Below are 61447 nucleotides of genomic sequence, written 5' to 3'. Positions count from 1 at the left end.
CCACGTGTACAACTGCCACCCGATATATATTTTCCTTTTTAAGTGAAATCAATATATATATATATAGTTTTGATATGCTGCACACCTACCATGCACATCTATATGAACATCGATGATGTGTCACTCACCTATTGGATGCGAAATTTTTCTATATTTCATCACATCCAATAAGTGAGTGACACNATATTCAGATTTTCAATTTCCCAACAAAATATTTAATTCCACCATGTGGGCACATGATGTCTCTAATTATGCAGTCCATGTTTTGTATAGGTTGTCTACGAATGTATTTCATTTTCTTAGAGACGAGGACGTGACGGAATTCAAATTAAGTTTTAGGGAACCGATATTTTTATATAAGTTGTCAACTGTCGTCACGTCTTACAATATCGACCACGTGTGTAGTAGTAGGATCTAAAATTAAATCTATTTTTAGAGATCGAATAATTATTTAATTTTATGATGCGATAAAATATGAGTTTAGAGTTTGAATCTGAATGCTAAAATTAAATTAATCTAATTTCTTGATTAAACCGGCCGGTTCAAGCAGACAAGTTAGCAAACAATTATCATCATTGTCGATATATGAACCCATGTGTGAGCTGGATGTGATGCAGACCATTTAAATGGCTCCATTAATTTTATATATATATATTTTAATTTATTCAACTTAAATACTACTTTGGGATATATCCATGTAGCAATCAACATAGCCAGCCCCATCTATTTTAAATATAGAGATTATTTGAAAACAAAAAATTCATAGAAAATTTATTTTTCATATGAAGTATTCATAGGTGACAAACTTCATTTTATTATAAGTGATACTAACTGAAAATTTAGGGTCCTATTCCAGCAGGTGATAGCAGTCCGAATGCAAACCTCGCATTTACTCTAGGCTTGAAATCACGAAGAAAAACCGTTAGAATAGGTCGGTAAGATGTCCCAACGTAGTCCTTCTGATGTTCAAATCAGATACTGAGAGTGGAATGGAGAGCAGCTAAGGGTGTTGCTAAAAATCAATATAGTGAATCCTCGAATTAGACACTCAAACCTGATATTTATAGTAGAGTACACAAGCCTTCTACCTTGACTGATGGGCCGTCGGGTTTGATTCTAATTTTGATGGACCCATTCATGAGGTATCATAAACATCTTACGTTTTTCCACCGTCAAAACTAAAAATATATCTCGTGTATCCCAATACCTATCCCAATACAACGTTAGATTATTAATAACATGTGAAATGATTTGTAATAAGTTATATTGGATTCTTCTCACAATATGAGTAAAGTTATTATAAGAGCTCATTGTATAACCAAGCTTACACGATCTATAAGTATAAGGGGCACATCGATTGATTATTTTTTGTGCCTTTATTTTCAACACTTGTTTTGTTTTTTTTTTTTAAAAAAAAAAATTTTAATTTCAAAACATATTGAATAATCCCAATTGACAAATTGGATTGGTATGTGAAGAATGGACCAATAAAAATGATATTTAAGGAGTGATCCAAAGGAGCACATGATGTTTCTCTTTAACATTTGACCCAACGAAAGAACCAATGCCCCATCGAAGCATATGCATTATGCTCATTGCAATCCAACTGTCCTGTCCAGTCATTCAGTAAAAAAAGAAGAAGAAGAGACAATTAGAAATAAATTAAGGCCTTAATTCAAATAATTAACCCAAATTAAATTAATTTACCCAAGAAAAAAAATTATTCTCTAGATTGAGATGTGTGCGCACGTGCAAACATGTGTGTATATATCTTGGAAATTCTAAATGCCATATATGCACACGTGCATACATGTGTGTGTGAGTGCGTGTAATCTGGAGTGGAGAGGAAGTGGCCAGCTTATGTGATGAATCAGCCCTTTCAACAATTTTAATTTTACTACTTGTTATTATATGTATATAAAAAAACATATATAAAAATTTCAAATTTTGTTAGTTTAAAATAATCGTCCGAAATATCGACTCACTTAGACATAAAACTCTTCTGATAGATAGCAAAAAACCGCAATGGCGAGTATTGGCAACATTCAACCATGAGTGTTTATATAAAAACAACAAAGAGACAGTAAGAATTTAGATGTTGTCCTAATTATATAATCCAAATTATAATTAAAAAATAAAAATCAGATGTTCCAATACTAGTTGGAGTAATTTTTAAATTATTACTTTATGGGTTTTTAAAAAATTAATTTATTATTGAGTAGGTCTCTTGTGAGACGGTCTAACGAATCTTTATCTGTGAAGAGAATCAACATTACCGATATTCACAATAAAAAGTAATACTCTTAGCATAAAAAGTAATATTTTTTTATGGATGATCAAAATAAGAGATATGTCTCACAAAATACGACCCGTTAGACCTCTCACATAAGTTTTTGCTTGTAATATTATTGTGAATGTAGTCGAGTTTTGTATTTACATATATAATCAATTATTGTCGTATTCTTGAGTACACTTGCACTTCTATCAAGTACATTGTTGTTTCCTTTTGTGGATAAAATAAAATAAATATATTTTTCAACATATTTCACAGTCAAACTGATTTAGTTCTTAACTGGTTACATATTTTATACTTTATACTGTGTTTTTTATCCTTAATTTTTTAAATTTTCTTCTTACGTACGATCAATGTTCAATATAATACAGCATTAATTTAATTTAATATTACATTAAATATTGATCTATTTTTGGAACTCACACTTGTAAGAATATATATATTTGTTAAAGTATAGAACAGTATATAGTTGGATTAATTAATACTATATTTTAGGTTTTGTTTGTGTGCTTTGAGATTTATTTTTTAATGGATAAGAATCACATCTCTCTCCCACATTTCAGAGTATAATAATAATAAAATAAATAAATGTGTGATGAACCATTATAGTTTCAGTTTTTAGTTTTCATTTAAAATCTCGAGTTGTCCGGCACGTTACGCATTTTCTATTTTTGGTCGTGTTGTTATCAATTCATAATTTTAATACCGGATGACATATCAACAATCAGATGATAAATTACTAAAATTGAAAAAAAAGATTGGTAAACTCATGAATTGACATATAATAGGGTCAATAATGACAAATATGCAAGTTACAAGACAAAATATTATTTTTCCTTGAAAAATTTGAAAGTGTTTGCACAATATTTGTGTTGATTTGGGCATGTCAGATGCAGTAGTACGACAATTTGTGTGAAAATGATAAAATATCCAACTTCTAAAATTCAAACGAGAATGAATTCTTAACTTAATCGTTTGTTATAATCTCCTAAGCAAATATAATACAATAAACGAACAAAACTAAATAAAAATTATTAGAAATTGAGAGATAAACTCCTAACATGTTTATATTTTCAATAAAATATAGGAATTTACAAAACATTAACATATAATCAAAAGAACGGTGCTGAAATCTGAAAGAAAAATGACTTGAACCATTGAAATCTGGAATGAAAACGCTCGACTAAGACTATGAAAATTCCGCAAAGAGTTTGCTAGAATAGAATTTGTGCGAGAGATCTCTTCTTCCTGTCACCTTCTGACGATCCTTTATTTTTGTTCAGTCCACGGTTTCCAACTCCCTACACTTATTTCCCACAATTTTCCAATATTTTCAAACTTGTTGGAATTTCATTCACTCGTTTCTTGATCAATAATTTGTTTTTGGTGTAAACAGAAAGTAAATGTGAGTGTTCTAAAATAACATAAAATTCTAGTAATGACGTCATTTTTATCTTCTGCAACCTCCAACTTATAACGAACAGTGAATATAGTGTAAAACGAAAATAATATATGAATTTATGTTAGTATGAGTTTNTAAACAAGATACATCCCCTTTTTCTACAATCAATTTTATCGAAAAGGCACGAAATCAACAATTTTATTTTAACCAATAATTTGTAAGTGAATTTCATTGTAATATCTAATAATTCAAGGCACGCGTATCCCACCCATTTTTCTCATACATATAATTGAGAGACCAAGGTGAACATTATGAAGTGATATTTTAAAAAAAAATAAATAAAACAAAAACAAAATACACATGCATGCAATATGGATTTTTTTACGACCGTCGGATGTCGATCGAGTGATCAAGTCTCGTCGATCGCCTCCTTATTTAAATATCTACCTATATATACAAGCATAATTAAACATATTAGAAGAAGCTATAAGTCGTATATTCATTTATAATTATGCATATTGTTATCGCTATTCCAATACTAGTAAGTGGTAACTAACTTTGGTATCTTAAATGTTGGGGAAAATCAATAAACCGTAGAATCTATCTTGCTAAATTATTAAAAATTTGACCGAAAACTTCAGCTGAAGCATACATAAAGTCATAATCCAGAATTCTTTATCAAGTGTCTTAATCTTCCAGATCTATGCGCTTTTTTCCTTGAGAGAATCCTTTTATTTTCTCTTCTGAACTATTTTCTGAATGAAGAAGAGAATATGGAATGTGATGCCACACGATCTAGGGACAATGGTCTATATATAGGTAATGTCTATCATTATCTTCTGATATTTCTGTTATATATAACACATCATAAAAACAGAAATTACACTTATATCTCTACACATTAAAGTCTCACAACCTATTAGATACATTAAAGTCTAATAACCAAAATTTTAACCGATCACCTTATTTTGAGCTTAACTTGACAACTCACAACATATAATTACTCACATATAAGCTCATATAAATAAAATCGATCCAACGTTATATTCATCCATTTTTTCACAAATTCCCCTCGGTATACTCTTATTTCTATAAGGAACAAATAAACGACACGAAATCTTATACATAAATCTTCTATCTTTTATACTTTAATAGACACACACCCTACATGCTAATAATATATATTAAAATAAAATAAAACCCTCAAAATTTTCATATATAAATATAGCACATCCACCATCCATATTACACGCTACAAATTACAAATCCAACTGGCATTCGTGAGACCCTCAATAGTCTAACTTGGAGACAAAACCCTTGTAAGATTTCATCCTCATTCTCTTTCGTCTTTTGCCCCTCACCCTACCCCATCCCCACACGCGCGTATGCTACATATATATATATAATACAAGAAAAACCCACAAAAAATCGACTCAAAGGCAAGCAAATTCAAGAATCAAACTCGCAAGAATGGATTACATTTGCCCGTTGGAAGATAATCAAGAATTCAGCAGCAGTAGTGGGTGTGAGTCAGGCTGGACTCTTTACCTCGGGCACTCGTCAGCCTATCCACAGGCTGTCAGCAACCAAGAACACGATTTCTTCGGAGCAGGAAGAAATCGTGTTTACCATGAGGTAGAAGAAGATGAAGATTTATCCATGGTCTCCGACGCTTCGTCCGGACCTCCACACTTGAATGAAGAAGATAGCTATGGTTCAACTGGAAAAGACAACAATGGAGGATGCTTTTATCCTTACGAGAATATTAATGAATCTGCATTGTCTGGAAAGAATCTCAAGAGACAGAAAGTAGAAGAAAATCGACGTCGAATCAAGGATATTAATAAAGATCAATCTTCTTCTAATTTGCTTGATGACACTGCTAGTTCTCCTTTCTTTGGCTTCTCCAACGTAAGTTTGTTTTCTTGATTCTTGTTCTCCTTTATGTCGTTAATTCTTTGTAGTCAATCGTTTATTGACATAAATGTGAATTTACAGGAAAGATTCACTCACACAAGATCGAGGCAGGCTTCCATGGAGAATGAGTTGGAATATTCACAAGGATACTCCACGACTCATTTTGAAGTATGATATATATTATTCTTATACATTAATTTTATTTTTATTTTCAAAAAATAAATTTATTTTATTTTCTGGGTTTTTACTGTTGCTAATCAGTGATTTACCATTCACTATTTTTCAGGGGAGAGCTCCTAATTACCACGAGACTTTTGATTTTTTCCAGTCTCCAGTTTCTGGAAATCAGCTTTACCAAGACCAGTTACGTTTGTTTCATATAAGATTCTTCAAATATATATTTTAACCTAACCTTAAATTTATTATAATTAATTGGATGTTAAAATATATAAGTGTCTTACAATCTTGTCTTATCTTGTATTTATTTACGTTTTGGACTCAAATTCTTGCAGGTGGTTTGAAGGGAGACGATGGTGATTCCAAAGAACACTGAATATCTGCACTTTTGGTTGTCCGATCCTAAGTCAAATTAAAGAGAATTCATGAAGAGATGTTTCCCTTTCTTATTTTCTTTTTCTCTTCATTTAATTGAATATTTTAGTGGGATTGAAGCTTGGAAAAGAGGAAAAAATGTAAAAGAGATGAAAGAAAAAGTCGTGGCAGTTGAATTTCATTTTGTTTAAAGATTTACCATTATTTCTTGTCTACAAATTAATAATGGAGATATTTGAGCAATTTATATCAATCTTTCTTGATTTTTTTTTTTTGTCTTTTTTAAGGAGCCCCCATGTTCCCTATACATTTTTAACAAGGGAAAGATCGTCTTGTCCATAAAAAAGAGAGAAAAATAAAGTTCTTCTTGTCCATTATAATTAATTGATGCTATAAAAATATATATGCATATTTTAAAGAAAATTTTAAAATAATTTTATAATCAATATTTAGATATACAAAATAAAATATACTTTTGAATTAGAATTCCATTTGTGAGGAATTGAATATATATTTATCTCTTGTAATTGTGAAGATGCATGCATGAATTGTGTTGATTTNAATAATAATAATAATAATAATAATAATAATAATAATAATAATAATAATAATAATAAATTCGTAACTAATTACAACAATTTTCAAAGGGAGACAACTTTAACCTTCAATAGTATTGTTATAATCACATGTGACAGCCAATACACATTCCTATAAATCAAAATTATCACATGCAATTAAAATAAAATAAAAAAAATAACATGCTTCCTCTGTCCATTGTTCGTGTAACTCTATAATTGTAAATACTTTCACATTCTCCATATTAGATGTCAAGCACTCGGAGACAGAAAATTGTATTTTTTGTTATCTTATATGTTTGTTTTATTGCGACTTTCGTCTTTTATCTTGTCAAATTTCAGTTTTATTATGTTATTTTTTTATTGACATGTCTTTGATGTGCATCGATACTGCGACGTTGATATGGAGCTCATATGTGTAGTATTACATCAATACTCTCAATAAAAAATGAATAAAATTAAATCGTCAAAATTCAAAAGATTCAAACAAGACTAAGAATGAAATTGATATAATAAATGATCAAAATCGCAAAAAACTAGGACAAAAATTGTAAATTTTCCATACTAATTAATAAGGTGTAATTTTACAATGAAAAGAATGTTTCTCTAAATTATAGGAATATGACATGAGCTAATGACATGGTATCATACTCTATGAATATTTTTCACGATGAAAATTCAATTTTTTTTTTAATAAAAGTGGTTCAGTCCGAGCAAGAAAGGATGACTACTTCCTAATATTCTAGACAAAACTTGCATCTCTTTTGAGATAAAAAAGGAGTGGACTTTTTACGCTAGCTGCATATATTTTTGAGGATGATTGAGCAATTAATCCTAGGTTATGGGCAGTCAGAGAAGAGGGGAAATATGACAAAATAATATGTTGGAATATTTCATAATTCATCTTTTTAAAGTGCAGAGATCCTGCCTCATATCTTCCTGACCTAATGCAACATGCCCCAATTTTTATATTGTCAATTATTTTTCCTCATTTAATTTTGCAAGTGGAAGTAGCATGGTGTTAACCAAATAAATTTAAATTAAAATTAAAATATTTCATTTCATGGCCCTTTTGTGGGTTCGAATGTGTTGCAAAAATATGCTGAATGCAACAAAGATAAGCAAGCACTCAATGTCATCCGGAAAGGAAAAACAAATAAATAGACAATGAATCTCGATGACAGAATTTGATTTTTTTTGGTATCGTAACATAGCGTTTGAGTTGTTGTATGATTTAAAATATTTAAGTTATATTGTTGTCACATGTCATAGTTTTTGGTAAAACGACAATTATTTGACCCTGAATTTTTTTTATCTGATACATCTCCGATGTTTAATGATAATTATTTTTCCGAAAAAGGGAGTTTTTCATTATATATATCATCATTTTCCAATGATTAAGCATTTAAATAACTCTCCTCATGCATTGATAGTGAAACATACATACATATATGCATACATTATGCGACAAGAAAAGAAAAAAAAAGAATTAAAGATGAATTAGTGTGTGTGTGTGTGCACTGCAAACCCAATCAAAAGAAAATTATAACAAAAAAAAACTATTTTATTTTATAATATAAAAAGCAAGAAACAAAATATCTTACAAATGTCCCTTGCGTTGTACCCGAACCAAAAAAAGGGAAAGGAAAGGATGATTGGACAATTCATTCTCTGCAATAAATTAATAATTGATAATGTTGGGTTGAGGATCGAAGCTGAGTATGGAGGACAACATTTTTGTCGCAACCAAGACAAACTCCCCAATCCTCTGTCACAGTTTGTAAGAGATGATTCAAACATTAGGCCAATTTTGGTATGTGCCCAAATTAATTTTTCACCTACGACTGTTCCCAATCCACTTGACAATCCTACATTACACCCACTGCATACTTTCATGGCATTTTACTCCTCATCTCTGCATCTCTCTCTGTTTTTTTAATCACTTTTCAGACCACCCTCTGTGTATATATATATGTATGTATGTATATGTATGTACATTGTAAATGTTATCATGATTACTTGAAAGCATTTTGTTTGCAGGCCTCCAGGGGGGCATGTGCTGTGGATCAGTGACAGTGCAGAATTGGTCTAATTCCCCGTTTCTTGAAAGTTAAGGTATTTACTGATGTAACGTGGATTACATACGGTTCTGAATATAGGGAATATATCATTTCAAGATTAGAATACATTATTGAACCCGTGTCTTAGGATTACCTTCAGGATATAGCAAGAACTAGATCGAATTCAGGATATATCGAGAACTAAGATCGAAATTTTAACAGCGGTATAGAGATGTATATATGCGAGAGTGGATTGAGGATAGGAGTAGATTACTGGGTATGTAACATGAGTGCAGAGGACCACAAATCAATACGATGACGACTGTACTACAAAGTACATGCAAGAGGGAGGGGGATTGAATCATGCAAGTTGGGGTTCAATGAATGTGGTCAATCAATCATCCCATCGTCCATGCATGCATCCACTCGTGCAGGGGACCCAACTTCACTATCTACGTACCCAACAATTTAGACATCTCAATCCTTGTATAGCTTTTGATACTGTGCATTTAATGTTGGAGGAAACTTCATTATTTAATGCTTCATGTAAGACCATAACACAACACAAGAACACAGCTTCACAAGAAAGAACCAATACAAACTCGAAAAAGGGGGCTAACCAGGCAGAAAATATTACCTGAAACTATAGACACCGAAATGACAGTAAAATCTACGCAGACAGCAAATATGCATGAAATCGACATATATCCTCCTTTAAAAAAATCGACATATATCCAAGTTTGGAAATGACTCAAGTTCCAAATTACTAACTATGTCAAGCTTTGAACAACAGCATATTATAAAAGAAGTTGGATGAGATTAAGTTACTATTAGTCTAAAGGACCAATATAGGTGATACGCAAAATTTTTGTAGTTCTAAACAAAACAGAGATCCCTAGCAGACGTATATTACACACAAGATGCTAGTAAGAGGGTGAAGATATGCATGGATTGGATGCTATCGAACCTCTCCATCCTCGCACGGCTCTTCATTATGCTCCTCGACATCAACGTCCTCGTTTCTGCCATCCCGATTATCCCTTTTGCGTTTCTTACTCTCGTTTTCAGTATCTACATCTGCAGACCAAGATTGCTTCTCGACCTATCGATTTACATGATTATCACTACTAGTTGTTCAAGCTTATGATTCGCAGAAAAGCAAAATAATTCTCAGTTGTCTCGTAATATTTAATGAATAGCAACGAGAGATACCTGTTTCGACTTTTTGGAATCGGTGATGTGTCTATGAGACCTAGACTTATCTTTATCGTCACCATCAAAATTGGTATCATCAAAATAGTCCATGCGCCGCTTCCGATGTTTCTTGCTCCTGTCTCTTGACCTTCTATTCTCTTCAAAACTGTGAGAATTAGAGTCATCACTGTCGGTTTCACCTTTCTTACGTCTCTCTCTACCCTTTTTGCTTTCGACTCTCCGATCTTTATTCCTTCTTTCCTTATCCTCTCTCCTTTTTTCCTTCTTTGCCTGTGAAGAACATAGTTCAGTCCACATATTGCTAAATTGATCAGCCCAAGGAAAGACGAAGAAGCAATAATTAAGTAAATCATCAAGACTGGCTCAACCCATTCATAAAAGGTTGAAAATAGTGTGGGATTGCATATAAAAAAGAAAATAAAGATCGTCTTATTCTCGGAAACTATAGCACAATTCTTCACTGAAATATACAAATCCCACAAATTATGTAACAAAACACAAGTGATGAGAACTTTTAATACCTTTTCTTCTCTTCTCCTTCGCTCCTTCTCTTTTGCCTTTTCTTTGAGTTCAATAATGAAGTTGTCAAAGATTTCCTGGAAAAAGCTTTCATCTCCAAGAAACCTGTCCAAGGGCATAATCATACAAACTGGTTGACGGAAGGTTGGGTATAAAGGGGAAGCATCAGAAGATAAAGTAGAAAGCATAAACATTAAATCTACATTTACATAGCTGAAAAAAATTTGCGCCACCAAAGTTATTCATGTTTTACAAGATTTGAGCAGGAAAAGAAAAATTGTTTGAAGCTAAATCTTCAAAAGCTACAACAGGCTAATTTTCTCTATTGAATACAACAGAAGTTATAATAATTTAGTAAATTAGAGGTGTACCGATCTCCAACAAGTGGTTTGCAATCCTCCCACTTCGAGGATGCTGTTATTTCCTGTTTAATACATCAAACAGTGTTATAGGACAACTATAAAGTAAATCTGGAACTTAATGAACTTGCATTGCTAATTCGACAAAGGTTAGTGTACCTTTAAAGTGAATAGGAAGTCATAGAAATCTTCAGCTAGACGTTTACGCTTCTTAGCTTCTTTTTCTTCTTTCTCTTTAGTTATTTCCAACAACTCATTATATACAAGCTGCAATATTTGGAAATTATTTAGTACATATATTTGCAAACTTAGACACTATACAAGCAATGACAGAATAGAAAAGAAAACAGAACTAGCAACCAGGTTCAAGTACTTATATTTAATAGATAAAATATGCTGACCAACAGATATATCATACGTGGAAAGAAAAAATTCAGCAACAGTGAGCCAGATTACCAGATGAGAAGTAATGAAAAGAGCAGAAACAGTCTGTGATAGAAATTACAGCTCGCATAAAAAAGTTTGGTGTGGAGAGATTGTAATTTGGTCGCTCCAGACATCAGATTTCAAAATTCTCTTTTGGCTTTGGTTTAGCAATGAAGAAGAATTTTCAATTTGTTTGATTAAATCTTGTCAATCAAGATTTATTGAAAACTGTCATTCAGAGATGCCCAGTAGTAAAAGTATAGACAACTTCCATGCTACCATCTAGAAGGTGAAATGACCTAAAACGTGTAGGTAAATAACTCCATGCAAATTTAGTGAGTGACACAAGAATTTCTGCTGCCATTTTTAATTATAAATATATATTCAGGTACAATGACATGAATACGTGATTTTAGAAGCAAAGATAGGGAAATAGACATTTAATTGGTGCCATCTTCATAATAGTACCCCAGGATGCCAACAATAAAAAAACTACCTAAAAGGTCTATTACGAGAAAAAAGGTTCGCAATAACATTTAACTGAATCTTCTGACAGTGTATTAGTATGGAATCATAATTTGCCAGCATACCTTTAAATTGATATCAGATATTTTTGCTGATGTAACTGCTTTCTGAAGTGCAGCCTTGAAGTCTTCAAGAGTACAAGATGTAGACAAGGATATCTGCAACCACAACCTAAGTTGGTAGATTGATAAATTAAGAATCCCAAAAAAATGCTAAAAGGGACCGCCAATACAATACCTTTTCATTCTTTATCGCACCTTCAATTTTCTCCTTGTCCTCCAAATACTGCAATTGAGTTATCAAACAAACACATAATATATAATCACCATGGCAAATGAAAGGAGGAAAGTAAGCGACAGATATATTAACTACTGATTTACAGTGTCTTTTATTGCCTCCTACAACTTGTAAATTGATCCATGACAACTCTAACGATGAATCAGAAATAATAGGAGTAAAAACCACAATATGATTGTTTACTGATACAAGTGGATTATAGCAAGTCAAGATTTAACAATGCTCTACCACATTCTCCGGGAATCTTACACGTCATCAACAATTCAAGTTCACAATCTTTTTTCCCTGTCTTTCTTTATTTCCAACATGAAGAAATAATATACATTATACATGAGAGATCGTCAAGTGCATAGGTAGTAAAAATCCTCGTATTTTGAAAGGCATATAGGAATGCAATGATTCTCAAATTCCATAATCTACAAAGTTTTACCTCACATATTGGAACATAGTGCTTCAAAGTTTTAGAAAGTATTAAAAGCAATGAAATATGTAAGATCAGTGAGATGTTGAGTAAAAATACAACACCCTCGGCCATCATTCCCGTTACTTGAATCATTTTTAAGCAAAGTATGGAAACTTCTTTTACAACCAAACAAATGGAGGTAGAATATTTTTCGGCAGTTTTATCACATCAGGATCTCAATTCCCATTTTGAAAAACACATCCAGGAGCACAAAGACATATGTAATGGTGTCAAAGATACAGATTAAGTTTCAAGTCACCAATGATCAAAACCAGATATTAGTCATACATAAGACTGAGTGTTGGCAGAAAATAACTTTTTCGATTCATAACATTTTTCAGAAAAGAAAAGACAGACCACCTGTTTTTCAAGGTCGTCTATGAGATCCTCAAACAGATCTTTTGCTTTAGACCCTGAGGTGTTTGAAGATACTGCAAGATACGCGGGCATGTCTTTAACCTAAAACAAAGTTGAAGTTAAAGCATAATAATCGAGATGTTATTGGTCAAATCCTGCCTATATGTATAATAGAACCAACCTTCGTACAATAGTCACGCCAATGAGCATTGGCAGTAAGTATGCCATTAACAACATGTTCCTCCATCAGCTTTCGAAATTCATCACGGTTTTTACGTTCTGCTTTCCTCATGTCCTCCTATTTCAGCAATTACAAATGGTTTATACATGAGAGAAGGGAGGGAAGGTGGGAAGGGAGAGAAGTAGGTGCAAATAAATACCAGAAAAATCTGGTCATATTACCATTCTCAATTTTCTTTGTTCCTCTTCCACCAACTCTAGATCTCGTATGTATTCCTAAACACATCCCGACAATAATGACTACAAATCATGCACAAAATGATTAAATGGCAATTTCACAGGAATATAGGAACTAATATTTACTTGGAAGATTTCCAAGCGCTCAATTTTTTCTAAGCGTGAGCATCTCTGATCAGTTTCCAAACGGTGTTGAATTTTCCGCCATTGGCTACTCGCCTTTTCAATAAAACAAAGAAGTAACATGTTAGCCAGCTGCACAGATTTAAGGACTAATACAATGAATGTAGAGAGAAAAATACCTTGATAAAATCACAAGATTTTAGAAACTCCAAATACTCTGTCTTATGACGTTTGCGCTCCTCCAAAGCCTTTGCTCGTTCCTAACCGAGAAAAAGAGATATGCAAGAAAAAAGTTACAGGTGTTTCTAAAATGCTCGGTCCAATTGATATGTAAATCCTTGTGTACACATGTAAATTCCTCATCAAGTTATTCAATTGCCAATGATGGACAGGATCACCCCCCACTTCCAAAACCTCCTTTAAAAGCTTGTTTACACTATTCGCGACCACCTCATTTTTCTTACATGCTAATAGCAAACTATCGACCATACCTTTTTCTTGAGATCCTCTAAATGGTCTTCAAAGAGGTCCTCACGATCTTTAGCTCGTTCAACAGCTTGAAAACGTACATCATGTTCAAGCATAGATACTGCTTTGCTGCAACATCAGTCCAATGTTACTACGAAACATCAATCAGCAACGTAAGAAAAGTAGGCTAGACCAAACTTCAACATGTTCGAACAGAATTAATAATATCTTAAGATTCTTAACACCGAAACCGAAAAACAAATACAAACCCCCATCTTGTTGATGAAGTCAGATCTTCAGATTCCTGCATAAAATATGACTGGGGTGAGTGACTTGATTAGGGATTCATAACATTCACTGATGATAAAAAAAAATAGTTATTTCAAAAAAAAAATAATAATTAATGGCAATCTTTACTAAAGTCAGAACAATCTACTTACATCTAACATTTTCTTGAAATCTTCCCGCGCTTTCTTCTGTCTGGCACGCCTCTCTTCAACTTCCTGTTTTTTCTTTTGTCCCACAAACTGAACCACATATAACAAACATGCTCAAAAAAGTCATTGGCAGAAAATGGAAAACAACAGCTAGAGGTAATTAAACTGAGGTTATAACCATCAAAACAAAATCATTATAGTGAACGCAAAATCACCTCGTTAAAAGCTTGCTTTCTTTCACCGAGAGTTCTTAGTGCACCATATCTCCGGTCATTTATTATCACTCTCATGGCCTGCTTAGATACAGTATCCTTGTCAAATATTTTCTCACAAAATCTTCAAAAAGTGTTAAAAAAAGCAACCGACCTGGTCCCAATTCCAATCAGAGCCAACATTTGCTGTTTCCAAGAGAACTTTGAAAGCATTCTTCGCCTCCTAAAGCCAGAACAGCAAAAGAGACACAAAGAGGGAGAGAATGATGTCATTAAGCTAAATGAATGATTAACGAGTAAATTTCTAAATGATCTTTCCCTCATACAGCTAATACCTCAAGCAAAAGTGAAATAGCTATAGAACAGGAACATAACCAATTCACAATACCTCTTTACTCTCATAGACTACAGGTCCATGCTCTACTTTTTTCTCTTCAGGTGCAATGATGCTCCCGCTTCCAGAAATCATAAATATTTCATTGGTTTCCTGCAGAAATATAAAGAAGCAACGTCATGTTTTAAGAAAAATGGGAAAACAAAATGCATCTTTTATGTACCAAAAAAAATTAATAAAAACTAATTGAATGAGTAAAGAAGTAATACCTCCACACCTCCATTTGAGGTTTCATCAACAGATGGTGGTGCAGCTTCCCGAGGTGATATGCTATTAGCAGTTCTTCTGCAACAGCATTGCATTTAATCTTAGATGTTGAGGAATCAAGAGAATATTCGATGGATAACTAAAGAAAACATGGAATACATTGGTGTAGTTATAGAGCTGTCAAGCTCAATGGAGACTGATGTATCTGCCGCAACAATTGAAGAAGCAGTTTCTACAGGATCATGTGACCCTGTTACATCTAGTTGTGTATAAGCAGCCTCCTCTAGTTTGCCTGATAATCCAGAAGTGGCTGCAGGTTCTGGATTAACAGCTGGTTCCACTGAAACTGGGCTTGACACAATTGTTTTACCACCTTGAGAATATGAATTATTTGCATTGGGAAAATAAGCCGGGATCTCAGAAGTATGAACACCAGCTGAGGCAAGGGAAGTAACATGTTTCATTAATGGTGTTCCTTCACATGAAATCATTGTCACCCTTTCACGAGCCAACTATACAGTCATGTAGACATCAGATAAAAAACACCATTAATAAGTAGCATAGTTATTTTACTACTTTACCAAGTTCAATATTTGGCGAACCGGATAAGAATACCTTGACTTCATCTGGAATGGCCCATTTCGACTGTTTGGTAACTTTATTGAAGTAATACCTGTTAAAAAATATAGAATAAACATATTTGGGTTGAAGACAAAATGGATGAGTGATTTTCTTTTACTTCTACCGCAATAGAAGCAAACACCATAAAACTATCAAGTCACATACTTTCTTCCTTCGGGAGTAGTGAACTCTCTCCAGTCAGTTGATGCATCTGCCCTCTGTAATATTACAATGATACGAAATGAATCGGTCGTGCATGGGAAAAGAACTGGAGTATATGGAAGTCCGTGAATAAGGAATTTTTCATTTCGAGGAATCAGATTCCAATGATGCACCAAAAGACTCAATCGAAAATACTTGGGAAAATGACACAAGGGCAAGACATTTACGAAAATTTAGTCAGGGACAACTCATGATCTCACACAAAATGGAAAATTATAAGAAATAAATCGAATCTAAAGCAGAGGTTGAAGTATGTCTCACCTCAGTGAGGGTCATCAATTCTAAAGGCTTCTCCCACAGAGATATCCCTGTCCGTTTGTTATAATAATATCTGCAGTTGAGATACATCATGATTTGACAACTGAAAATAAAAGCATAGCTCGAACGGAATAAACTTTCAAGTCACTCTTGCAGATGTAACTATATCAATTGTTAGAATGTATCAAAAGTTAATGTATTAATCATCAAATACATATAGCATAGATGTTCACAAGCTCAAATACCATAAAACAGAGAAAGCATTTCAATCAATATGAATAGCATGATATAAGTTGCTTAATAAATAAAATACTTTTTTCCATCACGAGAGGTGTATTCTTTCCATTCTGATAAAGCCTTTTCAATGACGGCAGGGTTGGTAAGTTTCTCCTGAAACCGAAAAACATCAAGAATCATAGTCCTAGCAAAAAGAAAGTGGCATGGCCGGCCAACTATTTTTTACACACTGCAGAAAAGGAATATCACAACTACTTCATAAAATTGTCACTGGACTGACCGTGTCAGAGAGTTCCTCAGTCTGCCGAGAAGGTATTCCTGATTGTACATTCTGATTTGTACTTGGAAACAATTGTTGTGCACCAGTATTTTGCTCCCCGGTCTGCTGAAAAGGGGTAAGAGGTTTTAAATTCTGGTTCCCAGTTGCAAACCATGGTTGTCCTCCAGCACTTAGTTCCACCTCTTGCTGTGGTTGGATGGTCGATTGCAAGTTCTGATTCCCCATAGGATACCATGGGTGTCCACTGATAGAAAAATTGGGAACATTAGTCTGGGGCATCGACTGATTCTGAGATATTGAGCCTACATTCATTTGCTGTAGCCCACTAGATGACGAGGATACCTAAAAAAGCATGGCCATAAATGTTAATATATAATAACCTTGAAAGACACAACTTCAAAACTATGGAGGACTTCTGAGGATATTTACAGTGTATGCCGCTGGAGAAATAACAGGACCAGCAAAACTAGGCATGAAATTATTCGAGATCGGAGGCTGAACAGGAGCAGGCATCACAGGTCTATTAGGCTGGAAATCAGTCAGAGGCAGAGGTGGTCCTTGCGGCAAAACAAGACCAGTTCTTTGAGCCGGGGGCAGTGGGGGAGGCAGTGGCGCTCCTTGAGGATACTGAATTGGCATGGGATGAGGAGGCATCCCCATGTTTGAATGTCCAACAGGCTGAAATTGCTGAGGAGTCACAGGAATGTATGGTTGAGGTGGCTGTGGCGGCGGCGGGGGTGGAACTGCTGATCGAAACTGAAATGAAGTAATAAGTAATAGTTCTTCTAGGGCAAAAATTACAAGGAAAACCTTTACAAATACCTCATTTGAAATAAGATCCAAGAAAACCTTACTTGCATCGACATGGGAGGAAGAGGGCTAGGAGGAGGACCCACGTGACCACCAACTATGCGAGGCCGGAGAGGCTATTTCCCACAATAACATGTTAATAAAAAAAAGGAATAAGGCTCATTGCGTGTATAATTATTCATAAATAAAAAAATCTGGAAAATAATAGTGCTAAAAGATATTTATCATTAGAAACTGAAAACAATGCATGAGTGGTGACACATCATCAAAGTTATAGAAGCAAATCCAAGTGTGCATTCAGAGATGCCATGAATGGTTCCAAAATAATAAGGCAGTTACGGTTTTTGACGTGTATCTGACTAGAACACATTGCAAGGCTACAAATGTCCATCCCCGAAATTTAGTTAACCGTCATTCATATTGCTAAAAATTTGAAACTTGTTATCTTTTAAAATAACTTTGAACTTTATAATTTTCGGCGCATAATAATGTGACAGACTAAAAGTGTAGAAGCTTCTCAAGAAATTATAATTACTAGGATACGGAAGGCTTCTCAATAAATTTTAATTAGTAGGATACGATATATGTTTCTCTTTTAGTTGTTTGAGTTACTTGCCTGAAGATTCCTTTCCACTTTAGTATTATGAGTTGTTTAATGCCGTAAGCTAAATAGCCAACATAAGAATAACATACTACATAGAAAATAATACAAAAGCACAAGGGCCTACATGCACAAAGCCACAAACAGAATATTCAAATTTCTTCGATAATTTTTAAAAAAATCTCAAATTGAAATGTTTATGAGACCATCTAAAATCCATACCTGCATGCCAGTGAACTGAGGATTGTTGGCCATTTTAAGATAATGGCCAATTTCTGAAACAATAATGCAAACGCACCAAATGTCAGTTTATATATTTGAACAAGCTAACAGCCATATGAAAATAAAATTTTATTGATAAATAAAATGGATAACGACCATAAAAACCTAGTATCACAGAATAAAATGCGAAAGGAGGAAGAATATAATGAAGATGATCCATACACTGACACAGTTAGTGGACCACGCTTAAAAAAATTAATAGTAACTAATTCTGGACATAACCGTTAATTTAGTTGCGATAACAATCATTGCTAATTTTCCTCGTGGCCAACACCGAAAAACATATAAATAGAAAATCATGTCCACTCCACACATGATTCAGACCGACAACAAAAAGCTTCTCAATCTCGTGATTGATCAACCAAGAGATAATAAACGATTTCAGAACAATAGCATTTTCTCACTTGCGAGAACAATCATTGCTAATTTTCCTCGTGGCCAACACCGAAAAACATATAAATAGATTATCATGTCCACTCCACACATGATTCAGACCGACAACAAAAAGATTCTCAATCTTGTGATTGATCAACCAAGAGATAATAAAAGATTTCAGAACAATAGCATTTTCTCAATTCCTCTACTAATATCATCAGGTATCATCAGCAAGGGGAGATTATTTTCATCTAAAACTTTATATTTTCATAATTTGTAAATGGAAAATCAATGACTGAGATATACAATAAGGATTTTATTTTACAGATGTGCAAATTGATCTAACATAAAGTACAGAATTCAGATCCACCCTACAGATCAGAGGATCAAACTAAAAAAAAAGGTTATCTTTAACATACAAGAAACATACATCTCATAATGGAAACAAGATCTTCTTGAAATTCTCCTCCTTTTTTTCTTCTTCATTTCACCTCTTCTTTTTGTCATTTTTTTAAATTCAAAAAATCTTCATTTTCACAAAAAACCACACGCTTTTAACCATAAGTACCTAAAGAAGTCAAGAATTTGGCTTCGTAAAACAAGAATTCAATCAAGTTAATCATGACTGACTCTGAGTTCATCACTCAGCAGTCACAGGAGAACTGAATTCTAAAAAACATACACAAACACACCTCTTTTTTAAGGTAAACCCTAAAGAAACAACCAATACACAATATAAACTACCAGAAAAAGGTTGCTTTTCAAGTAGTTTCTAGCCCAATAAAAAAAGATCTTTTTTTTTTCTTTTTTGCAAAGAAGAAGCTCAAGAAATCCTCTGCGGAAAAAGGTACCAAAAATCAATCAACAATGCAAAAGCCCCATAACCCAACTACAAAACCAAGAACCCATTGCAAGGACAAATCATGGGTGGGCTTACTAGGCGATGAAATTACATTGGAATTGAAGAGAAGAGACTCCGTTTTGTGAATGCACCAGGTCACCCAGCGTCAAATATATAACGGCAGGGGCAGAATGACTAATTAATGGAAAGGTGAGTAGGATTGGGATAAAACAAAAGCAAAAGGGTGACCCTGAATAATTTCTGAGTTGTTTTGCGGAAAATTTTGAATCAAAAAAAACAACACGGGGCAGTAGCTTCGGTGGTATGAAACTGAACGATTTCTTATTTATATACGACCCTCCTCGCGGTTTTGGGTGTTCGCTTTTGCGGGTTATCTTCTCCTTTTCTTCCATGATTCAAAAAAAATACTTTTTTATTTTCTTTTCGTACAATAATAATAATAATAATAATAATAATAATATTATGTACTATCTCAATAATCTTTATTGTGAGACGGATCAACTCTATCGATATTCACAAAAAAAAGTAATACTCTTAGTATAAAAAATAATATGTTTTTATATGACTCGTGAGACCGTCTCACATAAGTTTTTGCCTAATAATAATGATATGTTCTGCTTTGAGTTTGTATTGAAAAATAATATTTTTAACATAAAAATTAATATTTTTTTATAAGTTGAGTCGTATCAAAGATTCGTCTCATAAAATTGATATGTGAGATTGTCTCAATCACATTATTTTTTTTACAGTATCTTTTGGTTAGTTTAATTTACGGCTATTCTTTTCTTGTTTACTCTCCTACAAGACTTCAAGTTTAGTCAATTATTCAATTTTTAGCATCATATTAAAATTCCAATTTATTTTATTAATAGACATTAAATTAATAAGTAGCCCTTGCAATCTTCATTTAGATTCAAAATTTTCATTTTCGAAACTATTTTTTAATATATTTTAATTGCACTTTCAAAATTTAGTTTTATTAAATAAAAGAATTGATACGATAAATTAATAGTAATTTTATCGTTCTTCTATTGATTTGTCAGAAGTTAATTTTACAATTACATTTATAAAATTCATACAAATTAATATATTCCCAAAATACTTTCACGCTAATAAAAAGATTAATAATTTATTTTGGTGAATATTGGGTATTATAAAATAACATTTGAATACAAATAATTGCTTTCTTATACAACGCAAGAAAAATATGGCTATGGAATTTGGAATGAGATTCTTATTTTTTTTTTCCATATTAGGTGTAGAATATATATCAATATAGATTACCGTCGTCATATTACGAAGAGGCTATGTGTAATGGGTTGAAGTACAGCGCAGTATAGCTCTTCAATAAATTCGTCCATGACCACTTCATTGGACGTAGATGTTGACATAGTTGGTGAACATCATAAAAAAGTATTACCATATTGAATGTTGAGGGGTATACCTCATTTGAAAATTTAAATAATTACCATATTGCATTTATTATATAAAAGTGTTTATTTTTTATACGAGATGAAAAAAAACTATACAAGAATAAAATATGTATTTTTAATATCATTGACTTACATATCTCTTACAAATATTTAGATTTTTGCACACACAAAGTGGTTATAATTTAATCTGTATATTTTAATTATTTTTTTACAATCTTAATTAAATTGAGAAAAATTATTATTAATAACAATTGTTAGGGCATTTCGTTTTGATGATAACAAACAATAATTCATTGTATTAGTACAAGATGTCTTTTTTAGTGTATTGCAGGTACCCGACCGCGTCTCTATTAAGATTCAGAAGATATTCTTTCAACCGGTCTCATAATACAGAGCCATCCAACCGTTAGATTTATTGATTACTCCAATTGACCGGTCTAAAGCATTCAAATCAGTGTGTAAAGTTCAAACTTTTGATTCCCAACAGCACTACGAACAGTCGGATTTTAAGTTTTCCATAAGGATATTGCAAAGTCAACAATACAAAAAAAAAGCTTACAATAGAAATTAAGATAGCTAAAAGATCCTACCTACTCTCGAATTACAGAAAATCTGCAGAATTACAGCTTTTTGATAAAGTATGGACTTAAAATCGCAAAACAGAAAGGATATTAATGAGCATTAAATGATAGTTGCAGTAACTGATAGTGACATGTGCATATTGTTTGGGAAATAGTACAAGTTATCGTTGAACGAGAAATTTCAAAAGGTACATAAATAGAGTATGTCAAGAAGATTTGAAGACATGAAAAATTCACGAGAACACATATTCAAGCTTGCATGCTCTAAGAATATTTCTAAGAACTCTTAATCTTCATATAAGATTCACTTCTCAATAGCCCTCGAATCAAGAACATTCATCGGATCTTTCAAAGATCATTAAGGGATTCTGAAAGATAAGTCAAGTGAATATAATTGTTCTCAACAAAAAGATCTCGATGATCTGTAGGTGAAACTAAGTCTGTTAGCCACTGGAAATGATAAAATGTAGAGACTGTTCCAAGCCACTTTAAATGAAAATCAAAAGTTACTAAAGGTAATCAACACTTGTAACCAATCCCCAGTTTCGTTAAGTAAGATGCATGAAAAGTAATAGCATATGGACCTATTTGTCCCTATACCAATAAAGAGAGTAGGGGGAATAAAGCATACTCTAGTTATACTGGATGATTACTCCCGATACACTTGGGTAATCTTCTTATTGTCCAAAGATCAAACAACCTTAAATTTGATCAATGTTTTAAAATGATTGCAAACTAAAGAAAATATTATGATAGATAGGATAAAGAGTGACACGAGTACTGAGTTTATGAACAAAACCCTTGGATGCTTTCTAGATGATCAGGGAATCAAACATAAGTTCTTAGTTGTCCGGTCTCCCCAACAAAATGGTGTTGCTGAGAGAAAGAACCAGACTTTAAAAAAAGCTGCTAGAACAATGATTGATGATTCAAATATTTCTCAAAGACTTTAGTCAGAAGCAGTCAATACAACATGTTACACTGAAAACAGATCTATAAGTAACAAAAAAAAGCACAACAAAACTCTTTATGAAATATGGAATGACATGAGACCAGCTATATCCTATTTCAAAATCTTTGGCTGCAAGTATTTCATTTACAATAATGGAAAAAGTCATTTATCTACCTTCGATGATAAAGCTAATGAAGGATTATTTATTGGGTTTTCATCGTTCAGCAAAGCTTACAGAGTATTGAACAATAAGGCTCTGACCGTTGAAGAAATCGTTCATGTTATCTTTGATGAATCTACTGTATGTGCACTTCAAGAGCAAGTAAATGTTAATGAGTTAAGTTAAACATTGGAGAACACGAATCTCGTCTATGAAAGTGACAGTGAGACTGAGATCAAGAGACACAATATAGAAACTACTGAAACCGGTCCAGTAATCACAATAAAAAAATCCTATCGGACCAGATCAAGAGCTCGTGGAATCGGTCATGAAGAATAATCCAAGAAGAGGAGAAAAAGATCTTATCATTGAAGAAAATATCGACCTCAACAATATTCACATTTTGCTGGACCAAACTACCAGTGGAGTAGAAGTCATCCACCTAATTGGTCATTGGTAACCCTTCTGCTTCACTTAGAACTAGGAAGCAAATGATTGTTGAGTTTCTGCATGCAACTTTTATATCTAAGCTTGAGCCAAAAAAAGCAGATGATGCATTAGTATATGCAAACCGGATATAAGTCATGCAAGAGGAACTCAAACAGTTTAACGCAACAAAGTTTGACATCTAGTCCCTTGATTGGATAGACAAAATGCCATTGGGAGTAGATAGGTATTCAGAAACAAACTAGATAAAAATGGAACGTTTGTAAGAAACAAGGCTCGTCTTGTGGCTCAAGGGCATGAACAAGAAGAAGGAATTGACTTTGATGAGTCATTTGCACTAGTTACAAGACTTGAGGCCATCCGGATTTTCCTTGCATAAGTTGTTTTCAAGGACTTCAAAGTCTACCAAGTGGATGTAAAATTAGCATTCTCAAATGGTCTCTTGCGAGAGAAAGTTTATGTTAAACAACCTCTAAGTTTTATCAATCTTATTTAGCCTAGTTAGGTTTTTAAATTAGATAAATATTTATATTGACTAAAATAGACATCTAGAGCTTAGTATGATATTCTTATGAAATTCTTACTTAATCACGATTTTGTGATAAGAACGGTCGATAAGATCTTGTTCAAATTTATAAAAAGAGATCATATCTTTATAATGCAAATTTATATTGATGATACTATATTCAGTTCTACTAACCCCAAACTATGTAAGAAATTCTCTAAGCTCATGCAAGAAAAATTGAGATGAGTATGATGGGTGATCTTACATTTTTCCTTGGATTTCAAGTAAAAAAAAATTGAAAAAGACATTTTCATTAATCAATCCAAGTACAACAAAGAGCTCATCAAGAAATTTGGAATTGATATATGTTTGGTTGCATCAACCCCTTGAGTACATCAATTAAATTAGACAAAGATGAAGAGGAAATTCCGGTCGAGGTAACAATATACCGCGGTATCATAGGATCTATGTTATATTTAATAGTTAGTCAACCATATATTATGTTTGCAGTTTGTAGCAATCACATTACACTGCAGTTAAGCATATTCTTAAATATCTTAAGGGCATTATCAATGTGGGTCTTTGGTATTCCAAAGACTCAAGTTTTAATCTTATTGAATATTTTGATGCAGATTATGCAGGTTTCAAGATTTATAAGAAAAGTATCAGTTGATCATATCAATTTCTTGGAGATAGACTGATCTATTGGCTCAGTAAAAGTAGACATTCATAGCCACTTCAACCATTGTTGTGGGCAAATCCTCTAGATTCAACAACAGCTCAGAGATTATGGGATCTGATTGAATGAAGCTCTTATCTTCGGTGACAATACAAGTGCTATTGACATAACATACAATCTTGTGATGCACTCTAGAACAAAGTATATTGATATAAGACATCATTTCATTAGGGATCATGTCATGAAGAAGGAGACTCAACAAGAATACATCTCAACCGATCAACTGGCAACATATATTCTTACCAAACAGTTATCGGATACTGAGTTTTTTTTTACTTTAGAAATAATCTTGGTTTTGGTAGATTTTTCTCAATGCATATGTTCAGGGGGATAATCATTAACATTTCACTGCAATATAATAAAGTACAAAATGTGTCAAGCTTGATAAAATAATTGTTCAATCAATATATAAGTTTTCAATCAAAATAGTTGAATGACTTTCGGAAGCTGCGATTTTATCCAACCGCTTGCACTTAATATCTTTATTATTACATTTAAATTGATTTGAGGGAAAAATGTTTCATAATCGTCTTAAATTTAAAAGTAAATGACAGCCGTTACATGCGTTTTTATTAAAAAAATTTCTCAGCACTTTTTCGTATAGAAATTTTCAAAATTCAAATCCACAACCATATTGGCAAGTGTTCTGTTGTAGTTGTCCCATCAAATCATATATATATTTCATCTTTTTTCTTTTAACACTTTACACTCACAATATTTCTAAAGCTTTCTGAAAATTTACCCTAAAAAATTCTTTTTGCTCTTATTTGATTCTTAGCAACCTTCTCAATAGTGTGAAGATGCCGATCTTGAAAACCTATCTCACAGTCAATTTTGAAGTAATATAGTATCTGAAAAATGACTCTATTTCTTCCATTTTTGAGATGCTTGAAGCTTCTAGCCTGAATAAGTTTCGATCTTGCGGTTATACTCTAAGCCTTTTTGTGGTCAATCAGTTTTTCGCTTCTACCCGGATGGAGCATGGAAGCATAATTTGCACCATTTGTGGAACAAACTATATCATTTCTCAGCAGTTCTTTGGCGATGTTTTGGAACTGTCCACCATTAGTCTGGCCAAAGTCTCTGACATCCCAGAGGTCAAGGCAAACATCTAGAGTACTAGATTCTCTCTAGTCGGAAGTTCCATTTCTTTTCCGACAGAGAAGCAAAATCTGAAGGTGGAGTTTTGATTTCTGGCCACCATTGTTGCCAAAACTTTGCAAGCTAAGGTAGGGGCATACGACAAGATAACCCAAGAAAAATTTCAGTATATGGTCTTGATTGCATCAAAGATAGGTGTCGACAGGTCTGATATTATGTTTGGGACCCTCTGTGAGATGACCAAGGGCAAGGGTCGATTGGAAGGTTTTGCTCTGCAAATTTGTTATCTACTTGGACAACTAAAGATTTCATTTGAGCTCACTGAACCGCTACATCCCAAAAAGTGGTTCAATGCTTCAACTGTTGCAGATTCCCTGAGGAGAAACTCTTCTTATGTTGCTGCTTCACCAAAATTAAGTCAGTGAAAGGTGCTGAGCAAGAGGCTCAGAAGAAAGAGAAAACACGTTTTAGGAAACTGATAAAAAGAAATATGGTGTATTCTGACATCAATGAAGAGGACGACCAGGAGAACATCTCTCTAAAACAAGTTTTCACCAAGCCAAGGACCTCAACCGCTACATCCAAACAAATACTAAACCAAAGCGATCTAAAGGTGATAAGGAGTCCAAGAAGAAGAAACTTAGGTTAGTATTTGAAGTTACTCAACCAGAAATGGTTCCAATAGTCCAGCCCACTCGATCGGTAGCTGACATTCGTATTTCTGAAGGTGTTGCTCTTTCAACCGCTTCTTCTTCCCCTCCAATGAAACTTTCAGATAAGGGTAAATGGAATATGCAACCTCCTTCACGGACTCCCTCGGTTGTTTAGACAAATGTCATTCTGACTCTATCACAAGTAATGAAGGTGGTTGCAAAGAAATTAAATTTGTTCGATAGATGGTTTGAACACCACACTTCCGTGTTGTTCAAAACCAATCTAGAAGAAGATCTGCTAGAAAAGCTAGCAACTCTGGAAGGTCAGGCGTTGGATTGGGGAGAAACATAAGAGATTGAAGTTGTTCTCGGTCGGCGACCTTCCATTGACCTCCAAATGAGGGAGTGTCTTCTTCAGTTGATTACTATTCAGTGGAAGAACAATTTTGATGCCACCAGCCATTCAACTCCTGATGATGCTGAAGTTATTTCACAATTGGATCTCGATGTTTTTTTCCTTCACCTAATAAATTCAAACTCGGCGAAGGGAGTTTGAAATGCTCAAGATGACCCTTGACTAGACAATTGAAGTCTATGTAGGCAAGACAGAAGAAACGTTTAAGGAGATGGGCATGGAATAAGAAGAAGCTGATGGGGTGGAAGCAGAGAAATGTAAGGGGGATGAATCAGTAGTTCCAGATCTGACTTTCAAAGATGACAGCGGTCCATCTTCTGAGAAGTTGGTAGGTGACACCATTGTTCTTACTGGTGAGCAATCAGCGGACGAATTGAAGAGTCTTTTTCCACTGCTGAACCCAGTGCCATCGATGATCCCATCACGACTGCTGACACCAATCCACCTGGTGTGCAGGCCGAACCACATGTATCTTCACGTACTTTCTCCTTATCTAAATTATGAAACAGGTACTTCCATCGATGTTGAGATAGAAACATCACTACATGAGGCCCCTCTGACTTCGGTGAATGGAGTGATGAAATCTATGACGGATTTTGATCTCTTCGGTGACCGGTCCATTCCTATGGATATTGATCAAGATGTCAGTCCCAAGAACACATCTCCTGAGATAATTTTGAAGAAAAAGCTTTTCCATCTCCACCTGCTCAAAATATTGATACTGAATCTACTACTTCTCTTTCTCCACTGATCGAGTCTTACATTACTTAAGACGCCTCTCCAATTCTTCCCATTCGTTAAGGCACCTCTAGAGTCGATGACATGGAAAATGTGGAGGCAGTTAACAATTCTAAAGACGATCGGTCAGATTACGTTGATACTGATGATGATGAGCCTTTGCTCAACAATGATCAGATTGCGACCGATGTTGATTTTGCAGAGTTCAATTTCCATCATGAAAAGGTTCACAAAATCATGTTTGACTTTGATGCTCGTCTGCTAATTTATATTGTCGGTATCTCTAATCTTCGCCAAACAGTCAAGCGGAATGTATATGATCTTTCAAAGGACATCAAACTCTGCATGACTAAGTTCAAATCCTCCAAGAAACACACCAACGGTGTCAGAGTCACCTTGTCCCGTCAGATAACTCAAACTGAACAAAAACTTGGGGCTTCTATTGACGGCCTTAAGGTTATCCTCGCTACTCAGCTTCAAAAAATATTAGAATTTTTTCATAATGGTGATGCCAAAAATGAATAAGAATAACATAGAAGGCAAGAGGAAGAGGCCAGAAGGAAGCAAGTTGAAGCTAGGATAAGAGCCGCAACGGGAAAAGAGAAGAAAAAGAGAGATTATCATAAGAGATATGATGGATCAAGAAGCGGTGGAAGATCCAGGTTCATAAGGTAGTATAAGTATTTATTTTATGCAAGTAGGTGTAGTAGGATTTACTGTTTTTCATTCTTTGTAACAATTAAATTCATTTTTTTAACAAGAAATTGATATCTTGGGGCACATATTTTGTCATCATCAAAAAGGAAAAAATTCTTAGAACCCTTAGTTTTGGTAATAAAAAAACAATAATTCATTGTATTAGTACAAAGATGTCTTTTTGAGTGTATTATAAGTACCTAACCGCGTCTCTATTAAGATTCAGAAGATACTCGTTCAACCTGTCTCAAATCCTTATTCAACCTGCCTCATAATATATAGTCATCCAACCGTTTGATTTATTGAATACTCCAGTTAACTGGTCGAAAACATTCAAAGTAGTGTGCAAAGTTCAAATTTCTGATTCCCAGACGCACTGTAAACGGTCAGATTTGAAGTTTCTCATAAGGATATTGCAAAAGCAACCGTACAAAAAAAATCTTAAAATAGAAATATTGCAAAAAAATCCTACTTATTCTCGCATGACAAAAAATCTGCAGAATGACAATTTTTTGATAAAGTTGGACTCAAAGTCGCAAAAATAAGAAGGATATTAATGAAAATTAAATGATAGTTGCAACCATTGATCATGGTGATATGTCCATATTTTTGGAAAATAATACGAGTTATCGTTGAATAGACAATTCCAAAAGGTATTATAAATAGAGGATGTTAAGAAAAGTTGAAGGCACGAAAAATTCACGAGAACATACATTGAAGCTTGCATTCTCTGAAAATATTTTTGAGTACTCTTAATCTTCATATAATCTTCACTTCTCAACAGCCATCGCATCAAGAACATTCATCAGATATTTCAAGAATCATCAGGGGCTTCTGTCAAACCATTCGAATGTATTTTTCAAGACGGTCGAAGAGTTATTCGACAATTTGAATATGAGAATTCATATTTTTATTTTATTGTTATTGTATTGGTTATTAGACTGAGTGTCTCAACAGTTTTAGTTTAACTAGGAGTTTTGACTTATGTAGTGAATAAGTCCTAAGGTTGAAGTATGTTTTTATAAAGAGTTATAAAAACCCAAAATTTCATAGTGAAATCCTTCTTAAGTGAAAGAAAGGGTGAGGTAGGGGCTTAAGTCTTCGAACATCCATAAAATCATTGTGTCATTTCATTTACTGCATTTACATATATTGTTTACTTGTTATATAAGTATATAATCATCTTAAAAAACCATCGGACCGTTTCCGTGCAATCTGTGGTCTGACCGTTTTCTAAGTGTCGAGAAAATCAGGTCTTGTATAGATAATACTATCAAGACTGATCATACTATTTAGTATATTGTAGAGAAAGTTTAAAAAGAGTTTATTCACACACATGTAAACTCTAACTCGATCTAAACAACAATATATATTAGGAAGAAATATAATAAATGATGAGATATTTTAAATAAGTTTAAGAATAATTATTAGTTTTTATTTTAAAAAAATAAGAACAAAAATAAAAATTTAAAGAAAATAATTTTAGAAATAATGAATTTATTTACAAAGCCGTAAATTTCTCAAAAATCCCAAAAGCAACAAAAAATTTGCTTTCAATCCTCGTGTTAGAAAAACTGTGTTTGAACTCACTTGGCCTACATATCTTTTTTTGGATAAAAATTGGTACAAAACATTAAGAATATGCTACTGATTTATGATATTTTAGTACCAATTATTTCAGATCTAATACTAATATGTGATTTTTGAGTCGCCAAACATGTATAACAATATTAATATCAATGACACATTTATCTTTTGGATGAAAATCAGTACAAAAAATCGAAAATGCGATATTAATATATGATATTTGAGTGCTAAATATTTTATATATTATACAAAATATAACATTTTGAGTATAAAATTGGAATAATTTTATTAATATCAACATTTGGTACACATGTTTGAGTACTCGAAAATCATATACTAATATCATATATGAAACAATTAGTACTCAAATATCATATATTAATACCATTTTTTTAAATATTTTGTACCGATTTTCATCTGGAAAAATACATGAGGATCGAGGGAGTGCAAACTAACTTTTTTTGTGGATAGTGGGTGTAAACATGTAATTTTTCTGACATTGAATAGATGCAAATTTAAGTTTGATTGTGAGTATTTAAAACAAATTTACCCATTTCAAAATTAGTTCTCCAAAATCTTTGTTAATTCAAAGTATTAGATCCTAGGACATCTCCAACCATTCTTCATCTTGGAGAATATCTCCAAAGGCCAAAATGGGCAATAGAGAATAAAACTTCCATCAATAGTTATGTAAAGCCATCATCTATTTTGGAGACTGCTATGGTAATTCTCTCATTATAACAATGGATGATGGAGATGAGGATGAGGATGGAGAATGTCATTAATTGATTTGTGTGTGCCTTGTAATTTGAGTACAAGATAAATGTTTAATCAAATATGTGGTTTGGTTTAATAATATATTACGTAATCATTGCTTTTTATATATATTTCATGGTTAGTAATGAAAAAAAACTTAAAGAATAGAGAATTTGATAACATTTAGAGAATATGAGTTGGATAAGAATTATGAAATAGATAATACAAATCTCTCTTTGAACTAGATATGACAATGAGTCACGAGTCTAACCCATACTCAACCCCGAATTGTTTGAGATGGGTAGGAGTATAACGAGTGTTATAGGACCCAACTCATATCCGACCCGTTAGGGTTTTATTGCTAACATGTATGTGTATGTATAATTATTAGTAATGTATCTATGTACTTTTATAATTGCAAAGTCCAAAACAATGCAAATGATCAGTCTATTTTTATAATAATATGACAAGCTATGTCGTTTAACATAATTTATCTCATCTTTATGTTCAATAAGCCAACTTCTTACTGATTGAGCATGATGACAGGCGGCAGGCGTCGGAGATTTCCGGTGAAATAATGAGAGGCCTTTGCCCATGAGACCTTGCTCCTGCCTTTTTGCTTTGGAAGCTTTTACTCGAGAGGGTGCTCCCGGCCTCGTCAATATCGCTTATTCAGGTGCTAGTGATGCAGGGGATGCTGGTGAGACTAGGGATACCAGAGATGCTAGCGCTGCAAGACAGCCAAATAGAAATTCAATAATGATTCTACTACTTTCATGACAATGTAAGCATCCTTCTGATGAATAAAGTTAGCGCATGCTAAGGATTGAGTCTTTTCATTGGATCAAGAATGGAATGGGCACACTCTGGGATGTGAGTCCCTTCCATTTCTGTACAAAAAATGGTTTTTTCTGATTCGATCACCGAGCAGTCAGACGACTCTTCAGTAACCCAGGATGACCCGACCCCTTCGACGCTTGATTGATGCCCGCTTATATAGACGCTCTAATATCGCTCGGGCTCTTTCCCAGAGACCCCTGCGCTTGTTGGTTTAGCTCAGGGTTTTCTTTATTTCCTGCTTCCCTCCGGGGTTTTGACCGCAGGGAACCATAGCATGGGGGGACGTCTACTTCGGGATAGAGAGGAAGCGCTAAGGTCCATCCCCAACATTTCTTTCTATTCTGTCGACTGAGACCACTTCCAAGTACGTCGTCGAGCTGGCGAGAGAGATCCTCTATAAGTGATACATGTATTTGATGCCCCGCCCAAGAGAGAGAGCCGAGTCCTAGTAGCCCTGCTGAATGGGGCTCTTGTCCCCAAGAATTCACATGCTTCTCGGGTTGGGGGGTCAACCCCGGATGTGCCGGCCGAGGGGCTTGAGGAAGTCTCTTCTGTGCTTTCGGACTGAACCAAGATGAAATGAGAAGCTTTTTCCTTTGCTTCAAGCTGTAATAAGAATAACAGTTCTTTCAATCCCCGGTAACTATGCTTTGGGGCTCAAACTAAATTCCTCAATCTCTTTCTGACACATGGCTGAGCGCCCTTGTTTAGTGAACGGAGAAAAAAGTTATCCTCGATTGACAGAGAAAGCCGGTTCTTATCCCTTGCTAGAGTAAGAAAGCATCTTTATGTCCTTCCATAAGTACCAAATGCGCGAGCAAGAGCTAGAAAGACGCCAAGAAAGGAGAATATTTTGTTTAATTAATTTGTTTTAGTTAATTTTGCAATGAGAGTATTTATTTGAATTATTTTGTTATAATTGTGTTAATTAGAAGTTTAATATGATAAAGTATAATATAAATATATTTTTGACGGATTTATATTAATTGACTGTTTCTGTTATGTTGTTGTTAGCAAATAACACGAGTCTAACGATTCAGTCTATTGAACTTATTATATAGATCATGTCGGATATGACTTTTAATGATTAAAAGGTTGGACTTTGGATCGAAAAGAGAAAATCTGGATAAATAAGCAATCGATCCTCCAACTTTCCAAAAACATTCAGATAAGCCCTCACATAAACACAACCAAATTAGTCCCTTCCAGGTTTCATTGCATTGAAGAGCCGTAGAGAAAGCTCCAGTCGGCGGTCTCATGTCGGCGGCCACCGTCTCTGTCCAACCTCCGCCTTGGGCCGCTAAATTTCAATCACAATCGCACTATTTCTCCACCAACTCCCATCTTCCTATCACGAACTTCCTGCCATTGCAGAGCTGCCGCCCCGCCGCTACTCTTCTTCTCCTCCAGGTTACACCCTTCCTCGAAGTGTGCAGTAACAACTTAACATATTATAGTGCAATTTTATTAATACCTGAATTTCTCAAAATGAACAGAAAGGTCGGGATCCAATTCGCAATAATGGCTTTTGGGGAGTGAACTCGCGAAGCGGTATGGTGATGGGTGACTATGGAGGTGATTTTGACGATGATGACGAGGATGATGATGAAGATGAAGAGGAAGACAGGAGCTTGGATCTTCTGGTCAGGTTTGTGGAGAATGTGTTCAAAAAGGTGTCGAGGAAAGCACGCAATGCAGTTAAATCCGTTCTTCCTATTCCTATCTCCACCAAATTGGTAGGAGTAATTTATCTAGTAATTTCTTCTTTAGGTCTGTTTAATCTAGTTCTCATCCCTGAGAAAGGTGGCTTAGTTAAGGAGGAGTTATAGTTACCATAAAGGTGCTGAATTCCCATTTCAGATTTGATTTATCCTGACGTGAATGATTGAGTGTAAATTCTGACTTTTTTGGGTATTTGTTATTCTGAGAGCCATCAAATTTTCCATCGAAGAGAGTGCATAATTGATTTTGAACAGAATTTTGATGATTTTTCGGTTTTTAGAGATGCATGATATTGGTGCTTTTTTTTTTTTTTCTCAATCTTGATGTTTGAACATGCTATAAAGCATTTAGACTGCGAGTACTGTATCCAAGAAATTGAATCAGGCCTTTTAAAAAAAAGAAAAGAAATTGAATCTAGAAGCTGGCATCGAAATCTTCCTCTCTTTTTACACGTTTGGAGCTTAGTCAATGAAAATGTTTTGTCAAGCTTGATGTGAAACGTTCCCAACAAACTAGTTTCCATTATGGCTGTGAAGTTTGTTTTTAAATTCATGACATCGTGGGATGGTTATTGGTCCAATTGTTCGTTTAGAGTGCTGTTTTAGCGAAGTCATATGCACTTATACAAGAGGTTTGTTTGCGAAGAAACTGAAACCTGATGGAAATAGGAAACAGCCAGTATTGATCAAGGTTGTATAGAGCTGTGAAACTTACTATATGGTTTGTTTTATTTGTTTAAAACAGCAGCTTTCTAGTTTTCTTTGAAAGAGATTGTTTTTGTTCTTGAAAGTGGTTGTTTATTTCTTTTGGGATGTAGGTGGGATTTGCTGTCAATGGAACTATAATTCTAACCTTTTTGTGGGTTCTGAAGGCATTCTTGGAGGTAATGAATTCTTTTCTTACTTTCAAATTTGTTTTATACAAAGGGAATGGTATGCATTCTATCTGTTGGTTTTATCGTCCTCTATCTCTACCAATCCTTAGCAGGAAACAAAATTTTTCTGTTATTCATCATTAGCTTTGATCATTGAACAGCATTTATGTTCTTTCCTTGGTTCTGGGGTTTTTTGTGGTACCTGTTAGAACAAAGCTTTTTATGGTCTTTTGGCGTAATTTTTGAAACCTTTAGTTACCTTTGTATACCTATTTTTGATTGATTGAGGATGTCAACATCAAAGATAGTTTGAAACAAATGCTTTTAGGGTTCGCTTGGACGGATTTCAAATCCATTCAATTGCTATGAATCTATCATGGGTGAGTTTCTAATCCACCATTTTTGAGTGTGATTTCAAATTCATTATTTAAATCCCTCCTCAAATCAAATCTCTCATCCCAAATAAAATCTTTCAATCCGAGTGCAACCTTAATATGTTCAAAGGTTGGGCAGTAGCAAGGATGTTCAACTCGGGAGTTATGCTTTTGTTGGCCGTAACAAAGTTGAAATTTCTCACTCTCATCGGAGCATCTGGGGAATCTTTTTTCTGTAACCCTCTCGCTGACAGGTTCAACTGCTGCTTTTAACCAGAGGTTGATTTTATATTTTTATCAACCGTTGCCCCAAGTGTCTTGATCCACTACTATTTAAAATATTTGAGTTTTGTCTTTACTGTCAACTATAATTTTTGGTGTGATGGCACACCCGATACTTGAATGTTCCCACTATTTTTCTGTTATTTTTAACAGTTTTGTGGACTTTCCTGAGATTTAAAATAGCCGGGTGAAAAAATCGAATTGCAGATGGTTTTCCTGTTAATTATTAGATAATAAATATGGGTTCATAGTATATCAAGCTTCTGTCTTGCAGGTTACAAAAGGGATTCAGCAATCTCTCGTTGTGAAACATTAAAGAGTATAAAACATCAATTCCTTATAATGCATAGAACCTCATTATCTGCTTCAGAATTATTGTTTCCTTATCGTGTATCCATGCGAACAGAATTTCCCCTTTGGGGCAGGGAGGATTTGTTCGAGAAGAATGGCCCCTTGAATTTGCACCAAGTTGCAGTTGAGTTGTCGGGATTAGGATATTACCCTTATTCCCCCTCCCCCCTCCCCAATACATGATCCATCCATCCATCCACGCTTCATGTGCAGTATTCTCTCTCCATATGGATTTTAATCATATATCCCTGCTCTAAGAAAAGCAGTTTCTGGCAATGGCTTTTTAAAGCATGATTGCACCAACTGATTGGATGCATAATCTACATACTGTTGCATATGTACGTACGTATACAATGTGTATGTTCTCCTTCAGTTTTTCTGTTCGAGTATGATAATCTATGAATCATGCTAGTTTTGAAACTTGGTATCTCCAATTTGAAGATCAATGTTCTTATTATGTTCATAACTTTTTTGGGGGCTCCATATAACACCGGATTGTTTCGGTTCCAAACTTCCAACATTCATTTCTCCTTTATGTATCATTTTAGGTAATATGCACCCTTGGCAGTGTCGTCTTTACGAGTATTCTGTTGATTCGTGGAATATGGACTGGGATTTCCTACTTCCAAGAAAGCCGTAGTTATAGAGCAGAGGACGATGAACCTGAAGCTTGGACTGGCACCCAACCTGCCATTTGAATGGATCATTTGCACCAAGAAGAAAAATTCATAAGACTCATGCTTGAGTGGACACCTGGGACAAAGATAAACATAGTCTAAAGTTCCATTGTAAGACTGTACATGAAGTTTCTGGTTTGTCGACGAGTCAGATCTCATCCTCATCAAGCTTGCTGGTCCATAAAGATTAGTAGAAGTCAAATCCACAAATCTGTGTACTTGTCTTGATTCGTAATGTAACTATGTAAGCAAAGTAATGACTTTTGTCTTCTCCTCTTGGAACCCGGCAATAACAGCAGTTTTCAATGAATCAGTACACCGGAGAATGTAACTAAGATACTCATGTTAAAATTTTTTCAAGAATATTTTTTGTATGCAAAGGCTAGTCCCGAATCTGATTCAATTAAAACCAAAATTAAACACAAACATAGAGCTTAAAAAAGCAGAAAATTATAAGGTGTCCCTTAGTACCTTCTTTTCAGGCAAAGGCACTAATAAGTACCACTTTCAATTGTCTTATCTAATTTGGACATATAACTAGTTTTTAGTTAATGACATGCTATTTTTAGATCATTGCATCGAGGACTTGTTTGGTAGAATGAATTAAGATAAGAATAGAATGAATATTCTCATCTCATTTTCTATACTCATATTTGATAAGATGATAACATTAATTTTAAAATAATTAATAGAGTATCAAAAATAATTATTTTTTTATTTTAATAATAATAATATTTTTTGAGCAAGTTATTATTTTGAATTTTTAATTAAAAAATAGTTTATTATTAAAAATTATTTCATTCTATTTTTTCAGTACCAATGATTTGAAGAAAATATAACTATCATTTCATTCACATCTCTATTCAATTCCAATATCGATTTCATTCCTTCATATCAATCATATCTTAAAAATACATCAACTGATTTGAGAAAATATTTGTCCCACTGGGTGTAACACACGTGAGAACTTTCAAATGCATCGGCCACACTAAATTCATTCGGGGCTCTCTTATCAACATTTTCTAAAGAAGAGCTTGCCACATATAGTTTGCTCAATATAATTTAACTACACATTTAAGATTATGTTATAAGAGTATGTTTAACTGAATTCTAATTTTTATAACAAAAAAAAACATATGAACTATTGTATTTATGCAACATAAATATCTAATAAAAAATATAATCATTTATTTAATAACATTTTAATGAAAGTTAATATCATGTGTTGATGATTCAAATACTAAAATTTCACCACACATCAATGAAGACGAAGAATATAATAACTCACATACAAAATCTGATTTGACTGACTTGGTGGAACAAAGAATCAATCTCAAAATAGCTTCAGACAAATTTACTATCGTTGAAATCTTTGAAAACCCCATTAAATCAATATTCATTTATGTATAAAATCCATGTTTTTTTTTTGATAAAATCCATACATAATCAATGACCCAATTTATCCATTATATTGGAAACCTTTTGGATTCTTCCGAACCTGTTGCGACTCCCCACCCTCTTATAGTAATCGTCCTTTGACTTTATTAAAACGATTCATGCAATACAAATAAAATTCTAATTTCAAAGACAAACACACACACACAATATATATATATATATACACACACACACACACACACACACACACACACATAGACACACGCCATGACTACATTTCTTGAATTTTTTCAATGCATTAGTTGGAGGGATGTTTGGAAAAAGTTATAATCTTTAATTTTTTTTGTTTCAGAGTTATATTTAGGGAACAAGATTGAGCAAATATGACGAAGGACGCAAGTTTCAGCACTGAAGTGGGAGATGATTTTTCTAAGTTCGATGATGATGGTCGCATCAAAAGAACAGGTAAATTTTTTTTTTTCGAGATATATATATATATATGTATATATGTATATGTATATATATATGTGTGTATATATATGTGTGTGTGTGTGTGTGTGTGTGTGTGTGAGGTTTTTAAATTTGAAGTTTGTATTGGACTCAAATGGGAGAATTTTTTCACTGTTCACGTATTTTGGATATTTATTCTTTTAGCATGAAGATGACTTTGAATTTTTATATGTGAGCGATAAGCGAACGGTCACTCACGGTTTACCGTTTTTAGCTTAGGTGGCCGTCGGTGGTTTTTTTTTTACCTAAACATCTAATTGTTTTTGTTTAATTATTTAATATTCAAGAATTTATCGAATTCAAACTCAAAATGACATAGTTTTCCTCTTTATATGATACAAATTGATTGAAAAATATGTCAAACAATTTTTTTAAAAAAATTAAAGATAAAAAATTCTATATATTATGTTAGGCGACTTCTAAAAATAGGAGCGGTGAACAACTGCCCATCTTCAGAACACTGGGAAATATATGTTGTTTTGTTTTAAAATTACTTTTTATGATATGTATCTATTTTTTTTTATCATTCTCGCCTTCTGAGAAATTTTAATCCAACTTTTTATGGATTTTTCTACGTTCAATTTAAGTTTTAAATCAATTCTCTAATGTATATATATATATTTTAATAAGAAATTGAAGTTCTGAGCTTCTACATTCTTTAAATTTTATTTTCTTGTCAACGAAAACTATAAACAAAATACTACATTCACTCAAAAATTTCCAATATCAGCTTCTGATGGAATCGCCGGATAAAATAATTTCATACTTAATAAATATTTTTTGCATAGCTTGTGTAAGATAGTGGATACAATATAAATTACATAAATATTTTAATTTTTGTATAATATAAAGTAAGTTTTTTAAATAATAATAAATAAAAATATAATGGTTCATTTTAAATTATTTTAAAAATAATTATTAATCTTTACAAGATGAAGTTTATAAACGAACCTAGCTTTTTAGACAAAGCAAAAAAAGAACTGAAATTAGTTACTCTGATATATTTTAATTAATAGTACTAATAGATATAATAATATTGATGATATAAATTTGCACTGTCTAATTGAAAATGATGTTAAATTTAACATTCTATGTACTAATACAATATAAAATAAAGTCCATCAATATTACGAACCCGAAGCCATTACTTTTTGAAACGCGGTAAAATCGAATGTATTCTGAAAACTACGTTAGTCGGGTAAACAACGTTGAACAAAATCTGTATGACAGATTCGTCCGAAAAAATGTCGGAAATAATTGAAATCATGACCATTGATTAAGAGAATGATGGCTTTGAATATAGACAAAAACTTGTGTGAGACGGTCTCACGGGTCATATTTTGTGAGACATATATCTTATTTGGGTTATCAATGAAAAAATTACTTTTTATGCTAAGAGTATTACTTTTTATTGTAAATATCGGTAGGGTTGATTCGTCTCACAGATAAAAATTCGTGAGACTTTCTCACAAGAGACCTACTCTTTAATATATTATACTTTATCTAATGATGCAGGAACAACGTTGACTTGCACCGCTCACATAATAACCGCTGTAATTGGATCGGGTGTATTATCTCTGGCCTGGACCATTGCCCAATTGGGCTGGATCGCCGGGCCCATTGCTCTGTTGGCCTTTTCTGTAATTACCTGGTTTACATCAACTTTAATGGCTGATTGCTATCGATCATTTGATGGCAAGAGAAATCCTACCTATCGGGCTGCTGTCCAGTCTTATTTAGGTAATATTATGTCATGTGACGGGTCTCGGACCCGAAAACACGTCCCAAACTCGAGACTTTTGGTGTTAGAACTTTAAATTTATGGGGATAAAACATTAATTTTTTTTCTTCAAAGAAAATGTGAAACCACTTTTAGTCATCAATGTTTTTTCAAAGTGAAAGAACATGAATAATAATTTGTAGACTTTCAAGATTTTACCATGCATGGTCATGTATATATGCAGGAGGATTCAAGATCTTGCTCTGTGGGATAGCTCAGTATGGCGCTATAGTGGGCGTATCCATCGGATATTCCATCACCACTTCTATCAGCATGGTGTAAGTACACGACGACGACGCCGCAGGCTGAAAATTATACATTTCATTAGTCCAAATGAACATTAATTTGGATTGCATACGTGAAGCCAAATCAATGTATGGTGCCTAATCTAAACGTTTTTGTCGTATGTTAGGGCGGTGAAGAGGTCGAATTGCTTCCACAAAGAAGGGCATAAATCCGGTTGTCATGTAGCAAACAATGTCTACATTATGACAAATGGACTCATTCAAATATTTCTGAGCCAAATACCGAATTTTCACAAGCTCTCGCTGCTTTCGATTGTGGCTGCTGTCATGTCTTTCGCCTATTCCTCCATCGGCCTCTCTCTTTCCATGGCAAAAATCGCAGGTGATCACCATTTTACAAAGCAATTTCCCAGTATTTTGATTTGAATACATAGTTAACTATGCCCTTTACATGTTGTTTGTGATGTAGAGGGAGGGCATCCTAAGACTAGTCTAACAGGAATACCAATTGGAGATAATATGACAAGCATGGGGAAGATGTGGAACACCTTTTCTGCTCTTGGAAACATTGCATTTGCTTATGCTTTCCCTCAAGTTCTTGTCGAGATTCAGGTGGTTTATTCGATTTAAATTTCGTTCATATGTATTTACTTTGGATGTTGTTTTCATCAAGTTAAGTGCATTTCTGCATGTTTGTAGGATACCATAAAATCCGGAGGCCTGGAAAACGTTGTCATGAAAAAGGCGAGTCTAATTGGAATCTCAATCTCCACCATTTTCTACATGTTGTGTGGGATATTGGGATATGCTGCATTTGGCAACAATGCACCTGGAAATTTTCTGACTGGATTTGGCTTCTATGAACCTTTTTGGCTCATTGACATTGCTAACTTATGCATTGTCATTCACCTCATTGGAGCTTATCAGGTACGTTTTCGTCATCGTTTGATTCAAGTTTCGATCATTCCGTGGTTAAAAACAATTGAAATGGATTTATTTCAACATATATAGGTATACAGCCAACCACTATTTGGTTTTGTGGAGACCTGGGCCAGAACCAAGTGGGGAAATAGTAAGTTCATCACAAAAGAATTCCCAATCGGTGACACCTTCAGCTTAAACTTATTCAGGCTGGTTTGGAGAACCACGTACGTGATAACCACCACAGTTGTGGCCATGCTGTTTCCATTCTTCAATGACTTTGTGGGGCTTGTTGGAGCCATTACCTTTTGGCCTTTGACTGTTTATTTACCAATAGAGATGTACATCTCGAGAGCGAAAATAAGGCGAGGCTCTTTCGCTTGGGTTTGTATGCAGTTTCTCAGTTTTATTTGCTTGATTATATCGCTGCTTGCTGCAGCTGGATCCATCAATGGACTGTTCAAGTCCCTCGCGACCTACAAGCCGTTCCATTCGGTGTCGTAACCTTGTGTTGTTTGCTCTGTGTAACGAATGAATTTCGCAGCTGGGAAGGAAAAGTATGTTGCATTAGTTATTAGATCTTTGTGAAGTACCCTATCGAAAACACTCGAACTCTACGAGTTATGAGGAAATATGATATCTGCTGGTAATAGTGCAATTCAAATATTTCAAACTTAGTACTTAACAGATTTTTAAATATGAAATCCACTTTTCCAATATTCTCTTCACGTACTCCAAATTTACCGACTTACTTGGAGTTGCTGAGTAACCCAGTAGGGGCAACAAATTTTTTTAAATATTTATGTAATTTTTGTATTTCGCTCCACTTAAATCTAAGAAAGAGTGTGTCTCATGTGATACCGTCTCACGGATCTTAATATGTGAGACGGGTCAACCCTACCCATATTCATAATAAAAAGTAATACTCTTAGCATAAAAAGTAATACTTTTTCATGGATGACCCAAATAAGAGAGACGGCCCGTGAGACCGTCTCGCACAAGTTTTTGTCTCTAAGAAATTGCTTCCTTTTATCCTGTATGTATATCTTTTGATCCCTGTATAAATTGCTTAAAATTATCTCACTTCATTTAAATATATGTTTACTGATTGGACTTGTGTATTATATTACAAGTGATGAGGCAGATTCACCGTGTTGGAATTAATTACGGCTATTCCTTCCCTTGTTTAACGGCATAATTGCTGCATTAAATTTAACATCTTTATCCTTAACATCTTCAATTATGTCTTTTTTTTGTGTCTCAAAGGTGGCTTTTATATTCTGTCCATTTTAATTAATATGACATGAAAAAAGTTTGATTATGTGTTAATTAATGTCAGAAATATCCTACGAAAACATAGGGATATGCATGCTTAGCAAATCTAGCATAAAATTTATTTATCGTGCTGCCTAGAGATGACAACGGACCAGATTCCATATCTTCTCCGATTGCCCGTTTATTTAATCGGATAAAAAATCTCATCAATATCCTCCCATTCGAGTTAGATATCAAATTCTTGATAGGATTCAGAAGAAATTGTCATCTCTAATGCTGCAACAGTGACACCCTTAGTGAAAAGAGGTGCGAACCAAAATTATCTAATTCCAGTGTAATGAGAACTATTGTTTCTTTATAAAATATTTGATAACCCGCCGCTGAATGGGGGTATCTTCCTCTTTCTTTGCCATCATGTCTCGAGAAATTCAACTGATTCCGGCACCAAATCCAATGTAACGCATGAATCATGGGTCATGAAATTTCCACGACTCATTTCTTTTCTTTCTTGGAGATTTGAGCTAAATGGTGTGAACAAGAGAAAATTTCTGTACGAGGTTACAAGGATAATACTTGGGACGACAAAATGTGAGATATTTTCAGACCAAAGGCAACCCATGTCCCCCATTTCTCTGAGTGTGCTGCCTTTTGCTGATTGATGTTCATACATAGACAGTTTGGATAACCATTACATTCAGTGATGACATATACATATACGTGGATATATATAGCAGAATGTTGGGATATAGTGCTTTGTCGCGTTCGAAAAACAAATGAAAAGTAATTATCAGAAGGCATCTTGAATTTTTTTAAGAAAGAATTTGCGACACATCTAAGTGTAATTTTGTCAGCACATAGTACTGTGGACACTCAGAGAGACACGAGAAGCCTATCGCTTTGTATATGTAGTGATTCCAGGTTTGCAACGTATAACAAACGCCAAAAGAATATCTATAGCATGACTTGTGTACCTGAATAAGGACATGTGGCTTCTGGCTAACATATAAATTTATTTTCAAATATTTACGGATTTTTAACAAAATTCATACATTTTTAATCGCCTTTTATATTTTAATTATCTCTTCATATTTATCTAGATAAGTAGACGTTCGAGACGAAATCAACCAAGACTCATATTGTCACATGAATTTCTCAGTGTATTGATTCGAGTTCGAGTCTTCCCCATACCCCATATTAGGATTTCAAAAAAAAAAGAATTATTGTATGCCTTTCATAATACCTGTGGGACGCTGTAAGATTTTTTTCCTCTATATAAACCCTACTTCATGTGCATCATTTCGCACCAAACATTTATCTCCAAAATCATAATGGGAAGTCCAACAAAAGCAACACTGCCACCAGTCAGTCTTTTCATTATCCTAACCATGTTGCTTTACTCCGGTAAAGCACAAAACACCCCACAAGACTACTTAAAAGCTCACAATACCGCCCGTGCTGAGGTCGGTGTTCAGCCTATGACATGGGACGAAAATGTTGCGGCTTATGCACAAGATTACGCGAATCAACACACTGGTGATTGCGAACTCGTGCACTCCTCGGGTCCATACGGGGAGAATCTTGCTGAGGGGAGCGGTGAGTTAACCGGCACAGATGCGGTGAGTTTGTGGGTCGGGGAGAAGTCCAACTACGACTACTCGTCCAACGCTTGCACCGGAGGTATGTGCGGACACTATACACAAGTGGTCTGGAACGACTCGGCTCGGCTCGGTTGTGCTCGGGTTCAATGTGAGAATGAGGGTTGGTTTGTTTCTTGCAACTATGATCCTCCAGGCAATGTCATCGGCCAATCTCCCTATTGAACAACGTAGTTCCCCTTGTGTCCTGTTTCTAAGTTTCTATTATCCTTTGGCAATTAATGATGATGAGGATCATATATAAAAGATCTCGCATGTATGCAAATATTAGTTGCATATTTTAATTAAATTCCAAGATCTCGCATGTATGCAAATATTAGTTGCATATATAACAAATTTGAAGCTATGTATGGTAGAAGGTGTCAGCCACCTCATTGTTGGGAAGAGTTCGATGAAAAGCAATTGAAAATTCAAGAAATGCACTATAAAGTCTGGTTAATCCGTCAAAGAATGAAAGCTGTACAGGAGGTTTCCTCATCCGTGTCATTAAAATCAAAAGTAATAGTAAATTAATTCTAAAATTCATGACTGAAACTTGAGGATCATCGTTGATGTTTCTTCTGATCCCTTAATAAAAGTTGTGATTTTGTAAGTTTAGAAGTGATATTACTAGTGATAGTAGATTGTATTTCATGTAAAATAATTTGTCCACCATTCGGTGGTATATTCATTATAAATATCATATAAATGAGTTTTAATATTAAACAAAATCGATGAGATATTATGAACCGTTTCTGTAATAGGTTCTAAAAAGTAGAGTCATTCAATATTAAAGATTATGCCGCAACATTGTTGTAATCTGGTGTAAATAAATCTTTAAAACGTAACAAAGTACTAAGCAATTGATATAAAAAATTCCATCGAGTTTCATTAGCAAGAGGAAATTTCTTATATCTAATTCCGTTATCAATTACTAGTGCTTTCTAATAGCGACATATCTTTTTTCACACAATAATTTTCTACATAGTTTGAACTATCGTAGTAGTCATGATTTCATCAAATGCACATGTAATACATAAGTTGATAATANATATATATATATATATAACATGAATGTAATTACCTTCTAAAAGTAGTCTCAATGAATCTTTAAGGTATTTAATTACAACATTATTGCACTGGCATTATCTAATATTATCGACATTATTTTCCTTTGTATGTCATAAACCTTAACAACATTTAAAACATATCTAACTACAGTATATCCGGTGTGTGACGATTCCAATTTACCTAAAGAGAAAATTATTTTTTGCATAGTCCAAGTTTCATCAATCCAATGATATGTAAAACAAGATAAAATTTCAGTTTTATATTAATCCAAATATCAGTTGTCAAACTAACTTTACAAGTAACACTTGAAAGATGTGAAATTAATGAGTATTTGTTTTCTTTATACATATCAAAACAATATTTCTTAAGTGTATGCCTAAAAATATTGTGAAATTCGAGTGAATAGTACTAGTAAATTCACAAAACTATATAGTTCAGCTGTTGAAAAAGGGTTGACAACATTTCGTAACAAATTTAATAATGGTTTTTCGAGAAATGTCTTTTGTAATTATAAAACTTTTAACAGTTAAATGATTAATTTTTTGTAAAATTAGTTCTCTGTCGAGTGACTATAAGGTATCGAGATCAAATTTTTGTACCTTCATAAATTGTTTTTTCAAAATTCTGGTACCATCGGCATCACAACTAGTTTTGTAAGAATATCAATTTTTTTTTTTTTTGCAAAAGAGTCATTCATATCTAGTTTTTGTTTTAAATTTTGAAGTGATCTCAAACTTTGTTTCGCTTTGTTCAACCCGCCATCGTGATCTTTACCATGTTGCTTGCTCCGACGGACGACGATGTTCAAAAATTCCCACCACCTCCGTTGGGAAGTTTCATAACATCTTCCTTCTCATGTTCGGCTTCAACTTCGTCAAAGTCGAGAATGTACGTAGCCAAAATCTTCATCAAATTCCAATAAAGGCACACCACACCCTCACCTCTGTCCCTACCATCGACATTATAATTCGAAGAAGACATCATTGAGATAAAATTTAGTGAATTTGTAGTAAATAATAACAAATAGCAAATATTTTAAAAATAATAACAAATAAGAGATTGAGTGAAATAGAACTTTCTAATTATAAAAATGAAATTGTTGTGTGAAAATATTAAAAAAATAAAAACCACTCTTAATTTGACCCCAATTTTTTTGTCAGTTTGTCAAATGATTATTATATTTTTTAAAATTCAAATCGGGTCTGTTCCAATTAGTTTTTTCCATTTAACAATGGATTCGGGACGGTTTTGGAACCAGTACAACCGAATCGATTCCGGTTTCAGGCTTAATAAGTCGGTTCCGATCCGGTTCACATGCCTGGTCCATGATGTTAAAATATTTCATCAGATTTTACGAGGAATCGTTCAAGTCGAGGTGGAATCGGTTTTGGAAATTGATGATGTGGCGTTTATTAACTTCTGGATGTATTTTATTATTGTAAACTCATTGATGACGTCATATTTTATTATTCAAACAATTTACAACATCGGTACCGACCCGACCCGAAATATTCTCAACGCGTTCATAGTTTTTCCCCCTTCTGCCCAAAACCATAGAAAATCCTTTTCCTTTCTCCCTTTCGGAGGCTTGAATTTAATTTGAACAATATGGTCGTATAATTTGTTTGGAATTTTGGTAAATAGAGGATTTTTGGAAATGGGAAACATATTTGTGAAGAAACCGAAGATTACAGAAGTGGATAGAGCCATTCTTTCTCTGAAAACTCAAAGGCGTAAGCTTGCTCTATACCAGCAACAGGTATACTTCTAGCTCCTTTGTTTTCTTAATCATTATTTCGTCATAATTTTTGTGGTTTTTGATATGATTTGATCCAATTTTTGATTCGTAAATTTTGTTTGTTTAGATTGAATTTCCTATTGTTTAGCACGATATAAAATCAGTCAATCAGTTGGAAAAAAAGGAATAAAGGGTTGGGTATGTGGCATTATTGAAGTCAATGCTGATATTTTTCTGTTTTCTTATGATTGGCTGTGATATCTTAATTAGGGTAATTTAGTTGAGATTGATCAGGCAACGGTTTTACGATATGGTTATGGGTTGGATTGGAATTCAAATTGCTGCAAATGTCGTTTTATTATAGATTTTATGTATACATTGTTATTCTAATTGTTTTAGAACTAAAATGACTGAGATCAAGATTATTCTATTTAATATCGAATTTTCCTTTAAAATTTCATGCTATGATGATATAATCATTTTCAATCGACCTTACATTGCATTCATAAGAATTTGAATAACCAGAGTTCACTATGCTGAGCTTCTTAATCACTCTGATACTTTTTTGTATCATTTAACTAATAACGTTCCTCGGTTTTCTGTAAATTTGAATGTTCTTCAGAGAGACTAGCATTTATTGATGATCATTGAACATGCTCAGTTTATTATCTTACCCAGTTCGTTGTTTACTTGATTTTTTTTGTCGAACAGTTTTGTATTTTCATACTTTGATTAGATTTAGCAAGAAAATGTTTCCCCTGAATTCATAAAATTTCTCATCTGGTCCTGCCACGACTTCACCTTCCCTGTTGATATTTCGATGTTAGTGTTATGTCTCACAAAAGTTAAGATGAGTGCAAATGAATCCAAAGAAATATAAGAAGAAGAAATGATAATTTTGTATTCACTTAATACGTAAATCCCAGAGCAAAGATCCCCGTACAATATTCTCCCTTGTAGAATGCTAGTAACTCCCTTTACAAGGAACAAGACGAAATGGTGGTGAATGAATCCCACACCCCCCCCCCCCTCTTCTCTCATATTATATTCTCTAATTCACGTGTTTTCCCATCCCCACTGCTGGAAATATACACATCTACTCATGGATAATGAGTTTTTGGGCCCGCATAAATTGGGTCACGACTTGGTTCCATAACAAGTGGTCACCCCAAAATAAACAGGGGAAACAGAATTACCTCACAATAATTATTATAAGTAAAAGTTCTTGTTACTGACTTGCAAAACAGGCGCAAAAACTGCCGTTATCTTGTACTCTAAAGACAGAGTACCTTGTCAATGTTCCATGGTATTTTTTACTTAAATCTTTTCCATCCTCAATACTTTCAGCTAGATAATGTGATTGAAGCTGAAAAACAAGCTGCAAAAGACTTGCTTCGGGAAAAGAAGAAAGATAGAGCATTGTTGACACTAAAGAAAAAGAAAGTCCAAGAAGAGCTATTAAAGCAAGTGGATGCTTGGCTGATCAATGTTGAGCAGCAAGTATTTTTATTTTCCAGAGATTTCTTTTGCTGTTATTTGCTTTTATGTTGTTCAAATCTTTATCTTCTCATGCTGTTTTGGATTTTCCCGCCTTATTTTGAAACAAAACTTCCTGATTTGTAAGTGTGAAGTGTTCTTCAGTTGGCAGATGTTGAACTAGCCAGCAAGCAGAAAGCTGTGTTTGAGAGTCTGAAGGCCGGAAATACTGCAGTGAAAGCAATACAAAGTGAGATAAACCTGGATGATGTTCAAAAGCTGATGGATGATACTGCTGAGGCAAAAGCTTATCAAGATGTAAGTTCCCTCTTGCCACTCCAATTCTTTATTGGAGTGGTTTTGAAAATATTGCTTGCTCCACGGTGTCTTATGGTATAGGTAACTGCTTATCATCAACGTTTTTTTCTTCTACTGGAGACATTTTTAATCGTTGGGTATGCTATCAACATGTTCTCAGTGCAATTCAGTGTTTTTTGCGTTGTTTTTACAGGAAATGAATGCGATCTTGGGAGAGAAGCTGTCTGCCGAAGATGAAGAGGAAATTTTTGCAGAATTTAAAAATCTAGAAACACAGGTTTTTTTTTCTTTTTTATTTGCATGAAATTGACTCACACTTTGGATTGGAATTTACTTTTGAACGAGTAATCTTTCATTTTCATGACATTGATTAGTTTTACCAGCTCATCTTGTGAATGTTCCCTGCTTCCATTTATTGAACTTCTCATTCTTTCATGTAAACAAGTGTCTGATCAATCTGTATGCTTATCACTTCAAAAGAAACTGTTATTATCAAATTCAATGGGTCCTATTTTATTGTTTTACAGATTATGCTTCAAGATCTTCCAAAAGTTCCTTCTGCAGCACCATCCGTTGAAGAACAAGAAGAGAAGCTCGATCTTCCTGATGTGCCAATGAAAGCACCAGCTATCCCCGGAAGAGTGACAGATTCTTCATCAGAATCCCGATCAAAAGGTATGCGTAAGAATAGGCAGTCATCCACCCATTCATGTACGGTTTTGGATTTTCCCATTTGTTATTTTACATGACTATCACATACTGAAACTATAATGCTCCGTTCCCATATCAGACCGTGCAAAAATGTGAATGGACTCATAAATTATACAGTGAACTTTTATATGAACTTGGTTAATCGTTTGTGCAAGATGAGTCAGATGTGAAATATTCGACTGAGATTTATACTAGCAAATGCAAATGCAAATACTTGATCATGTTACGTCCCTGCATGATTTTTTTTGGTTGAATTATGATGGTTGAACCTATATTCATCATGCAGCCTTGGAGGAACCATTGTCTGCTTGACGTGGAATAGTGCTGGCCATTTGCAATCTGACATCATTACAACGGCAAAAAAAAACCTGTTATGGGTGCGTTTGACAGGAATGCTTGTGGTCAACATCACACTGTGACATAATGTTTAATTTTATACCTACATTTGGCTTAAAAATATAAAATACATTCCTAGATTTGTGATGAAAAACACAAATATTTAATCCTCATATTTTGTGTTGTGTACAGCGATATTTGGACCGTGTTTATTTTAGTCATCAACCTTTTGCAGCATCTGCTAAATAGAGATACAAAGTTGTGTCCATTGAATTGTTTCAGATATCATTTGTCTTTGTACGTGGTAATTAGTATATTATCATCAGTAATTTAGTATGTTTTTGTATTTACATGCGCTTATTACAAGGAAGAAGCTGTAAAATTTAATATCTGCAAGATAGGGACCTTGTCATATTTTCCCTGGAAGTGTACTGATGAGCTAAATCTGGTCGAGTATATACCATGACATACATCAGACTTCCAACAGCTGAAGCATATGGAAAACTTTTTATTTCTTCTTCCTCATCCTCTGTAATAGGACTTTGCTTTGAGTTCAATTTGAACTTTGAAGTGATTGGCAAGAGGAAATCCAACCGCTGTGGTCTGATCCATGTTGAACCTCTGAAGTACCTTATCAATATACTTCTCATGTGACAACAAGGTCTTCTTGGCATAACTGTCTTGATGGATTTCCATGCCAATAATTCTTTTTGTTGGTCCCAAGTCTTTCATAGAAAAAATCTTGCTTAGTTGCTTTTTTAGGCCTTTGATTTCAGAAGCATCTTTCCCAACATTCTACATATAGCAAAAGCACCATCAAATTATCATCAGAGGTATCTTTGACAAACATACAATGGTCTGCAGTGGTTTTCTTTAATATTGACATCCATTTGTTCCACCTCCAGATCAAGCTCAGCTACTAACCCTAGCACAATCCGGATGGATGTCATCTTTACCGCAGGTGAAAATATTTCGTCAAATTCGACCTCATGTTTCTGTCCGAAACTTTTGACGACAATCTTAGCTTTGAATCTTGGTTGACTACTGTGTTCTTCGTACTTCAATCTGAACACCCACTTATTCTTCAAAACTTTCTTGCCTTTCGACAACTTCACCAGCTCAAATGTCTAATTCTCATGCTTTTCTTGCATAGCCTCAAATGAATATATTCATGCTAACTGACGGGGGAAAACCAGAGAGCTTCGAGGAAGCTATTACCAGTGAACCTTGATTTTCATGATCGTTTGACAATTCTTCACCTTTAACCGGTTGTGGATTTACCGTTGAAGGCCACCATTCCAGATCTTGTTCAGATCCAGAATTATTTCCCACAGTCTCCAAAAATTCATTCTCCTGAAATATGGCATCACTACTTCTTCTAGGTTTTCGGAGATATGTATTGTAAAACTTGTAACCAAGTTGATCATCGCTGAAACCTATAAATATGAACTTTCTTGTTTTAACATCCAACTTCTGTCTTTCCTCTTTTGGTATATGAACATAAGCAACACAACCAAATACCTGCAAATTATTATAGGAAACTTTTTTGCCTTGTCACACCTGCCCCGGGACATCGTAATTGAGAGTGAGTGATTCAATATATATACAGCAGCAACCACGGCCTTATCCCAAAATTCCTTAGTCAGCTTTGCATGTGAGAGCATGCTTATGACTCTTTCTACCAAAGTTCTATTCATCATCTCAGCTAATCCATTGAGTTGTGGTGTCATTGGTGGTGTCATTTGATGTCTGATTCCGTTCCTTCTCCATATCTCATCAAATGTTTCTTCCCTTGCGTAGTTCACACCTTCAGAATGATTTTCCTGAACTACATACAGCTTTGACATCTTTAATCCATTTGCCACCACAAGTGATCCTCTTGAAATTTTACATAACCCCATTTCGGAAGGTTGTGCAGAAACCTTCTTCATCGAGTCTTTCGACCGATATCAGACTACGTCTATCAAGATCAGTGTAGAGCCATCCACTATGGTCAAGCTCACATCTCCCTTTCCCACGACTCTGGATAAGTTGTTATTTCCTATCCTCACTATACCAAAGTCCCCTTGTGTGTAGGATGTAAAGCATTCTCTTCGAGATGTGACGTGGACTGTTACTCCACTATTGTTCAAACTAGTTACTTGAGTTGTCAAATTTACGGACTCCTGCTCTAGCTCTTGAACAACATTGAATTCGTCAATGGCGTTTGTTTGCTCATCGTCGGTTTCATGTTTGTCTTTCGGTCGCCGACAGTATTTTTTTAATATGTCCGTTTTCTCCACAGCGATAGCATTTGTGTTGGCATATCTCTCTGATGACTTGCTTCTTCTTGGCTTGTAATATGTGTTTTTCTTCATCTTGCTTATCCCCTTTGAGGTATAGGATCCTTGAGATCTTCGCTTCATCTCTTTGTTCAAGATGTCATTCTTGATGAAGTTCATACTCACAACTCCTTATGTTGTTGTGTTCGTGAGCAATAAAGCTAGCACAATAAGAGCTATCATCTCGTCATCAAGTTTTATGCTCATACTTGATAACTGCTCCATGAATCCTTGAATCTCATTCAGATGATCTGCGACTAGAGTTCCTTCTTGTATCGAACCTGAACAAGCTTGCTCAAATAGAATAATTTTTTGTCAACTTCGTCCAAAACATATGAGCACGTGTCTCATTATAGATGTGATTATACACGTTGTCATCGACAAATTGTCTAGAAAGTCTTTTCTGATATGGAAGTTCATACTAAGCTGCAACCACGAAGCATACGAGGACTTCCTATAGTATTTGAGAAGCTCGCTCTGATTCTAGTTGTTGGGATATCATGGAAATAAACGATGTAACATCGCAGCGGAACATCATAAGTAATATTAACAATTAATAAGATGAACACCAATATTTATAGTGGTTCACCCCAAGATTGGGCTACGTCCACTCTAAATGGTTGCTCGCTATCTATCACCCACAAAAATGGTTGCTCGCTGTTAGCTAGTCCCCGTGCCATCTCTATCAGTTCCTCCTCTATTCTCGCTATGCTGCCTTAACATACATAAAACGCCGAACGAGGAGCTCGTCTGTCGAGCCATTCTAGACAGGCGGTTTCCTCCTTAATCAAGCTGGCGCAGGATGGTGGAGAGAGGAAATGGGACATTGTAATGGTGCTGAAGTTTTTGTAATGATGGATGTTCAAGCATGTGCACTGTATTCCAAATGAATGCAGAAGCTGATTTTTATCAATTCCGGATTTCTGAGGATGCAGAAAGAGCAAATAAATACCCATCCCAAAAACGACATTTGTTACAAGTAAAAACAATTACGATGACATTCAAGATTTTTTAAAGTAAAGAAGCATTCCAAATTTTTGTTAGAAAGGGAGCCTAAAAGTAAGGCATGATAAGAAACCACGTTCAGAAACAATAGATGCACATTACTCATTATAGTTAGTGTTTCAAACTTACACCACCACCAATCACTAAAACCAAGTTAAAACTACAAACTCTGTTTTTCCATCAGGTGTTATCATGGAGAAGTGATCTGATTCCTGAGACGGCTAGAACGCCTCACCGGTGTAATAACTTCCACGTCCTCGTCTGTATTCGCCTGTGAAGGTGCATATAACTAGGATTAATAAACTAATCACAGGTAGATAAAGTTAGAAGCAAATTCTTTACTTACATGTTTAACAGGAATTCTTTCGTATGTGGTGAAGCTTCCATATGATTGTGAACCCGTGGAATACCCTGATGAAGAAGCCAATGACTCCCTTTTTGAATACCTCTTCGGTTTGTTCTCCAAACTTTGAACTTCATTTGCTCCTTGCATCTCTTCGTAACTTTTTTGAAAGCTGCTGATTTCGGAAGGGCATGATCCACCGAGCAAATCGACCTCTGTGAGGGTGGATAGCCTCCTTTCTTGCGAAATGTGCTCTGTGCCTGCAAATTCATCGTCCAGTTTCTTAACCATCGATGATTTGGTTGGCGCAACAACGACGACGTTGGCCAGACTTGGTTTTTTCTTGTTCAAGTACACAAGCGCGGCAACTGTCGATAAAGCCACGAAAACGGAAGAAATGTCAATGATGTAATTTGCAAGAAATTTTTCTTCTGATGTCTTAGGTGGCGACTCCAGTATTGGTGAGCTTTCAACAGTTTCTTCACCAGACGAATCAACTTCTAATGAACTTTCATGGTTCAACAAATTAACATCAGAATCAGCTGAAGATCCAATATCAGTTTCACCCTTGAAGTTTTCAGCATCGATGATCTCAGGCTCCATTTCTACATCTTTGGCTTCAAATTTACTTTCTTGATCATGAGAAGAAGGAGCTAATTGATCATCTTCAGGGGCAACTCCATTTTCACCATCTACATTTTCTGAAATCTTATGCTCTAATTCAGAAAATATTTCAAAATAAGGATAGATTTCTTCAGTTTCTAATTTGTCATATTCTTCAATTTCCTCATCAAATCTTTCATCGGTATCTACTGCGTATTCTTCCCCTGCAAATTCCTCCAACCCATCTTCTTCTTCAAGATCCTCCATCAACCCCTGATGGATCTGAAACTGTTCCTCATTCCAAATATTATTTTGAGGATCAGTAAGATTCATGAACTGCAAAGGGCCTATTATTTCTCCTTCACTGAGCTTCTTCATTAGGGAAGAAATGAGAGACAAGGAATCAACTTGGAACTGATTAATATATCTTGCAACCCAATCAAATTTCTCCTTTGATTGGTGATAAAGATCACTAAAATCAGAGAACCCCGAATCTTTTAAAACGAGTTCATCAAGTAATGGAGAATGAGTAATGTAAATTGATGCAAAAGCAAACAAGAAAATCAGAAACATAGAGCCACAAATCAATCTAGAGAAACCCCGTGGTTTCTTATCAATTTTATGCGCGAAATTCTCTGGCATGTCATCAGTAGAAGGCAAACTGACCGGTAAAGATTCAGGCCGTTCACCACCAGGGGACAACCTTTTGTCCATTTCGGTTACTCCTACTACCATATCAGCTGAAGCGGTAAGCTCAGGTTCCTCCTCTTGCAGAACCTCAGTCTGAGATTCTTCTGTGCGCTCGGAATCTGATATGGTTTCAGACATTGTATCTTCAGTAAAACAATCTTCTTCTAACCGCATGAATTCATCTGAATCCAGCCTGTTCTTGTTCAAGAGCATGTCGATCCTGGGATTTGGTTTGTAATAAAGAAATTGAGGCCTTGGAGAAAGGTAATTGTTTTTAGGATCATAAGGAGGCATGGATGGATCTGCATCTAGGGGGGCTATGGATGGAGAAACTTCTGAACAAGAACTCTTGTTCTTTAAGCTCAATTCGATAAAATTATCATCTGAATCAGTGGTTGCTGATTCAGAATCTGTAGGTGCATCTAAAAATGTCACCTTTCTCAAAGGCTTGGAAACTGCAGGATCTTCAGGAATAGTCTCAGGGTTCTGAGACTCAGCAACCTCTGCGTCCACGAAACTATCAATGGAGTGATTCTGGTCAAATCCAAGGTCAGATTTTGGCTCTAAAATTTCAGAAACATCATTGGACGAGGTGGAGAAAAACATAGCTTTTCCTTCAGATAAGGACATTGAGGTTCGAACAGGATCATTTCTCTCCACCAAGACCTTTTTCCTTGGAGATGGGGTAAATTTTGAGGCGGCAGAAATAGTAGGTGACATGAAATTCTTGGAATTTTTTACCGGAGTCCGGAGTTTTGCAGCCTTGAAATTCATATCTTTTTCATCGTTCTCTTTTTCTTCACAAACGTTCAAAAATGAAGCCACGCAGCTTTCTTTGCCCACCGATCTTCTTGCAAAATCTGAACATTCTTCCAAACACAAATGAACAAACAATCAAAACCCACTTCTGAAAGTTGAAAATAAAGTATTATTCCTACCAAAACCAAGAAGCTAACAACTAGAAGGCACAATAATTCTGAGACACAGAAAATGAACACAATAAAAAGAATGGATTCAAAAGAATATAAACAAACCTGATGGACTATTGGCAGGGGTGGCGGGATAAAATCTCCTCAGATTAGTAAGAATAGAGGGTTTTCCAGAAGGATTGTTGCCACTGAAACTTTTCCTAGTTGAAGGGTTGTTTTCTTGATTTCTGGAATTGGGGTTGAGATTACTCGGCCTGGATGCATTTGGGGAAGGAGATCTGTTTGAAAGAGTAGCCATTGGAGAGAAGAGAGTTTCTTCACGATCAGAATGGAAAGAAGGGAGAAAAAGATCTTGAATCGATTTGATTGTGATTATGATTCTGAAATTTGATTCGAAAATGTGATGTAACGGCTACTTACCGAACAAAGAACAAGAGTAATTTTGAATGTTCAATTTTGACCGTTGGGATTAAGAATTTGGGTAAAAAAGAGAGAGAACCGTTGGATTGAATCATCTTTCTTTGTTCTCCAGCTTTTGACATTTTTTATTTATTTATTTTTCAATTTATATTTGATACCATTTATTTTAGTATGCGATAAATTTGTTACAATTGAATATCGAATTCGTTACTTTATTTTAAACTTTAAATCATATGAATTATAAACGACAATGCAACATATTTTTATAGAGAGTAGTAATGAGAAAAATCTAGAAAACAACTAAAGTGTGTTTTTGTCTCAGAGCATCCACCATGTTGGTGCAGCCAATGCTCTCCAATGGTAGCGCAGCCCCCTTCCTCTGCACCAAGGCCTCTGAGCCAAATTTGGTGCAGAGGTTTTCAAATTTTTTTTAATTTTTTTGTTTTTTTATTACAAATATTTATATTAAAAATATAAATATTATTTAAATAATAGTATAATATATATTTTATTATAATAATTAGATATTTAATAATAAAAATTAAAGAATAATAATTATTGATTTTTAAATATTTATTTATTTATGTTAATTATTAATAATTAAAGAATAATTTAATTTATTGCATTATAAATATAATTCATAATTAAAAATATATTAAATAAAATATAATAATTAATATATGTAAAATAAAAAGAATATTTTGAGAATATTCTTTTTGGTGTAAGATTTGAATTAAATGGGTTGGAGATGGAAGTTGTATTTGGTGCAAAAATCGCACTATTTTAGTGTAAAATTTGCACCAAAATAGATTTTGTGGTTGGAGATGGCCTTACATTTATATTTTACCAAAATCTCATCCATTCCTTTTTATTATTTTTAAATATTATATTTTTAGTAGTAATGTTGCAAAATATTGTGCTTCGAATAGCTTCTTTATTTCGTAAATAATTTTTCTTTCTTACTCATTTTTGCTTAAATATGATTAGATGTATGGATTTAAGTTAACATTTATTTCTTACACAATTCATATATTTTGATGAGTCAAACTATGCATGTTACATAATCAAAGATCACGTTGATATAACATAAGTAATGCTCGGTTGCCTTGATGTGATTGGATTATTTATTACATATCAATCAAATTATTAATTATTTATTTCAAATCAATCAAATTAATGAATATAAAATTACATTATTATAGTTCATATCTTCATTTATTTATATCTATTTGATTACTAGAATGAATAAAAATATAATTTATCATATCTCAATTTTAATCAATCAAATCAAAAATAATATTATTTATTCAATACTATTTTCAAATCATACTAAAATATTTTAATAATTATGATATGGCTATCTCAATTTTGGTCTCTCTCTGTAGCTTTCTCCCATAAACGGGCTCCCCTCAAGGGTCTTCTACCTCACGGGCTTTCACATTTGTCATTACTCATAGAATATCATAATCCCTAAAAAATGAGTTCCTTTCGCTTCCCCAACACTCAAACCTAGGACCTCCAGATTTAAGTGCTTAGGTTCCTAAAATGTTGGTACCAGTTGGGCTACTCGAACCTAAGACCTCCAAACTTAAGTACTTAGATTCCTAGAGTGTTGATACCAATTGGCTAGATTTCTAGAGTATTGTTACCAATTGGGTTATTCGAATCTAGGACATTCAGGCTTAAGAAGACATACTTAGTGGACCAATTTGGACCGAAACTGGGACCGGTATGGATGAACCGGACCCATAACCGCCTTCAACTCACTTCCCAATATATTGAACCGATTCAGTATTTATCGAATCGATTTCAGTTCTGGTTCTAGAACCGAATCCGACCTATAACTGGATCCGATTTGGAACAAGACCAAAACCAGAAATTTTTTTTAAAAAAAATTAGAGGCCATTGGCCCAACGACCATAACGGCTATTGAATACATTAAAATAATTGAAATTAGATTGCAAATATATTTTTTTTTATCCACAAATCAATTATAAATACAAGATCATTTTTTAATATTTCCACGCAACAATTTTCTCTCAATTCTACATCTATACAATCAATTCTTTCTTTTTATCACTTGTCAACATATATTCAATAAATTTTATTATAATTTTATCTACACTCAATATTCTCTTTATTGTTATTTATTTACTACTTCACAATTTACTTATATAAATAATTCGAATTTCAATGAGGTCATCTTCAAACCTGTTGTGATCGTGGAGATGAATAGATTTTCGACTTTGGAGAACATTCTGACTATATCCCTGACTTTGATGACCCTGACTTTGATGAAGTCGGACATGGCCACGAGTAGGAAGAAGCCATGAAACTCTCGAACAAAGATATAGGGACACCATTGTTTGGCCGAGCAAGTAACACAATGGCAACGACCACGACGACCGCCCAAGAAAAGCGAAGCAAAGTTTAAGATCACCTCGATATTGAAAATAAATATATGAACAACTCTTTTGTCGTGTTAAAATTTGCAAAACCAAATATTTTTGCAAAACGAGTAATGGTACCGGCACTTTGAAAAAACATTTAGTCAATGTACATAAACCTGACCATGATACTATACAATCATTCGGTAGGGAACTAACCCAACAACAAATTAATCGTTCAAGTGGTAAAGCTTTCACAATCACAAAAGAAATTTCTCGAAAAGTCATTGTTAAATTTGTTACAAAAAGTTGTCAACCTTTTATAATAGCTGAACATGAAGATTTTGTTAAATTTATTAGTATTATTCAACTTGATATTCACAATATTTCTAGACACACAGCTAAGAAATATTGTTTTGATATGTATAAGTAATATAAAGAGGAACACTAAAATCGCATCCTTCAAATATTTCTATATAGTTAGTTTGATAACTGATATTTGGACTAATTTTAAATACGAATCTTATCTTATTGTTACATGTCATTCGATTTATGAAACTTGTACTGTTCAAAAATTAATTTTAGCGCTAGATCATTTAGAATCGTCACACAATACATACACTATAGTCAGATATCTTTTAAATATTGTTGAGATTTATGAAATACAAAAAAAAAATAATGTTGATCATATTAGATAATGTGAGTGTCATTACTCTTGTGAGCAAATACTTAAAGATTCATTAAAATCGATTTTAGATCGTAATTCGCTTCATATTAGATATACATGTCATATTATCTACTTATGCGTTAAATATGCATGTGATGAACATATGTCTATTATAGTAGAAAATTCAAAGTATGTGAGAAATTATTACGTGAAACAAGATATGGACGTGATTGAAAAACACTAGTCGAATCAAACAGGATTAAATTTAAAACATTTCATCTTCCTGTTGAAACTAGATGGAATTCTTTATTTTACTTGATTCATACCTTGTTACGTTTTCAAGATTTAGTTACTCTATAATACAATAATATTGTAGTAGAGTCTTTAATGTTGACCGATGATAATTGAAATATTTTGAGTAATTATGTTTCTTTGTTAGAAATTTTTAAAGAAATAACCGAAAAATTTTCTAACATTAACTACCATATTTCAATCATTTTCTATATTTATTTTTCAATATGTTTTATAAATTTATTGAATATCATGATAATATTGTTTTGCATGATTTTGTTTCAAATATGGAAAATAAAATTTTAAAATATTGGGAGAATATCCTAATTGTGCATGAATTAACAATATTACTTGATCTTAATCAAATTCAAGGTGAGTTACACATGTTTTTTGAATATTATGCTAAATTTCTTTCGAAGAATGTTGACAATCAAAAGAAGTCAATTATACATTCTCTTCAAGAATTGTTTGATTTGTATGTTAGTGAACAACGTTAACCGAGTGCGCAGCTGGAGGAGAGGTCGACAGATAAAAGCCAAAGCGGAGCACCCAACTTTTTTCAAAATTTAAACAACAAAAGTTCGTTGACAACAAAAAATTACAATGTAATCCAAATTTATTCGAGCTATTATATTGAGACTACAGAAAATTTAAATGTTTTTGACTGGTAGAAAGTAAATTCTCAACTGTATCAAGTATCAACGGCAATTACAAGAGATGTCCTAGCCGTTCAAATTTAGAGTTTGCTTCTGAATCAGTATTTTCAATATGTGGAAGAATTGTTGGTGAAAAAAGAACTAATTTAAAACCAGAAACACTTAACATGCTGAGATGCCTATAAGATTGGTTTGTAGGCAAAAAAGAATAGGACCCTAGAGCGATATACAAATTTCAAAGCTCAATCTCCGATGAAGATCCGGATTATTCAAAATATATTTTAATAAATCTTGATGAATTTTAGATGTTCAATGGTAAAAATCAATATTTAAGTTATTCTATATTTATTTTTATGATTAATTAGTATTTTTACTTTTGAACTGGAACCTGTTTCGAATCGTTTTCAACTGGTTTCAGAATCGTCCGACCCTAAACCGAAACCGGGGAACCTTTAAGAATGTCTATGCTTAAGTACCTAGATTTCAAGAGTTTTGGTACCAATTGGTTTCGCTTCTCTCAACACTCGAACCTAGACCTCCAAGCTTAAGTACCTAGATTCTTACCACTCTGGGAATCCAAGTACTTAAGCCCGGAGGTAAGAATCCAGGTAAACCTGGAAGTCTAGGTTCGAGTGTTGGAGGAGGCAAAATGAACCCATTTTCTAGGGATGAGGATATTCTATGAATAAAGACGCATGGGAAAGCCTTAGGAATATCTCAGAGTGAACTTGTTTATGGAAAAAAGCCTCAGAGAGAACCCAAAATTGAGATAACTTATCATCGTTAACAACCAAACGAACTATAAATCAACATGATTTCAATCATAAAATCCATATCTTCATTTATTTAGCTTTATTTGATTATTTATAAAAATACAATTTGTCATATTATTTAAAATTTAAGCAATGAAACTATACATATTATTATTTATTCAATATTATTCTACATTTTTCTTAAATATTTTAATAATCATAATTATTTATCTAACAAATCAAGGCAACTAAACGAACAACAAATGAACATCATGTAAAAGTTTTTGTAGAGTTTCCGGTTTCTTTTCTTTTCTATTTTTTTCCCCTGTATATTTTTCTGAATTCATGCAGATGCATGAGTTCAATGTAATATTCTAAATTCCTAAAATAGTGTGGTTTTTGTACAAAATCACATCAAATTAACCATAAATAATCATAATCATTTCTTATATAAATAATTTTTAAAATGAATTGGTAAATATATATAATAATTGTGATTAAAAAATTATTCAAAAACGGAATATGTCATCAAATTATTGTTAGATGTTTCACATTTGTTGAATTAAGTTTTGAGAATTTTATACATAGATTTGGACAATAATATCTCATTGAGCTAATTTTTAGAGTTGAGTTAGAGTCAAGTTCATAATATTAACATGATATAAGAACTCAAATTCACCGTTCCGTGGTTGGACTACTCTGCAGGTCACCGGCTATAATGTCTGCTTGAATACTTCACGTTTCAGTTGTTATTTTTTGTGTGATCATATTCCTTTAAGTTGGCTTTTTGGATGGATTTAAGCTTCATTCATAATCTTAATGGTTATTTATGAAGTGTGTTAACAAAATTAATAGTCGATAAATGTTGGGATTTTCAAACATAAAAACAAATACCATTGACAAATTATTGTGAATTAGCTGTCAATTTTGGTTCATTTCATGGCAATCCAGGTCATCTAATTATTTGGAACAAAAAGTATACTCATTATTTTACTTCCTTCGTTCGACAACGAATTCAAACAAGTATTAAACGGTAAATTATAATTAAGCCTAATTTTTTTTAATGTATGGATATTGTATAATATATTTTCTTTGTCAATTTTGTTACTAGGTCTCTTGTTATACGATCTCACGAATCTTTATCTGTGAGACGAGTCAACTCTACCGATATTTACAATAAAAAGTAATACTATTAGCATAAAAAGTAATATTTTTTCATAAATGACCCAAATAAAATATCTGTCTCACAAAAAACGATCTGTGAGACCGTCTCACACAAGTTTTTATCATATGAATAGCAGGGTTTATAGATATTGTATAA

The 61447-nt window shown here is 33.9% G+C and overlaps 7 protein-coding genes across 9 annotated transcripts; 5 read left to right on the top strand and 2 right to left on the bottom strand.

Annotated features, from left to right (window-relative positions):
* The first annotated feature begins 4964 nt into the window (after positions 1 to 4964).
* On the top strand, positions 4965 to 6350 carry LOC140987098 (protein SOB FIVE-LIKE 5-like). The gene is made up of 4 exons (XM_073455491.1): positions 4965 to 5606; positions 5694 to 5780; positions 5899 to 5975; positions 6125 to 6350. The coding sequence occupies exons 1-4, from the start codon at positions 5166 to 5168 to the stop codon at positions 6147 to 6149; spliced, it is 630 nt and encodes a 209-aa protein (XP_073311592.1). The 5' UTR covers positions 4965 to 5165; the 3' UTR covers positions 6150 to 6350.
* A 3137-nt stretch (positions 6351 to 9487) lies between these two features.
* Positions 9488 to 20078, bottom strand: LOC140987866 (pre-mRNA-processing protein 40A-like). Of its 2 annotated transcripts, none has more exons than XM_073456581.1 (29): positions 19842 to 20078; positions 18470 to 18522; positions 17691 to 17762; positions 17266 to 17592; positions 16837 to 17178; positions 16633 to 16709; positions 16323 to 16392; positions 16005 to 16057; positions 15834 to 15891; positions 15378 to 15730; positions 15221 to 15296; positions 15006 to 15104; positions 14772 to 14840; positions 14621 to 14698; positions 14409 to 14495; positions 14238 to 14272; positions 13992 to 14097; positions 13680 to 13760; positions 13504 to 13596; positions 13363 to 13416; positions 13142 to 13258; positions 12964 to 13062; positions 12081 to 12128; positions 11909 to 12001; positions 11052 to 11159; positions 10905 to 10957; positions 10536 to 10638; positions 10012 to 10284; positions 9488 to 9901 (listed from the first exon to the last, which is right to left on the bottom strand). In XM_073456581.1, the coding sequence occupies exons 2-29, from the start codon at positions 18500 to 18502 to the stop codon at positions 9758 to 9760; spliced, it is 3201 nt and encodes a 1066-aa protein (XP_073312682.1). In that variant the 5' UTR covers positions 18503 to 18522; positions 19842 to 20078; the 3' UTR covers positions 9488 to 9757. The 2 variants fall into 2 exon arrangements, with proteins under 2 accessions (XP_073312682.1, XP_073312681.1); XM_073456580.1 differs by having other exon boundaries at positions 19858 to 20078.
* A 12460-nt stretch (positions 20079 to 32538) lies between these two features.
* On the top strand, positions 32539 to 36020 carry LOC140988866 (uncharacterized). The gene is made up of 4 exons (XM_073457942.1): positions 32539 to 32779; positions 32866 to 33105; positions 33909 to 33974; positions 35521 to 36020. Exons 1-4 carry the CDS (start codon positions 32627 to 32629, stop codon positions 35668 to 35670), a joined length of 609 nt encoding a protein of 202 aa, XP_073314043.1. The 5' UTR covers positions 32539 to 32626; the 3' UTR covers positions 35671 to 36020.
* Positions 36021 to 37375: 1355 nt separating this feature from the next.
* LOC140988794 (amino acid permease 6-like) lies at positions 37376 to 41102 on the top strand. The gene is made up of 7 exons (XM_073457865.1): positions 37376 to 37512; positions 39073 to 39297; positions 39522 to 39615; positions 39750 to 39964; positions 40052 to 40194; positions 40282 to 40509; positions 40594 to 41102. Exons 1-7 carry the CDS (start codon positions 37431 to 37433, stop codon positions 41005 to 41007), a joined length of 1401 nt encoding a protein of 466 aa, XP_073313966.1. The 5' UTR covers positions 37376 to 37430; the 3' UTR covers positions 41008 to 41102.
* Positions 41103 to 43084: 1982 nt separating this feature from the next.
* On the top strand, positions 43085 to 43667 carry LOC140988676 (basic form of pathogenesis-related protein 1-like). Its single transcript, XM_073457713.1, has one exon. The coding sequence runs from the start codon at positions 43107 to 43109 to the stop codon at positions 43596 to 43598; it is 492 nt and encodes a 163-aa protein (XP_073313814.1). The 5' UTR covers positions 43085 to 43106; the 3' UTR covers positions 43599 to 43667.
* A 2294-nt stretch (positions 43668 to 45961) lies between these two features.
* Positions 45962 to 49268, top strand: LOC140987347 (vacuolar protein sorting-associated protein 20 homolog 2-like). Its single transcript, XM_073455811.1, has 6 exons — positions 45962 to 46242; positions 47569 to 47721; positions 47863 to 48015; positions 48209 to 48292; positions 48543 to 48690; positions 49013 to 49268. Exons 1-6 carry the CDS (start codon positions 46141 to 46143, stop codon positions 49036 to 49038), a joined length of 666 nt encoding a protein of 221 aa, XP_073311912.1. The 5' UTR covers positions 45962 to 46140; the 3' UTR covers positions 49039 to 49268.
* A 2640-nt stretch (positions 49269 to 51908) lies between these two features.
* Positions 51909 to 55358, bottom strand: LOC140987381 (uncharacterized). Of its 2 annotated transcripts, none has more exons than XM_073455858.1 (3): positions 55059 to 55358; positions 52735 to 54893; positions 51909 to 52659 (listed from the first exon to the last, which is right to left on the bottom strand). In XM_073455858.1, exons 1-3 carry the CDS (start codon positions 55249 to 55251, stop codon positions 52579 to 52581), a joined length of 2433 nt encoding a protein of 810 aa, XP_073311959.1. In that variant the 5' UTR covers positions 55252 to 55358; the 3' UTR covers positions 51909 to 52578. The 2 variants fall into 2 exon arrangements, with proteins under 2 accessions (XP_073311959.1, XP_073311960.1); XM_073455859.1 differs by having other exon boundaries at positions 51911 to 52659; positions 52735 to 54884.
* Between the last annotated feature and the right edge of the window lie 6089 nt (positions 55359 to 61447).

The sequence above is a fragment of the Primulina huaijiensis genome, chromosome 11, assembly GCF_012295235.1.
Source record: "Primulina huaijiensis isolate GDHJ02 chromosome 11, ASM1229523v2, whole genome shotgun sequence".
Classification (NCBI taxonomy): Eukaryota; Viridiplantae; Streptophyta; class Magnoliopsida; order Lamiales; family Gesneriaceae; genus Primulina; species Primulina huaijiensis.
The sequence above is the reverse complement of the archived record's forward strand: the minus strand, read 5'-3'. Positions and strand labels throughout refer to the sequence as shown.

Coding starts and splice junctions, on each gene's coding strand:
- LOC140988676 (XM_073457713.1), top strand. CDS start 43,107: ATGGGAAGTCCAACAAAAGCAACACTGCCACCAGTCAGTCTTTTCATT.
- LOC140987347 (XM_073455811.1), top strand. CDS start 46,141: ATGGGAAACATATTTGTGAAGAAACCGAAGATTACAGAAGTGGATAGA. Junction 47,722..47,862: donor TGATCAATGTTGAGCAGCAA/GTATTTTTATTT, acceptor AGTGTTCTTCAG/TTGGCAGATGTTGAACTAGC. Junction 48,016..48,208: donor AGGCAAAAGCTTATCAAGAT/GTAAGTTCCCTC, acceptor TTGTTTTTACAG/GAAATGAATGCGATCTTGGG.
- LOC140988866 (XM_073457942.1), top strand. CDS start 32,627: ATGTCGGCGGCCACCGTCTCTGTCCAACCTCCGCCTTGGGCCGCTAAA. Junction 32,780..32,865: donor CTACTCTTCTTCTCCTCCAG/GTTACACCCTTC, acceptor CAAAATGAACAG/AAAGGTCGGGATCCAATTCG. Junction 33,975..35,520: donor TTCTGAAGGCATTCTTGGAG/GTAATGAATTCT, acceptor GTATCATTTTAG/GTAATATGCACCCTTGGCAG.
- LOC140987866 (XM_073456581.1), bottom strand. CDS start 18,502: ATGGCCAACAATCCTCAGTTCACTGGCATGCAG. Junction 13,761..13,991: donor TAGAGGATCTCAAGAAAAAG/GTATGGTCGATA, acceptor TTTCTCGGTTAG/GAACGAGCAAAGGCTTTGGA. Junction 10,639..10,904: donor AAACCACTTGTTGGAGATCG/GTACACCTCTAA, acceptor GCCCTTGGACAG/GTTTCTTGGAGATGAAAGCT.
- LOC140987098 (XM_073455491.1), top strand. CDS start 5,166: ATGGATTACATTTGCCCGTTGGAAGATAATCAAGAATTCAGCAGCAGT. Junction 5,607..5,693: donor CTTTCTTTGGCTTCTCCAAC/GTAAGTTTGTTT, acceptor GTGAATTTACAG/GAAAGATTCACTCACACAAG. Junction 5,781..5,898: donor ACTCCACGACTCATTTTGAA/GTATGATATATA, acceptor ACTATTTTTCAG/GGGAGAGCTCCTAATTACCA.
- LOC140987381 (XM_073455858.1), bottom strand. CDS start 55,251: ATGGCTACTCTTTCAAACAGATCTCCTTCCCCAAATGCATCCAGGCCG. Junction 54,894..55,058: donor CCCTGCCAATAGTCCATCAG/GTTTGTTTATAT, acceptor TGTGTTTGGAAG/AATGTTCAGATTTTGCAAGA. Junction 52,660..52,734: donor AAAGAATTCCTGTTAAACAT/GTAAGTAAAGAA, acceptor GCACCTTCACAG/GCGAATACAGACGAGGACGT.
- LOC140988794 (XM_073457865.1), top strand. CDS start 37,431: ATGACGAAGGACGCAAGTTTCAGCACTGAAGTGGGAGATGATTTTTCT. Junction 39,616..39,749: donor ACCACTTCTATCAGCATGGT/GTAAGTACACGA, acceptor GTCGTATGTTAG/GGCGGTGAAGAGGTCGAATT. Junction 39,965..40,051: donor TTCCATGGCAAAAATCGCAG/GTGATCACCATT, acceptor TTTGTGATGTAG/AGGGAGGGCATCCTAAGACT.